The 72089-nt window shown below is 41.9% G+C and overlaps 1 protein-coding gene across 1 annotated transcript; it reads left to right on the plus strand.

Moving 5' to 3' along the window:
• The first annotated feature begins 13620 nt into the window (after positions 1-13620).
• dipk1c (divergent protein kinase domain 1C) lies at positions 13621-47660 on the plus strand. The gene is made up of 4 exons (XM_060824304.1): positions 13621-14014; positions 32276-32971; positions 36506-36670; positions 44421-47660. The coding sequence occupies exons 1-4, from the start codon at positions 13826-13828 to the stop codon at positions 44622-44624; spliced, it is 1254 nt and encodes a 417-aa protein (XP_060680287.1). The 5' UTR covers positions 13621-13825; the 3' UTR covers positions 44625-47660.
• The last annotated feature ends 24429 nt before the right edge of the window (positions 47661-72089 follow it).

Consider the following 72089-nt stretch of genomic DNA (forward strand, 5'->3'; position numbering starts at 1 on the left):
CCAGAAAAGGGCAGCAGGTCAGGCCAGCATCCAAGGAGCAGGAGAATCGATGTTTCAGGCATGAGCCCTTCTTCAGGAATGAGGAAAGTGTGTCCAACAGGCTAAGATAAAAGGGAGGGAGGAGGGACTTGGGGGAGGGGTGTTGGAAAGGCGATAGGTGGAAGGAGGTCAAAGTGAGAGTGATAGGCCAGAGTGGGGGGTTGGGGGTGGGGGGGAGGTCAGGAAGAAGATTGCAGAGTAGGAAGGCGGTGCTGAGTTTGAGGGATTTGACTGAGATAAGGTGGGGGAAGGGGAAATGAGGAAACTGGAGAAATCTGAGTTCATCCCTTGTGGTTGGAGGGTTCCTAGGCAGATGATGAGGCGCTCTTCCTCCAGCCGTCGTGTTGCTATGGTCTGGCGATGGAGGAGTCCAAGGACCTGCATGTCCTTGGTGGAGTGGGAGGGGGAGTTGAAGTGTTGAGTTACGGAGTGGTTGGGTTGGTTCATCCGGGTGTCCCAGAGGTGTTCTCTGATACGTTCCGCAAGTAGGCAGCCTGTCTCCCCAATATAGAGGAGGCCACATCGGGTGCAGCGGATGCAGTAAATGATGTATGTGGAGGTGCAGGTGAATTTGTGGTGGATATGGAAGGATCCCTTGGGGCCTTGGAGGAAAGTAAGGGGGGAGGTGTGGGCGCAAGTTTTGCATTTCTTGCGGTTGCAGGGGAAGGTACCAGGAGTGGAGGTTGGGTTGGTGGGTGGTGTGGACCTGACGAGGGAGTCACGGAGGGATTGGCCTTTTTGGAACGCTGATAGGGGAGGGGAGGGAAATATATCTCTGGTGGTGGGGTCCGTTTGGAGGTGGCGGAAATGACGACGGATGATACGATGTATATGGAGGTTGGTGGGGTGGTAGGTGAGGACCAGTGGGGTTCTGTCCTGGTGGTGACTGGAGAGGCAGGGCTCAAGGGCGGAGAAGCGGGAGTGGAGGGCATCGTCGATCATGTGTGGGGGGAAATTGCGGTCTTTGAAGAAGGAGGCCATCTGTGTTATACGGTATTCGAACTGGTCCTCCTGGGAGTAGATGCGGCAGAGACGAAGGAATTGGGAATATGGGATGGTGTTTTTACAGGGGGCAGGGTGGGAGCAAGTGTAGTCCAGGTAGCTGTGGGAGTCGGTCGGATTATAGTAAATGTCCATGTTGATTTGGTCGCCCGAGATAGAAATGGAAAGGTCTAGGAAGGGGAGGGAGGAGTCTGAGAAGGTCCAGGTAAATTTGAGATCGGGGTGGAAGGTGTTGACGAAGTGGATGAACTGCTCAACCTCCTTGTGGGAGCACGAGACAGCGCCGATACAGTCATTGATGTAGCAGAGGAAAAGGTGGGGGGTGATGCCAATGTAGCTGCTGTTCCACATATCCTACGAAGAGGCAGGCATAGCTGGGGCCCATGCGGGTTTATGGGAATATTGGCCCATTTATGGGAATACTGTCAAAGGTGGCAGCATGCTCGCAGAGATGGGCTCTGGCTTTGTCGGCTAACTCGTATGGGATCAAATATCATCAGGGGAGAAGCACAGCACTGCAGATGTGCTGTAAAGGCTGCCATTTCCAGGGAATAAAGACGTTCCTGACTGAAACCTGAAAATTATGTACTTTTCCAGATGACATGGTACTGTTGTCAGAGAATCAGTTCCTTCCAAGCCCATGACCAATTCCAACTACAAGGACAAGGGCAGCAGAAACACAGGAACACCACCACCTGCAATTCCCTTCAAGCTACTCGCCATCCTGACATGGAAATATATTGCTGTTCCTTCAGGGCAATATGGATCAACCTAAAGCACGTGGGCTGTACCAGTTCCTGGAGGTAGTTTATCACTACCTTTTCAAGGGCAACTAGGCACGGGCAATAAATGCTGTCCAGCCAGCAATAGCCACATTTCACAAGTGACTTAAAAAAGAGGAATGTAATATATTGTTAAGGTTAACTCCAGTCCCTGATTATTAAAACAAGATAGAGGTTAGTTAATTACTACTTAACATGTTCAATTATCTGATCGAGCACTCCTTCTGGACATTTCTGTGTTAAAGTGAATGGGTTCCCCACACACAGAGTCTGGCAGTGGACATGGAAGTGATCATCACATTCTTTTGGGGGTTGCTCTGATTTTCTCACAGGATTTATGCTGTCCTCAGCTCATTATATATGCTTGCACAAATAACCCACTGGAAGGTGGGCAGAAAGTTCTTGCTCTGTGGCAGTACCTTCTGGGATTGATGGTCCAGGCACCATATTTGGAGGCCAGCCTTACAGACCTTCACTTACTGCAGTATTGCTGGTCCCTATGTTAGTCACCTTCATCCTGCTCAGAGATATATCAGCGCAGACAGATTCAGGTTCTGCTGATCAGAGACTCTTTACAGCTGATTCCAGACTGTCCACAAAAGATTGGACTGGCCATTATCTCTGGATGAGTTGAATAAGGCCCACAGATCCTCTGAGAACAGTAAAACTCCCAAAAGCTATGATTTACCAGCCAAGTTATATTAAAATATGTGGGACTTGATTGGCCAAAACCTGCTGGTGTACACAAGTCTTGCTGGTAGCAAATGCAAATCCATGAAGAATAGCATCATGATCCTCATCTACAAGTGGAAGCTGGAGAGGGAGGAAATTAGAATTTGGTGACAAATCTCACAGCTGGATGTGGATTACAAAGTCATTACCAACCAGGTCAAATGCTCTGCAAACACTGATTTACCCTGTCCAAACCTGCATGAGAGCCTTGTGTTCCTCAGGGATACGATTGCCTACATGACGATTGCCTACCTCCTCTAGCTTATCTCTCCTTGCTTCCAGCTCACTGCATTTATACCCGATGAAGGGCTTTTGCCCGAAACGTCGATTTCGCTGCTCGTTGGATGCTGCCTGAACTGCTGTGCTCTTCCAGTACCACTGATCCAGTACATGCTGAACAAAACAGTTAACACCTGTCTCATCAACTTAGATTAGGAGAAGACCTTTGACAGGATATTGCACATCTACATGAGGGACATACTCTCCAAAATGGGCTTTGGGGAGGGAATCCACAATTGGATCCAACCGCTTTACACAAACATCATTAATGCAGTGTGAATCAATGGGTAGGAATCAGTAAACTTGCTGATCGAATCCAGAGTCAGGCAGGGCTGTGCCCTCTCCTGTCTTTTTAGTGTGTTGCATAAAACCTTTTGTCAAGTCAATCCGGAGGAATGGCTGAGGCAAGCCTGAGAGGGGTGTCTATCCCAGGCAGGGGAAGCCTGTAGGTCAAATCCTCCCTCTACATGGATGATGTTGCTATTTTCTGCTTGAATGTGCTGTCAGTCACACAGACCCTTAGCATCTGTGACCAGTTCGAACACACTTTAGGACCCCCAGGCTAATTGAGTCAAGAGGGAGGCCATTTTCTGTGGGAACTGACTGACCGATCCTTAAACCCTTTGATTTCACAACAGATTTCTGCAAAGTGCTAAGAATATGATTCAGAGGAGCCAGGGTGTGTGCTAAACCAAGGCGAGGCAGAAATTGAGCAGGTGAGAGCACCGTTCCCTTTCCACTTCATCTGGAGATCAAAGATGGACTGTGTATGCAGAAACGCCACATACAAAGCTCTGGATAAGTGAGGGAAGAACGACTTAACTCTGATGTTATCTTATGTTTGCCATTGTGTACAGTTTCATCAAGCTGTACATAAAAACCTGGTACGCAAACACCAAACATCACTATGTACTGAGTTTTGACTTGTCAAAGTGTTATAAAGGATGGTCTGGCCTTGTTGCTCTGGAATACTGCAAGTGGTTAGACTGTACTATATAACTGTCCTGAAGGAAAAATTGCAAAGGTAATGCACCTTTGATCACAAGTCTATCATATGTCTTTCAGACCCTGTGGGGAAAAGAAGAGGGTTGATCCTGTTGGGTGATTCCTTGGGCAGACTGTCAAAGTCATTTGTCAGAATGCTTCTCTGCCAGAACTTTTCAACAAGCAACAGGACAGTGATTGGCTACTGGTAAGAAGGGCATTCCTGGTCACATCTTCACTCTTTACACCACCACACACTGCCTTCATTGTGGCTACGGATGGGAGACTGCTGCACATTCCTTCTGGAATGTGCCTTTGGAGAAAGTGAGGACTGCAGATGCTGGAGCTCAAAGTCGAGAGTGTAGTGCTGGAAAAACACAGCAGGTCAGGCAGCATCAGAGTAGGAGAATCGACGTTTTGGGCATAAGCACTTCATCAGGCTTGTGGATCGAGGCTAAGAGATAAATGGGAGGGGGTGGAGTTTGGGGGAAGGTAGCTGGGAAAGTGATAGGTGGATGAAGGTGAGACGATGGAAGGATCCGCAGGGTGGTGCTGAGTTGGAAGTTTGGAACTGGGGTAATGTGGGGGGAGGGGAAATGAGGAAGCTGTTGAAATCCACATTTATCCCGTGTGGTTGCAGGGTCCCAAAGCGGAATATGAGGCATTCCTCCTCCAGGCGTCAAGTGGTAATGGTTTGGCGGAGGAGGCCCAGGACCTGTATGTCCTCAAGGGGGAGTTACCTTCATCTACCTATCGCTTTCCCCGCTACCTTCCCCTCAGCCTCAACCCATAATTCTCATTCTTGATGAATGTCTTATGCCCGAAACATCGATTCTCCTGCTCCTCGGATGCTACCTGACCTGCTGTGCTTTTCCAGCACTACATTCTGGAATGTACCTTTGCAAAAAAACTCTGGAGAGAGGTGCAATAGGTTTTTTTTCCTGATTTTCGTCCCAATCAGTTAAATACACAGAACTCTGTGGTCTACAGGCTGTTCCCCGGGACATACAAACATCACCTGGAAGACCATCAACTCAGTGAACAATATGCTTGGGCTTCACCAAACCTCTTGGTCTTACAGTGGAAAGCACTGACTTTGACCAAGTGTTGCAGACTGACACATTTCAAGGTCCAGGACTATGTACTGAGGAATGCACTAAAGCTTGGGACAGCTGCGGTCAAGGCACAGTGTAAGGTCTTTCTGCCAAAGTATAACAAAAGCCTGTTAAGTTCTGAGATCTCATCATTGCCTCAGTGGGAATGTGAATAGTTTTCTTGCATGATTAGAAAATCCTTTGTTTGCGACAGAATGGAAGCGCTGAAGAATGTCACATTCCAATGATTTTTTTTCTGTAAAGTCTGTACAGAACTGGTTTTGGATCTTTGTATGTACATATAGATAATTTATGTATAAAGTATTTTTACAATTAAAAAAGTTTCTCAGGGATAGCAGCAGGGCACCCCTACCTCCGTCACCGGATGTAGGCTGCCTGGATGAAGATCACAGCAGAAGTCAATGTCTATGGAATCCACAAGTGAACCTGGCTCCAGTGTAGGAAGAGGATGAATGGTGCCCTGTGCTCTACCAATGTAAGAGGCTCCATATAGTCACTGCACAGGGACATTCATAGAGGCATCACTCAGCTTAACTATGCTAGCACACAGTGTGGTCACAAGGAAATATCGGGCCATTCATAGACTACAATATAAGATGGAAGAGATTGTCCAGTACCGATTGATGTTCTGGCTCCAGCATGTGTTGGACTGGAGTGGACAAGGTCAGAAGTCACACAACACCAGGTCATAGTCCAACAGATTTATTTGAAATCACAAGCTTTCGGAGCACTGCTCCTTTGACAGGTGAAGTGAAGGGAAGCACACAGGCACAGGTTGAGAAATCAAAACGCAGTACAAAGGGTGTGAGTGGAGTGCCGATAGGCTGAATAACAAATCTGTGCAGGTGATCAAAAGTATCACACAGTGTGAGCAAAGTGTCAACAGCTGAATAGCATGTGAAGGGATGACCTGTAATCTGATTAATTGAGGCAAAGTGATCATTACAAAAAATTTAAAATAACATGAACCTTGAGATAAGCCAAATGGCTGGAAGAACATGATAGGTTTAAGAGTCGCATGTCCCATTCTCCCACTTTCTCCCTGTAACCTTTGATTCCCTTGATTTAAGAACCTATCTAGCTCTGTCTTAAAAATACTCAGTGACCTGGCGTCCACAGCCTTCTGTTGCAATGAATTCCATAGATTCACCACTGTATGGATAAAGAAAATTCCCCTTACCTCTGTACTAAAGGGTCTTCCCTTCACTCTAAAGCTGTGCGCTTCAGTCCTAGTCTCTCCTGTCAATGGAAGCATCTTCCCAATGTCCATTCTGTCCAGGCCGCTCAGTATTCTGTAAATTTCCATTCAATTCCCCGCCCCCATCCTTCTAAATTCCATCAAGTATAGACCTAGAGTCCTCAAACATTCTGCAAATGTTAAGCCTTTCATTCCTGAGATAGTTCTTGTGAACCTCTTCTCACCCAGTCCATGGCCAGTACATCCTTCCAAAAGTTCATGGCTGCTTTGATCGTGGCTTAATTCCCCCTTTCCCATCTGAACCCTGGATTCCCTTATCCCTCAAAAATGTATCTAACTCAACCTTGAAACATAGAAAAATACAGCGCAGTACAGGCCCTTCGGCCCTCGATGTTGCGCCGACCAAAGCCTACCTAACCTACACTAGCCCAGTAACCTCCATACGCTTATCCAATGCCTGCTTAAATGACCATAAAGAGGGAGAGTCCACCACTGCTACTGGCAGGGCATTCCATGAACTCACAACCCGCTGAGTAAAGAATCTATCCCTAACATCTGTCCTATACCTACCACCCCTTAATTTAAAGCTGTGTCCCCTAGTAACAGCTGACTCCATACGCGAAAAAAGGTTCTCACTGACTTTCTAAACCCCTAATCATCTTGTACACCTCTATCAAATCTCCCCAAACCTTCTTTTCTCCAATGAGAACAGCCCTAAGTGCCTCAGCCTTTCCTCATACGATCTTCCTACCATGCCAGGCAACATCCTGGTAAACCTCCTGTGCACCCGTTCCAATGCCTCCACATCCTTCCTATAGTATGGCGACCAAAACTGCACACAATACTCCAGATGAGGCTGCACCAGAGTCTTATACAACTGCAACATGACCTCAGGACTCCAGAACTCAATTCCTCTACCAATAAAGCCCAGTACACCATATGCCTTCTTCACAGCACTATTTACCTGGGTGGCAACTTTCAGAGATCTGTGTACATGGACACCAAGATCCCTCTGCTTATCCACACTACCAAGTAGCCTACCATTAGCACAGTAATCCATCTTCTTGTTACTCCTACCAAAGTGAATGACTTCACACTTAGCTACATTGAACTCCATGTGCCACCTTTCTGCCCAGCTCTGCAACTTATCTATATCCCGCTGTAACCTGCCACATCCTTCTTTGCTGTCCACAACTCCACCGACTTTCGTATCATCCGCAAACTTGCTCACCCAGCCTTCAAGCCCTCCTCCAGGTCATTTATAAAAATGACAAACAGCAATGGTCCCAAAACAGATCCTTATGGAACACCGCTAGTAACTGCACTCCAAGATGAACCTATACCATCAACTACTGCCCTCTGTCTCCTTCCAACCAGCCAATTCCTAATCCAAACCTCTAATGCACCCTCAATGCCATACCTCCGTAATTTTTGCAGTAGCCTACCATGGGGTACCTTATCGAACGCCTTGCTAAAATCCATATACACCACATCTACTGCTTTACCCTCGTCCACTTCCTTGGTCACCTTCTCAAAGAACTCAATAAGGTTTGTGAGGCACGACCTGCCCTTCACAAAACCATGCTGACTATCCTTGATCACATTATTCCTATCTAGATGTTCATAAATCCTATCCCTTACAATTCTCTCGAAGACTTTGCCCACAACAGAAGTGAGACTCACTGGCCTATAGTTACTAGGGCTATCCCTACTCCCCTTCTTGAACAAGGGGACCACATTTGCTATCCTCCAGTCTTCTGGCACTATTCCTGTAGACAACAACGACATAAAAATCAAGGCCAATGGCTCCGCTATCTCCTCCCTAGCTTCCCAGAGGATCCTAGGATAAATGCCATCAGGCCCAGGGGACTTATCTATTTTCATCCTTTCCAGTATTCCCCAGACCTCTTCCCTACATACCTCAAGGCCATCCATTCTAATCACTTGTGACTCAATATTCACATCAGCAACAATGTCCTGTTCCTGAGTGAATACTGACGAAAAGTATTGAAGATATGCAGTGACTCAGCGTATTGTGTTCTGGGAAGCAAATTTCATAGGCAAACAACCATCGGAGAGAAAGCATGGTGGGAAGAAATATGAACATTTACTTCCTCTGTCCACAGCTCCCAACCAAACCAGGCATAAAAATGAAGTTATCACTGCTCTTCTAGGATTTTTGAGGTATTCATTTCGATCAACAAAATTGTTGATATTATTTTAGAATATGTTGATATTATTTTAGAATGTACTCATCACATTACTTTTCTTCTGCAATCTTCCGTCTTTCTTTTCCCTGCCACACTCCCTTCTGGGCCTCTGTGCAGCACTGAACAGCCTGAATTCTGATAATTCTGCGGATAGTGAATAGCAGATCTCCAGGCAACGTTACTGTTCATTCATTCATCTGTGAATAGCTCCCAGTGACTGTGTCAGTTGAATGTGCCAAGATTCCCTTGCCTGACAGAGCATTTTTGATGTTACTTTGGCAGTAGCAGCTGTTTGGTCTTAGTAATATTGACCCCAGAAAGTTGTAAATAATGAGTACTGGACACAGCTCTAGCCCAATTCATCCACAAAGCATGGAACACAAAGAGAAAAGTTAAAGCACAAGAGGATTTGGGATATGCAGAGCTTATTTAGAAGTCATATTTTGTTGGTAGATGTGTCCATAGGTATCCAGCAAGAAAAATAAATGAACAATGTTTTTAACAAATAAAGATGATTTCCTTTGGATTCTGCAGAATTTATTTTCTGGTCTTGGTTTCTACATCTGGTTGATTTCAAAAAGCTAATGATTTAATGTGATATTGAAAATGGATGTTAATAAATGCAATAAGAATGGATATAAAAAATTTCCTGATTGTTAGAATTTTTCTGTTATGTCAGGTTCAAGTTTAGGTCCTACTTTCTTGCCCTTATGTTGTTTATCCCAATATTTTGGTTAATATAAAAAAAAGGTGCAGGAATAGGCATTTAGCCCTTCAAGCCTGCACCACCATTCAATATGAACATGGCTGATCATGCACTCTCAGTATCCCATTCCCACTTACTCTCCATATCCTTGATCCCTTTAGCCACAAGGGCCACATCCAGCTCCATCTTAAATATATCTAATGAACTAGCTCCAAACAGCTTTCTGTGGAAGACAATTCCACAGGTTCACAACTCTCTGAGTGAAGAAGTTCTTCCTCATCTCACTCCCAAATGGCTTTCCCCTTATTCGTAGACCATGACCCCTAGATCTGGACTTCCCCAATACTGGGAACATTCTTCCTGCATCTAGCCTATCCAGTCCCATCAGGATTTTATATGTTTCTATGAGATATCCCATCATTCTTCTAAATTCCAACAAGTACAAACCCAGTCAATTCAGTCTTTCCTCATATATCAATCCTGCCATCGTGGGAATCAGTCTGGTGAACCTTTTCAGGACTCCCTCAATAGCAAGAGTGTTCTTCCTCAGACTAGGAGACCAAAACTGTACATAATATGCAAGGTGTGGCCTCACCAAAGCCCTGTATAACTGCAACAATACATCCTGTTCCAATTCTCAAATCCTCTCACTATGAAAGCTAGCATGCCATTAACTTTCCTCACTGCTTTGCTACACCTGCATACCAACCTTCAGCGACTATTCTACCATGACAGCCAGGTCTCATTGTACCTAACCTTTCCCTAAACTGACACCATTCAAATAATAATCTGCCTTCCTGTTTTTGCGACCAAAGTGGATATCCATATTATATTGCATTTGCCTAGTATTTGCCCACTCAGCCAATCTGTCCAATTCACCTTGCATTCTCTTAGCATCCTCCTCACAGCACATACTGCCACCCGGTTTAGTGTCATCTGAATATTTCTAGATATTGCATTCAATTGCTTCATCCAAATCATTAATGGATTTTGTGAACACCTGGGGTCCCAACACTGAATCCTGTGGCATCCCACTCATCACTGCCTACCACTCTGAAAAGGTCACTTTTATTCCAACTGTCTGGAAGGAAATATCCCTCGAAATCAAACACAAATTCATACATACATGTTCACAAATGTGCACATATTTAACCAGATTAAAAATAAAATCTCATGAGTTGTCAGAAGCTAAATTCCTTAAAAATGTTGCACACTGCCGAGAGAGATCAAGCAATAAGACTTAGCCTACTACATCAGGCCAATTATGCTTTATCAGAGTCTTTGTCCTTGAAAATTATCACAGCTCTTTATTCCCACAGTGATGATGTTTTGACAGCTTTCCAACCGGAGGGACCAATTTACTCCTGGGAATGCGTTCAGTGTGCCCGCTAAATCTTCAGGCTCTTCTCAAAAATAGACTTTCACAGACCCCACATAGTATCTACACATGATGGTTTTAATTGTGTTGCTGACTGTTCCCCTTATATGTACCATATGTAAAACCATTCATTTCAAAGCATTACTAAGATGACAATGCTTCATAAACTTATTTCATTGGCTATCAAGCACAGGTTGCCATAACAGGCATAATGCAAATGCAAGGCTTTTCTTTTCCTGGAACAGTGTCAGCAGGAAGGTTATCAACCAGGATAAAAGTAAATTATGGGAGAGCTCTGAAAACCAGAATAAAAACATCAGGCTGAAGCATTTGCAACAATCTTTAGAGCGCAACACACCATCTCAGTCTCCACCAGAGGTCCCCACACCCCCACTGATCCTTCAATCCCACCTCCATTTCCATCTGATTATGATTCTCTAACCCACCCTGCATACACCTCACAAAACCCTGATCATCCATCCTACCTTTGCCCCCAACCTGATTCTCATCATTACCAGACTCATTTATGCAGTCATCCACAAACCCAGTCATCAACCTACCAGCTCACCTTACACTTTATACTCTTATTCACCTGTCACCCTATCCAATAACTTAGACATCCTGTGTTCTCTTCATATGCTTTTAGCCCCAACATATCTCACAACAACTGAATCCTGTACCATCCTTACCATATACATTCAAACTTGGTTGAGGTACCACTCAGCCTAGTACTGGGTACACACATACCATGTGGCACTCCGAATTCTGCTTTCAAAGGACGAATCATTGAGCAGAGCCCTTCGACAAAGTTGACTAAGTGGCCCATAGTTCCTTTAAAGAGAGGACCAAAGTGAAAAATGGTGAAGGTTATCATCTATTATCACATAGAGGTTTAGTTATTTCATATCAACTTTTAAAAATTTCTTTTATAGGATTGGGGTCAGCACTTGTTGTTCATCTCTAACTGGCCTTGAATGGAGTGACTTGCTAGGCTATATCAGAATGCAGTGAAGAGTTAACCACATTGCTGTGAGTCTAAATCACATGTAGGCCAGACCTGGTAAGGACAGCAAATTGCCTTCCCTAAAGGCATTAGTGAACCAGGTTTTAGCTATCACGGTTCCCTTTGTATTCAGGTCGCTGCTGCACTCAAACCTTTCCATTCCTCAAAGCTGCTCTTCATTTCCTGCTGGATCATCCAAGCCCGGCCTCTCCGGAATGCAGAGCACATGTATGGGAGAAAGGATATGCTCCCATTTTTTGCAGCATTGACCAGTGTTTAAATGTGACCAGCTCTTAAGCCCAGTTGTTATTAATTGACTTGTACCATCAGCTGCCAAGATGGATTTTCAAGTTGTGTTCTCAAGCATTTAGTCAAGACTTCTGGATTACCCAATCCAGTGGCATTGCCATTATATTTACAATCATCTGTCCATTTCTTAGGGGAAAACGGACAAGAAAGAAAACATAGATGTATAGAAAATAGGAAGAGGAGTAGGTCACTTGGCCTTTTGACACTGCTCTGCCATTTGATATGATCATGGATGATCATCAAACTCAGCACCCTGTTTCCACTTTTAACCCATGTTCTTTGATACTTTTAGCCCCAAATAATTTTTATCTAACTTCTTCTTGAAATCATAAAATGTTTCAGTCTCAACTGTGAATTCCAAAGGATCTCCACTATCTGGGTGACGAATTTGCTCCGCAGCTCAGTCTTAAATTATTTACCCTGTAATGTTAGACTGTGACTCATGTTGTATGGAAGACCAAGATATAGCTGGAGTTCACTTCAATCTATCCATGAAAAGCAAGACTCTGATTTAAAAGCTTAGTCTTGCAGCTGTAAAACAGCTGGCTGTTCAGCAGATCTGCATGACAGGATCTATAAGGAAGTCTGCAGGAGGGAGTGGAGGGATTTTGGCAACTAAATTTTGGAATCAGTAAATTCATTGCTCAGATCAAAAATTTGAGGCATAGTCCAGGCAGAATAAAATGGAAAGATGATGTTAAGCAATGTTGAGCTGGACTTGAGTGCAATGGTACAGGAGTTGGTAGTGCATGGTGGTAAAATTGATAGCACTCTGACCTCTGAAGCATGAAATGTCCTAAGCTGATTCCAGGACATTTGTGTAAACCAAACTCTGACTTTTCAAAGCACTACTTAAAGTGGGCTACATTGTTGGAGGCACAATATCCTCCTTTGCTCCGGGAGGGGGGAGATGTGAAATCTACTGTGAGGAGGGTAGGAGAGTTCTTCCCAGTGTTGTGACCAATATCTATCAATTCATCACAAAAAAAGGTGACCTGGTCATCACTTCACATTGATATTTGGTTACCTCTGAGTGATATTCGTGGGATGCAAAGGGAGCAAGGAGCAAAAATTGAACTAGACTGGGCCACATGTCAAATCAAACCTATGGGTATCCCTTCTGTAAGGGCTAGAAGCTCTTCATTGCAGAGTGTTAATGAGGCTTTGCTGTGTAACTGGTCCTTCTACTTTCTGACCGAAACACGGAATTCTTTCTGGAGCCTGAACAAGTCGCGGATTCTCAGATGACAATATATTCCTCAGATATTAAGGTTCTTGACAATCCACGTAATTCTGCATATATCTTTATCCCTTCCCTCCAGCGTTATACTGACATTTCATCCAATCCCGGTAATTGAAATGATATTTATTCAAGATTTGGAGATGCCGGTGTTGGACTGGGGTGTACAAAGTTAAAAATCACACACCAGGTTATAGTCCAACAGGTTTAATTGGAAGCACACTAGCTTTCGGAGAGACGCTCCTTCACCTGATGAAGGAGCGTCGCTCCGAAAGCTAGTGTGCTTCCAATTAAACCCTGTTGAACTATAACTTAGTGTTGTGTGATTTATATTTAATCAAGTTTATTTTCCTTTATGTCTTCTTCAATCTCTAATTTTAAAAAAAATGTGAAACACAGGGTGAGGTCCCACTGGGAAACATTATGATACTCCTAGTCTGATTCTGGCGCTCGGGGTTGGGGGAAGGTGGGGTGGGGGGAGTAAAAATGCGGAAGTACGTGATTTAAATGCAAAAGCAATCTGGGAACCTCAAGGAGAAATAAAAGTCTTGGGGGATAAACGTGACCGGGGCCGGTGGGAGGATTTGCTGCGTCTCTTGTCTGTCTTTCTGGGCTGTCACACTGATGTGGTGTGTGGGTGGCATCTCGCAGGCGATGTATGGGAAGGGCTCTCTCCACTCTGATTGCTTGTGACTGTAATATTGCAGCTTCACTGGGACGTTCAGAGACTTGTGGCTATCTGAAGGCTGGCCCAGAGAGATGTCGGGTCCATTGGAAAGCAGCTCGGTCTGGACACCGAGCTCTCCCTCACTCGGTTCAGGGGGCTGAAGGCTGAAGGTGCTGGAGCCATGCCTGCAGTTATCTGGGCTCCTAGTTTTAGGCAGTTCCGAGCGAAATTGCTCAGGAAACCTGTTTTCTTCTGCTTTCTCCTGTGGATCGGTTGCTGGCTGCTTTTGAACGCGTCAATCTTCATCCGCAGGAGTCTTTTCGCGGAATACTGCACTGATCAGAGGAGTAAAGGGATCCTCCGTAAACTGGTAAAAAAAACTTTCACAATATAATGGGTGAAACAGATGTGCAGAAACTAACTGCTGCAGTAACCATTGATGCGGGAATGTCTGGACTTCACCCATCAGGAGGATGCAATTTTACAAATGAACAGAAGCTTATTATTTACTCTACACTTTATCGGTTTATCGTTCTATCCTAAGAGAAGTGTGTTACATGAAAAATAAGTAAAACCTTCCCAAAATAATCCGAAATTTAGGCGTCATTGCATAACAAAGCTCTCGGATTCCCTTGCTGTTGTATGTCGGCCAGGATTTGATGCTCCAAGTCTATTTATTCCGTTTTTTTTTAATCGGGGAAGTGGTAGAGAGGTAGTTTTAAATCGAATAATTATGTAAGACCAGCCGGTATCAAAATAAGTAATCATTAATACATTATTAGGCGCCTCCAAGTTGCACAATAAGTTCTGTTCATTTTTTTTGAGTAACAGGGAGTTCTCACAATGTCTACGAAAAGCTGGGAACCAGACAAGAGGGATGCAGCAGCTTTATTTGGAGTCCGCTTTGTAACCTAATTTAAAGTGAGCGATTAATAAATGACTCTAATTGTGGTTATTTGCATAAATCTGCATCTTTTAAAAGTTACTAAATCAGTGCAATTTATCCCTATTCGAAAAAGGGTTACTAAAATATTATACAGTTTTAAAAGTCTTTTAGTTTCTATTTGAAGATAAATTACGCTGCTGCGACCGGGGCCCCTTCTGTCTGTGAGGAGGTGATTCAGAGGGGAACTAATGGTACCTCCTCAACCCCACCCGTCCCAGTAAAGGATGAGCATCGACACCGAACCAAACTTCAGTTCATAAACTTTCATCTTGCTTGTAAACACCGTCACCGCAGCGAAGTAATTTTAACATTTTTTTTGTTATTTATCGCCACCCACCTAACAATTTGATTTCTATCCCCTGTAATCGCAGAACAAGCAGTGGAGGGAAGCTGGAGAAACCTCTGCACTAAGGTCCTTGCAAGTCACGTAGGCGGCACGGTGGCACTGCTGCCTCACAGCGCCAGGGACCCGGGTTCAATTCCCACCTGTGTGGAGTTTGCACATTCTCCCCGTGTCTGCGTGGGTTTCCTCCGGTTTCTTCCCACAGTCCAAAAATGTGCAGATTAGGTGAATTGGCCATGCTAAATTGCCCTTAGTGTTAGGTGAAGGGGTAAGTGTGGGGGAATGGGTCTGGGTGGGTTGCGCTTTAGCAAGTCGGTGTGGACTTGTTGGGCCGAAGGGCCTGTTTCCACACTGTAAGAAATCTAGAAATAAGTTTGCCTTTAATAGATAAATAAAGTCTGCCCCGAGGAAAATAATATTTAGCGAGATCGGTAGTTTAGAATAGAGTTTAAAGCTTAAAAGAAATCATCCCCTCCACCCCTCCCCCCCCCCTTATTGTGAAACGGGATCGGATTTGTGTTTGGTATAATTTTCGAAATATTAATTACCAAATGTGCAAACAAATTCCACTGACTGCCTTACTGGCTACTAGTAGCCACTGATTTAGGTCTACACATCGAGATAGAATTGTACTTTCTGGCAGAATTAGGAGCAGGATAATGATACTCAACCCCTGGACTGTTCTGCCACTCAGTAAGATCAAAAGTAAAGGTTGAGGTAAAGTCTCCCTTGCCCTACCTGAACATAATGCTACTCTCTCAACAGAGAGAGAGAAAAACAACTGGTGATCACTTAACCTGAGGGCAACCATGCCTCAGACAAGGGGAGATGTTGTAACCTCAGCCTGGGCAGCAATTGAACCCACCTATTGGATTCACTCTGCTTCCCAACACTGAGCTAACAATCACCCTATGGCCTGAGCACCACATTCCTGTCTCCAGTAACCATTGATTCTCTTGCTCATATTGAATCTCTGTCTCCCTTAAAATATTCAATGGCGCGCCTCCACCTCCTCGCTGGTAAGAGAATTCTAAAGACTCAAGACCCTCTGATAGAAGTGAGATACCCCATATTTTAAAACCCCTAGTTCTAGGCTCTCCTGCAAAAAGGAATATCCTGGAGATTATTCTAATTGAATTGCTAAACCTCCATTAGCTGGATTCAGAGACTGCACCAATTGTAGATTGCATTTTCCAGTCTGTGGCAGAGTCACTCTTTGCAGTTGTCCTGTAAGTAAAGTGTTCAACTAAAGATGGCCTAATTCCTGTTGCATAAATGAATTGAGTGAATGAAATGAATTTTGTAGTTGGTGTTCTCATGTCAAATAAGATTATTTCAATGATCAACAGTAAGACAGACTATTCCTATCTTCTAGCATGTGCTGTTTGTAAATTTGGTCATTGAGAATCATAGTATCATAATCGAACTGACATTAATGAGTACTTATGGGAGTCACAGTTGAATACTTTGGCTGTTTTTATATAAAAATATCAAAACAGAATAAAGTTGGAACTTTTGATTTCTACTTTACTTGAGCCACTGGCTGTTTAGAAGACAAAATAGGCTGATAAGAATTTTTATTTTGTTCATATGTTTGGGTGCAGAAACAAATCTATTTAGTCATTAGTCCATTGTTGGTAAGGACAATGTATTGGATTTGAATTTCAGGTGGGTGTGCAGGTAAAAGTGTGCATCTGATTCTGAGACAATGTGACCGCTTCAGCAACAGATTAGGAGTAGCCCATTGGAAACTTCATCAAGTCTGTATTTAATTACTCTTTTGCAATATCACAGGAAAACCATTGCTGTCTCCCTGTACAATTCAATTTCATTTGGTTTGTGTGCTCATTGCATGTGCAAAGTGTTCTTCATACACAAAATCAAAGCAGCAATGGAAAGCAAGGAAGCTGAGGGGTGACCTGGTGGAAGTACATAAAATTGAGAGGCAAGGATAGAGTCATTTTCCCAGGGTGGAAATGTCAAATACTTGTACTATGGGGCATAGTTTGTGGTGAAAGGGGAAAAATTTAAAAGAGATATGCAAGACATGACTTTTACACAGCAAGTATCTGATACCTGAAACACACTGCCAGGGAAGGTGGTAGCAGTTTTAGGCGTTGGAGATGATTTCCTCGAATTCCAGGAGCAGCAATTACTGTTTTATATGCTATTGCACTGTTTTGGAACTTTGGGAGAAAAAAGTCAAAACAACAGCAATTTAAAAGGGAGAAGAGCAGAAAAGGAAACACATGGTGAAGACAGTGCAGGAGAGAGAGAGAAAACCTGCACAGTTACTGTGCATCTGGGAAAATTCGCAACTAATCTTGGAGGAACTGTTGGGTGACGTTCACAGCACAGAATCAGATAAGTTAATTGTTGTTTTAAGTCTGTCCAAGAGAAAGGCTGCAGTAGTGGGTACAGTGGTTTCTTTCTTGATTATATGTTTTTGGAGATAAGTCTCTTGATTAAACTTGAAATATAAGCCATAGCTATTAATTTAACCCGTGGCTGTATTTGTGGAGGAATAAGACAGTGTTATTTTCTGGGTCTGTAGATTGTGAAGGAGCAAAAATAGCCTTAACAGTGATATGTACTTCTTGTCAGTTGTGAGAGTTTAAAGAGAATTTAAGGGTGACGCAGATTATATCTGTTATGAATGTTGTTGGTTGCGAATCTTATCAGATCAAGTGGATCAGTTGGAGAGACAGATAGAAACGATGAGGAATTTGCAACAGCAACGGTATGTGATGGATGGCAGTTATAGAAAGGGGGGAAAGTCTCAGATACAATCACGTAGATGGGTTAACTCTAGGAAGGGTAAGAGATGTAGGCGATTAGAGCAGGAGTCTTTTGTGGATATACCCATTTCAAACAGGTATGCTGTTTTGGAAAATGTAGGGGCTGATGGATTCTCAGGAGAATGTAGCACAAACAGCCAAGTTTCTGGTATTGAGACTGGCTCTACTTCAATGAGGGGTACATCGGCCTCCAAGAGATCAATTGTGTTGGGGGATTCTGTAGTCTGAGGTACAGACAAACGTTTCTGTGGCCAGCAGAGAAAAAGCAGAATGGTGTGTTGTTTTCCTGGTGCCAGGATCAAGGATGTCTCAGAGAGGATGCAGAATGTTCTCACGGGAGTGAGGGGCCAGCAAGAGGTCATTGTCCACACTGGAACCAATGACATTGGAAGCAAAAGGTTGAGACTCTGAAGGGAGATTACAGAGAGTTAGGTAGAAATTTAAAAAGGAGGACCTCAAGGGTAGTAATATCTGGATTACTCCCAGTGCTATGAGCTAGTGAGGGCAGGAGTAGGAGGATAGAGCAGATGAATGCATGGCTGAGGAGCTGGTGTATGGGAGAAAGATTCACATTTTTGGATCATTGGAATCTCTTTTGGGGTAGAAGGGACCTATACAAGAAGGACAGATTGCACCTAAATTGGAAGGGGACTAATGTACTGGCAGGGAAATTGGCGAGAACTGCTTGGGAGGATTTAAACTAGTAAGGTGGTGGTGGTGGTGGTGGTGGTGGGTGGGTGGGACCCAGGGAGATAGTGAGGAAAGAGATCGATCTGAGACGGATACAGCTGAGAACAGATGTGAGTCAAACAGTCAAGGCAGGCAGGGACAAGATAGGACTAATAAATTAAACTGCATTTATTTCAATGCAAGGGGCCTAACAGGGAAGGCAGATGAACTCAGGGTATGGTTCGGAACATGGGACTGGGCTATCATAGCAATTACGGAAACATGGCTCTGGGATGGGCAGGACTGGCAACTGAATGTTCCAGCATACAAATGCTACAGGAAGGATAGAAAGGGAGGCAAGAGAGGAGGGGGAGTGGCATTTTTGAAAAGGGATAGCATTACAGCTGAGTTAAGGCAGGATATTCCTGGGAATACATCCAGGGAAGTTATTTGGGTGGAACTGAGAAATAAGAAAAGGATGATCACTTTATTGGGATTGTATAATAGACCCCCCAATAGTCAGAGGGAAATTGAGAAACAAACTTGTAAGGAGATCTCAGCTATCTGTAAGAATAGTTATGGTAGGGGATTTTAACTTTCCAAACATCGACTGGGACTGCCATAGTGTTCAAGGTTTAGATGGAGAGGAATTTCTAAAGTGTGTACGAGACAATTTTCTGATTCAGTATGTGATGTACCTTCTAGAGAAGGTGCAAAACTTGACCTACTCTTGGGAAATAAGGCAGGGCAGGTGACTGAGGTGTCAGTGGGGGAGCACTTTGGGGCCAGCGACCATAATTCTATTCGTTTTAAAATAGTGATGGAAAAGGATAGACCGGATCTAAAAGTTGAAGTTCTAAATTGGAAAAAGGCCAATTTTGACGGTATTAGGCAAGAACTTTCAAAAGCTGATTGGAGGCAGAAGTTGGCAGGTAAAGGGACAGCTGGAAAATGAGAAGCCTTCAGAAATGAGATAGCAAGAATCCAGAGAAAGTATATTCCTGTCAGGGTGAAAGGGATGGCTGGTAGGTATAGGGAATACTGGACGACTAAAGAAATTGAGGGTTTGGTTAAGAAAAAGAAGGAAGCATATGTCAGGTATAGACAGGATAGATCGAGTGAATCCTTAGAAGAGTATAAAGGTAGTCGGAGTATACTTAAAAGGGAAATCAGGAGGGCAAAACGGGGACATGAGATAGCTTTGGCAAATAGAATTAAGGAGAATCCAAAGGGTTTTTACAAATATATTAAGGACAAAAGGGTAACTAAGGAGAGAATAGGGCCCCTCAAAATCAGCAAGGTGGCCTTTGTGTGGAGCCCAGAAAATGGGGGAGATACTACAGGAATATTTTGCATCAGTATTTACTGTGGAAAAGGATATGGAAGATATAGATAAGGCATTCGATAAGGTTCCCCATGGGAGACTGATTATCAATGTTAGATCTCATGGAATACAGGGAGTGCTAGCCATTTGGATACAGAACCTGGCTCAAAGGTAGAAGACAGAGGATGGTGGTGAAGGGTTGTTTTTCAGACTGGTGGCCTGTGACCAGTGGAGTGCCCCAAAGATCGGCGCTGGGCCCTCTACTCTTTGTCATTTACATAAATGATTTGGATGCAAGCATAAGAGGTACAGTTAGTAAGTTTGCAGATGACACCAAAATTGGAGGTGTTGTGGATAGCGAAGAGGATTACCTCAGATTACAACAGGATCTTGACAAGATGGGCCAATGGGCTGCGAAAGCAAATCTTAGCAGGACTTATACACTTAAAGGGAAGGTCCTAGGGAGTGTTGCTGAACAAAGAGACCTTGGAGTGCAGGTTCATAGCTCCTTGAAAGTGGTGTTGCAGGTAGATAGGATAGTGAAGAAGGCGTTTGGTATGCTTTCCTTTATTGGTCAGGGAATGGAGTACAGGAGTTGGGAGGCCATGTTGTGGCTGTACAGGACATTGGTTAGGCCACTGTTGGAATATTGCTTGCAATTCTGGTCTCCTTCCTATCGGTTGTAAAACTTGAAAGGGTACAGAAAAGATTTACAAGGATGTTGCCAAGGTTGGAGGATTTGAGCTACAGGGAGAGGCTGAACAGTTGGGGCTGTTTTCCCTCGAGCGTCGGTGACAGAGGGGTGACCTTATAGAGGTTTACAAAATTATGAGGGGCATGGAAAGGATAAATAGACAGAGTCTTTTTCCTGGGGTGAGAGAGTCCAGAATTAGAGGTCATAGGTTTAGAGTGAGAGGGGAAAGATATAAAAGAGACCTTAGGAGCAACTTCTTCACACAGAGGGTGGTACGTGTATGAAATGAGCTACCAGAGGAAGTGGTGGAGGCTGGCACAATTGCAACATTTAAGAGGCATTTGGATGGGTATATGAATAGGAAGGGTTTGGAGGGATATGGGCCAGGTGCTGGCAGGTGGGACTAGATTGGGTTGGGATATCTGGTCGGCATGGATGGGTTGGACTGAAGGGTCTGTTGCCATGCTGTACATCTCTATGACTCTATGACTCTAAGCAGAAATAATAGCAATGTTTAAGAGGCATTGAGATGGATACACAAAAATGCAGGAAATAAAGGGATTCTGATCTTGTGCAGGCAGATGGGATCAGTTTAGAATGGCATCCTGGTTAGCATAAACGTGATAGACCAAAGGGCTGATTCCCTTCTGTACTGTTCTATGTTCCATAATCCATGAAAATTAAGTAACTGTGCACATCTTTCAAAACAAATATTGTTTCCTAAATATTGTTAGCTGCCTCAATCATGTATCTTTTATCACACCATACGATTCTCCCCTCCCTTAAGGAGGATAATCTTTCTGATCTGGAGATATATTTATAACTTTTTTAAACATTTACATATATTTAAGCATTTCATTCCACACAAATATATGTGTGTATCTGTGTGTGTGTCTGTTTTGTGTGTGTGTCTGTTGTGTGTGTGTGTGTGTGTGTGTGTGTGTTAAACATGTGTCCAGGTGTGTATAACTACACTCTGAAAAAACATCTAATGAAGACATTTGAAATCTAAAAAACTGAGTTTTAATCTTTTATTCTTTCATGGGATGAGGGCATCATTGGGACTCCCAGCATATCTGTTCGATTGTAATTGCTTTTGAACTCAATGGGTTGATAGAGACTTCAGAGAGCATTTAAGAATTAACCACATCACTGTGGTTCTGGAGTCACATTGCTGTGGTTCTGGGGTCACATGAAGGCCACACAGGCAGGGATAACACATTTTCTTCCTTAATGAAGCAAATTGACTTTTATGACATTCAATGATTGTTGTCATGGTCACCATTACTGAGACTATATTCCAGATTTTCATTTCAAAATTGAAAAACTAGCATCTGCTGTGGTACGATTTAAATCCATAACCCCAGTGGATTCACATGAAATAGTGACCAATATCATTACCATTATGCCATTGTCCCCTCAATAGTAAAAAGCTCCTGGATATTCTCATATATCAATTGGCTGAAACAGCACTGACATTAAAAAAAGCAATTTATTGGATATGTGAAACATGTTCGATAAATTCACAGTGTATACAGAATAATTATAAACCAGGAAAAGAAGATATAATAATTATTCTTTTGATAAATAATAAGAGTAGGAAATAAATGAATGGCTGAGCCTGAATAGGAGCTAAAAAGGAAATGTCTTTGTGTAGACAGCAGTTGAGGGACTAAAAGAGTACTTTGCATCTGTCTTCAATAAAGAAAAATAATCCTTGCAATATAGCAACAAAGAAGGGAACAGTAGGAATACTGAAGAGAATAGAAGAGGAGAGAGTGGAGGCACTTTAAAAAAGTCAAGAGTCCTCAAAAGAGAAAATGTATTCAGTCTGGATGGAATGTATCCTAGGTACCCAAGGAAATGTGGGTTAAAGTTGTGATGGATCGGGAGATGTCTTCATTAGCTTGTTGAATAGGGGGTGGTGATGAGAAGCCGGATATTTGCCAATGTTACACCCATTCCACTGAAAGGATGAAGAACAAAGCAGCTAATTTGAAGCTGAACAAGTGGTGAGAAACTTTAAGGTAATAATCTGAGACAAAAATAATTTGCATTTCAAGAAGTTTGGCCACACAGGAGAGTGAAAAAGGAATTTGTTACAGACCATTATGTTTGACTAACTACCGTGTGTTCCTTGATAAAATAATGGATTGAGTTGATAAGAATACTGTTGTTGATGTTACATATCTGTACTTGTGAAGGAATTCCACACAAAAAAATTGTAACAATCTTGTAGTCCATAGAATAAAAAGGACAGTGGCAGCATAGGTTAAAGATAAAAGTCAAAGGTAGCAATGAATAATGTTTCTCTGACTGAAGGGTGCTATGCAGTTCTAAACACAGTAAAGGTCACTAATAGGACCACAGTATTTTGATATGTATTAATAATTTGAACTTGGGTATGTAAGGAATAATTTCAAAGAGTTCATAAATCTTTGTAAAAAGACATGATGAGAACAATAATAAACTTCAAAAGACATTAAGACTTCAAGAGTGATGAATTGGTCAAACATATGATGGACTATATGAAAATGGAAAGGATTACCTGGTGATAGAAAAAAACAGAAGAGAAGAAGGTGCAGGGACTTAGGCCTGTGAGTTCTTTCACAGCAACGGACCAAGGTAAAGAGGCTGTTAAAATTAAGTGTGGATTTCTTGGCTTTATTATTCAAAAAACATAGTGTGCAAAAGTTGCTAAGCTATACTCGACAATTATAAACCAGTTGTTAGGCCTCAGCTGGATTTTATTAAATTGTGTGTTCACTTCTGGCACCAAATTTTAGGAGGAATGTCAAGGCCTTGGAGAGAGTACAAAGAGATTCATTAGAACGATACCAGGAAAGAGGGGTTTCAGCTACATAGAAAGACTGGAGATGCTGGGACTATCTTCCTTATAGCAAGGAAGGTTAAGAGGAGATTTGCTAGTGGTATTTGAAAACATGAATAATTTTTATCAACTATTAAAGATACACTGTTTTCATTGAAAAAAGCATCAATAACCAGACAATATAAGGTAATTTACAGAAGATTAGAAAATGACGCAAGGAAATACATTTATGTAGTGAATTGCTATGATTTGGAACGGACAGAGTGAAAGGTTGTTGGAAACAGATTCAAACAGTAATAATATTCTGAAGGGAATTGGATGAAATTCAAGGGGGATTTTAGAGAAAGAAGTATGGGGAAAAAGATTTATTTGGCTCGTTCTACCAAAGAACTGCATCTTGCTGTGAATAGTCCTTTTCTAGCCTCTATCAGTCAAATGTTTCAATGAAAGAGTCTTTCCTTTTAATTGTCAGTCTGTGGCTATATTTCAAATTATAATAGTTTCCTTGAAATCTCTTTTAATGAATAAACATAGTTGCCTAATGTGAGAAAATTGGACAAAAATATTGTAAAAAGCAAAATGCAGTAGGAACAAAGTGGGACTTGGGGATATGAGGCAAGGGAGGGGATACTGAGACTCGAGTTTGGATTAATGGTAACAAATGTAGGGAGTTATTTTTTAACAAATGATGCTGATGACACTAACCAGAAAGTCTGGTTCAGCTATTAATTTGTCATTGTTTATTGCTTTATTTGGAATTTCAGAAGATGTAGCGCCAATGCATCAGGTATATTCCTACTGTGTGACAAATAAAACAGAGTTCAAGTGGGCAACTCAGATGAAGGAGCAGACATATTTTCCAAAACAAAAACGGGAAGAGGAGATTCCTTCTGGGATACAAGATTAAGTAATAGCCCACAAATTATGATTCAGCTCATGATCCTCTACTGCTCAGACTTCTGTTAGTTGATTGATGATAATATGGAGCTCCCCATTTTGGCAACTGTCCTGTAATTTACTCCCAGATAATCATTAGTTTCTAAAAAATATTTATTCAGGAAGTTGCCTAACAGCAGATTACTGAGCTTATTCATCATATGTGAACAGCTGTTTGGTTAGCTGTCTGCATTCCTGTAGTATATTAAGTCATAGAGTCATAGAGATATACAGCACAGAAGCAGACTTTTCGGTCCAACTTGTCCTTGCCAAATAGATATCCCAACCCAATCTAGTCCCACCTGCCGGCACCCAGCCTATATCTCTCTAAACCATTCCTATCCATCCAGATGCCTTTTAAATCGCGCAATTGTACCAGCCTCCACCACTTTCTGTGGCAGCTCATTCCATAAATATACCACCCTCTGTGTGAAAAAGTTGCCCCTTAGGTCTCTTTTATATCTTACCCCTCTCATCGTAAACCTATGCCTTCTAGTTCTGGACTCACCCACTCCAGGGACTTTGTCTATTTATCCTATCCATGCGCCTCATGTTTTTATAAACCTCTATAAGGTCACCCCTCAGCCTCCGACGATGCAGGGAAATCAGCCCCAGCCTATTCAACTCTCCCTATAGCTCAAATCCTCCAACCCTAGTAACATCCTTGTAAAACTTTTCTGAACTCTTTTAAGTTTCACAACATGCTTCTGAAAGGAAGGAGACCAGAATTGCACGCAATATTCCAAAGTAGTCTAACCAACATCTTGTACACCTGCAAAATGACCTCCCAACTCCTGTACTCAATACTCTGACCAATAAAGGAAAGCAAACCAAACGCCTTCTTCACTATCCTATCTACCTGCAACTCCACTTTCAAGGAGCTATAAACCTGCACTCCAAGATCTCTTTGTTCAGCAACACTCCCCAGGACCTTACCAATAAGTGTATAGGTCTTGTTAAGCTTTGCTTTCCCAAAATGCAGCACCTCACATTTATCTAAATTAAACTCCATCTGCCACTTCTCAGCCCATTGGCCCATCTGATCAAGATCCCATTGTAATCTGAGGTAACCCTCTACGCTGTCTACTACACCTCCAATTTTGGTGTCATCTACAAGCCTACTAACTGTACCTCTTTATGCTCACATCAAAATCATTTATATAAATGATGAATACATGCCTACATGCAACTCAACATTTACACCAATCCTTGTGGCACTCCACTGGTCAGAGGCCTCCAGTCTGAAAAACAATCCTCCACCACTACCCTCTGTCTTCTACCTTTGAACCAGTTCTATATCCAAATAGCTAGTTCTCCCTGTATTCCATGAGATCTAACTTTGCTAATTAGTCTCCCACAGGGAACCTTGTCGAATAGCGTACCTAAAAGGTAAAGTTGCCATAGTCCTACTGGACTATAGCGATGCTCTCTCACTAGAGAGAGAGTGATTACTAGTGGTCACTACCATTTCTCAAGTGAGGGGAGAGGTTGAGAAGGACAGTCCATCATGGTAACCACAATATATAAGATTTTATAATGGTATGGAGGATTATGTAAAGAATTACACCTATTAAGCATGAGAGAAATATTTCCTCAAGCAATATGCATTCAGATAACATTAATAGAAATTTGTCAGGCCAGAACCTTCAGTACAGAAAAGCAATGTATATTAGACAGTTTTGCATTAATTCTCTGTATAGTGTTTTAGCTGTATTTAATCTCCTACAACATGCATTTGTTCAGAAACTTTTTGAAACTTGTGAACTTCCAGATTTTTCCAAGCATGTTTTTCACATTTATCAAAAAGCCATTTAATTTAAATGTAGCAGCAGAAGTGAGGCTAACAACCTTACTGAACAGGATAGCTGTGTAATAAGTACTTGCTGCCTGCTGCATGGTGAGTAAGGATTGGAAGGAGAGAGAAGGGGCAGCATAGAATGCTGCCAGTGCCAAGAGGTCAGTGAGATGGCATCATAGGTCCCAAACACATTTTGAACATTACACTTAGAATTACATAGACCTTACGCGAAAAGAAACAAAACTTGTACAGACTCCATTTCACCTGAAAGTAATTACTGATGTTGATCTGGGTAATATTTACAAACTAGCTTTGCTCTCCTTTGGTGCAAACATCACTGCTGCTTTGAACCTCCAGACCAGTGAGTAATTTAGGATACCTGTGAGTAACTTTACTACTCTCAGCCAGTTTGCTGCTCGTTGTATTATCAGATGTGGCAAATGCATTCTTTCAGGAATACATGCCTACTTGCAACTCAACATTTACAATCTGCAACAGCAGAATCAATAATCTAAACACTTCTATGATGTGGAGATTTCTTCGGTCAGTAAGTAATGGGCATTCAGGATTCGGAATCTTAAGCTGTAACCACCTTTGCTCCCCTCACCATCACATTCAACAAAACTCCCCTGCTTTGCAAGGTTTGTTTTCAGAACAAGAGGCTTTTGGTCATAGGGTCATAGAGGTTTACACCATGGAAACAAGCACCTTGGCCCAACTTGTCCATGCCACCTAGTTTTCACAATTAGTCCTGTCTATTTGCCTGCATTTAGACCATATCACCCTATACCAATCCCATCCATGTACCTGTCCAAATGTTTCTTAAATGGCAAAATTGTTCTCGCCTCCACTGTATCTCTTGCCTCGCACATTAAACCTATGCCCTCTAGTTTTAGACTCCCCTAGCATGGGGAAAAGCTATTGGCTATCTACCTTATCTCTGACTCTGATGATTTTATAAACCTCTAGATCGTCATCCCTCAGTCTTCTACGCTCAAGGGAAAAAAGTCCCAGCCTATCCATATAACTCAAACTTTCTAATCCAGGCAACATCCTAGTAAATACTTTTTGCAATCTTTCTAGTTTAATAATATCCTTTCTAAAATAGGGTGACCAGAACTACACACAGTACTCCAAATGGGGCCTTACCACCATCTACACAGCTGAAACAAGACATCCCAACACCTGTACTCAATGCTCTGACAGATGAAAGCAAGCATACTAAGAGCCTTCTTTACTACCTATGACTTCATTTTTAAGGAGCTATAAATCTGTAAACCTAGATCTTTTCTATAACACTCCCCAGGTTCCTACCTTTGACTGTGTAAATTCAGCCTTGTTTGACCTATCAAAAAGAAACACCTTGCATTTATCTAAATTAAACTCCATCTGCCATTCCTCAGCCCACTAGTTAATCAAGATCAAGTTGTATTCCGAGATAACAGTCTTCACTGTCCACTATATCATCAATCTTGGTGACATCTGCAAACTTACTAACCATACCTCCTAAATTCTCATCCAAATTATTTATATAAGTGATGAATAATTGTGGATCCAGCATTAATCCCTGTGACACACTGCTGTTCAGGGACCTCCATTTTGAAAAACAACCCTCTACTACTACCTCTACCTTCAAGCAAATTTTGTATTCAATTGGTCAGCTTTTTCTGGATCCCATGAGATTTACCTTTACTCAACAACCCACCATGCAGTATCTTGTCAAAGGCTTTGCTGAAATCCATGTAGACACCGTCTACTGCACTTGTAGTTTTAAATTATGTGATTGGCTCATTTTACAACTTCCTCTAGAGTTTTGAGGCTTGTGTTATCAAGCAATATCTGCCCCTTACACTAAGCATTGCATTGCATATTTCACAGAACAATAGGATTAAGTGCCATGCCGTATTTGAAACTAGAATGTGAATTGTTTATTGATCAAACAACATGCTGTTGCTTAGCAATGTTTAGCTCCAGTCCTGTGCAGCAGGATCTCCAGCATCTGCAGTCCTCACTTTCTCTTAGCTCCACACCTGTCATATTGTAGCTGGGATCAAAATCGCTCTTTGACATTGCACCTCTAATTTTAATTTGGTTTTAAAGAGAATTCAAATTAAACAAAATCGCTTGGTAAAAATGATTGACGTTGATGTTTATAAAACTATTTATTATTAAATTATTTAACTACACACTGGGGAACAATGTTGTCTCAATGAACACTTCAATGCTGAGGGAGTGCTGAATTGTCTGAAATGACATTCTTTTGATAAACCCCTCCCTGATTGCCTGTTACAGTGATTTCGTCATTCAACAAGGAGCAGTCAATACTCCCTTGGAGTTTTTATTTGTATAATTGTTTGGTTAGTTTGCTGCCAACATTCCTTCTTTCTCTATGCAGAGTCTAGGGCTTTCTAATTATCAAGTTGTATTGATATACTACAACTGCTCTAAATAGATTATATCGCAAGGTAGCCTACTGCATGATAGGAACAGCTAACCTTTTAAAAAGAATTCACTCATGAAGTCATTCACTTTGGTAGGAGTAACAAGAAGATGGATTACTGGGCTAATGGTAGGCTACTTGGCAGTGTGGATGAGCAGAGGGTTCTTGGTGTCCATGTACACAGATCTCTGAAAGTTGCCACCCAGGTAAATAGTGCTGTGACGAAGGCATATGGCGTACTGGGCTTTATTGGTAGAGGAATTGAGTTCCGGAGTTCTGAAGTCATGTTGCAGTTGTATAAGACTCTGGTGCGGCCTCATCTGGAGTATTGTGTGCAGTTTTGGTCGCCATACTATAGGAAGGATGTGGAGGCACTGGAACGGGTGCAGAGGAGGTTTACCAGGATGTTGCCTGGCATGGTAGGAAGATCATATGAGGAAAGGCTGAGGCACTTAGGGCTGTTCTCATTGGAGAAAAGAAGGTTTAGGGGAGATTTGATAGAGGTGTACAAGGTGATTAGGGGTTTATATAGGGTTGACAGTGAGAACCTTTTTCCGCGTATGGAGTCAGGTGTTACTAGGGGACACAGCTTTAAATTAAGGGGAAGTTGGTATAGGACAGACGTTAGGGGTAGATTCTTTACTCAGCGGGTTGTGAGTTCATGGAAGGCACTGCCAGGATCAGTGGTGGACTCTCCCTCTTTATTGTCATTTAAGCGGGCATTGGATAAGCATATGGCGGTTATTGGGCTAGTATAGGTTAGGTAGGCTTTGGTCGGTGCAACATCGAGGGCCGAAGGGCCTGTACTGCACTGTATTTTTCTATGTTCTATGTTCTATGGAATGTGGGCATTTCTGGCAGGGCCAGAATTTATTGCCTATCCCTAGTCGCTCTTGAGAAGCTGGTGGTGAGCTGCTTTCATGAACTGCTACAGTCCATGTACTGTAGGTTGACCCACAATACTGTTAGGGAGGATGTTCCAGGATTGTGATCCAGCAACATAAAATAAGTGAGGGTAAATTTCCAAGTCAGGATGGTAAGTGGCTCTGAGGGTAATGCAGGTGGCAATGTTCATGTGTTTCTGTTGCCCTTGTCCTTTTAGATGGTAGTAGTTGTGCATTTAGAAGGTGCTGTCTCAGGACCTTTGGTGAATCTCCGCACTGCTTTTTGTAGATAGTACACACTGCAGCTCCTGAGTGTCGCTGATAGAGTAACTGAATGTTTTTGGATGTGATGCCAGTCAAGTGGACTGCTGCATCTTGGATGGTGTCATTCTTCTTAAATATTGGTGGGGCTATACTCAACCAGACAAGTGGGAACTATCCCAACACACAGTTCACTTGAGCTTTGTATTCAGTGGACAGGCTTTGGGGAGTCAGGAATCAAATTATTTGGTGCAGGATTCCTAGCTTCTGATCTACTCTGCTAGCCTTAGTATTTATATGGTGAATCTAGTTCAGTTTCTGATCAATGGTAACCCTCAGAATATTGATGGTCAGTGATTCAGTCAAGGCAAAGTTATTAAATGTCAAGGGCAATTGTCCCTTATTGGAAACACTCATTGCCTGGTATTTGTGTGGTGTGAATATTGCTTGCTACTTTTCACTCAGGCGTGTTGTTCAGAACGTACTGCATTTAGACATGGACTGCTTCAGTAATAGATGCTGAACATTGTGCAATCATTAGTAAACATTCCCACTGGTGACCTTATGATGAATGGAAGATCATTGATGAAGCATCTGAAGATTATTGGATCTAAGACACTTGCTACACTTAGTAACTTAAGACAATCAGGAGCTGTGCAGAACACATCTGCTCTCCTTAGGAACTCATGCACATCTCAACTGAGTCCGCCCAAAGACCATATGACATAATCCAAATGAGTACAGTTTAATGTCAAATTCACATGACCTCTTTGAGACCCATGACCTGATATAACATGTTGGCCGATACTTTGCCTCAAAAAGCGCAACTAAGAGTTTATGAATTGACCAGTCATTTGGGTGCTGTTACTTTAATATAAAAGAGTATGCTGCAGAGTAAAGCAAACTGCCAGCTAACTTTTTTTGTTTCCTCCTTGTTACAGGGTAGGTTCTTTGCTTCAGATTGTGTGATAGACAGCATATCATAGAACCCCTACAGTGCAAAATGAGGCCATGTGGCCCATCAATACTGCACTAACCCTCCAAACAGCATCTCACCCAGCTACATCCCCACACTTGATCCACCACAGCTAATTTACCTAGCTTACACATCCATGCACATTACAGGGTAATTTAGCATAGTAAATCCACCTAATATACACATCTTTGGACTGTGGGAGGAAACCAGGTCACCTCATGGAAACCCACACACATACAGAGAGAACTTGACAGTCACCCAAGGCTGGTATCAAACCTGGTTCCCTGGCACTGTGAGACAGCAATGCGAAGCCCTTTAGGGACTATTTGCTGTGGCCAATATATGATACATACAGTCATAGCACAATACAGCATGGAAACAGATCCTTTGGTCCAATTTACCCATGCTAACCAGATATCCTAACCTGATCTCGTCCCATTTGCCAGTATTTTGCCCATATCCCTCAAAAACCTTCTTATTAATGTAACCATCCAGATGTTTTTTAAATGTTATAATTATTCCCACCTCCAACACTTCCTCTGACAGCTTGTTCTATACACTCATCACTCCTCTACATGAAAATGTTGCCTCTCAGCTGCCTTTTAAATCTTTCCCCTCTTGCCTTAAACGAATGTCTTCTAGTTTGTAGCTCCCCTACACTGGGAAGACGACCGTGGCATTTTATCTTATCCATGTATCTCATGATTTCATAAACCTTGATGAGATCACCACTCATCCTCCGACACTCCAGTGAAAACAATCCCCAGCCTATTCAGCCTCTCCCTATCCCAGCAAAATCTTTATAAATCTTTTATGAAACTTTTCAAGTTTAATAACATGTTCCTTTTGCAGGGAGAATAGAATTGCATGCAGTATTCTAAAAGTAGTCTCACCAATGTCATGTACAGACACAACAGGTTATCCCAACTCCTGTACTCAATGTACTAACCACTGAAGGCAAGCCAATGCCTTCTTTGCCATCCTATTTACCTGTGACTCCACTTCCAAGGAACTAAGAAACTTTGGGATGCAGGATCATTGTTCAGCAACACTCCCCACTTCCCAGGGTTCTACCATCAACTGTATGAGTCCTTCCTTTGTTTTCCTTACCAAAAATTTAATGTCTTACATTTAACTAAATTAAACTCCATCTGCCACTCCTTGGCCTATCTGATCAAACTCCCATTGAGATACCCTTTTCACTGCCCATTACAGCACCAATTTTGATGTCATCTGCAAATTTACTAACCCTATCTCCTATATTCACACCCAAATCATTTATATAAATGATGAAAGGCAGTGCACCTAGCACTGATCCTTGCGGCATAATACTGGTCACAGACCTCCAGTCCGATGAACAACCCTTCCGCACCACCCTCTGTCTCCTACCCTCAAGCCAATTTTGTATCAATTGACTAGTTCCACCTTAATTCTATTGATTTAACCTAGCTGACCAGTTTACCATGCTCTTGTATTAATTTTCATAAACCTTGAAGAAAAATATTGGAACATTCAGAATTTTTGAGAAAAGACTTAACAGCTCTATCCAAGAAACAATATAAAGGTTGATGCCCAAATATTCCCTGTTGCACAATATTTCAGAAGTAAAGATTTTTGGCACATGCAATTTTCAAGTTTGATTGAGTTTTAGAAACATTATGCACATATTTTGTAGCCCTCTGTTTCAGTAAAATATTGTACAGCTGACTCTGTGTTTCTCTGTTTGTTTCAGTGTCAGGACTACAGGCAAGGTATACTAACTGGAGATTTATGTGAGGATTTATGTGTGACACAGACTATGGTTTACAAACGCTGTCTTTACTACAACAAAGGGAAAAAAGTCATCCAGGCTGATTGGAATGGTCAGCCCATAATTCTGAAATCCAAACTGGAGGACTTCCTGAGCTATGAAAGTCTGTACCTATTGGATGAGCGAGAAAGCAGACCCATTCCAGATGTCGATATCCTCGTCTTTACTGCATTGGAAATCAAACATTCCTTGGGCCTCGATGTGAAGAATGTCACAGTACCGCAGCTATGGACCAAGCACCTAAAAGGCAAGACAGGCTCGTTCTCTCGGGCGGAGCTGGCCAGTATGTGGTCCCTCTTTCAACAGGAGGAGTATGTGTTTTTCCAGTTGCTGCAGGACCTCAGTAAGCATGTTCTCAGAGTGATTGGCTCCTGTGGACATTTCTATGCTGTCGAATACCTTACAGCTGGTCACGCTTGGCACCGCAGCCTGTTCTCCCTTGAGAAGCTGGTCCCCCTTTCCTGGCGAGGCAGTAGCAGAAAGGCATGGTGGCAGGTGACAAATGGAATCGCACTGAGTTTCCTCGAATTGGCCAGACATTTTGAGAATGATTTTTCTCACCAGCTTCACCTTTGTGACATCAAACCGGAAAACTTTGCCATCAGGGCTGATTTAACGGTAATTTCTCAGCAAGTAGGGAATGGGAATCAGTATCAAAAACACAGACACATTTGTTTCAAAATTCATACATGAATTTAAAGAGTATCTTAAATCCAGACTTGTGTCTTCGAGATGAGGAGAAATTTCTTCGTCCAGAGAGTGACAGCCAAAGGAAATCACTGCCATAGAAAGCAGTTGAGGTCAAAACATTGAATGTTTTCAAGAAGGAGTTGGTATAGTTCTTAGATCTAAAGGGATCAAATGATATGTAGAGCAACTGGGAACAGGATTCTGGGAAGAGCTGGATATTCAACTATGATTATACTGAATGGCAGAGTAAGACCGAGGGGTCAAGTGGCCTACTCCTTCTCCTAAATTCTGTTTCTACATTATTAAAGACCAACTATGATCCAATTGAATGGCAGAACAAGCTAGAGTGGCTGAGATAAATCAGTCTATCTTCCCATGTTCCTAGATTTCAAGGACATAGATTGAAGTGCACACAGGGCATGTCAATAAAGGGGAGAACTGTGTGAAGTTCTAGCTCCTGATTGTTAAATGGACCAAAGCACATAAGTGAGTATGGAACAGAGACACAGCACTTTTCCCTGACAGAGGATTTATTAACTTGTGCATAATTCTCCTCATACTGGTCCAGAACCACAAGTAAAACCCTGATTACTAAATTCACTTGACAATAACACTAGTTATTATACAGTAATTCCTGCTAGAATTGAATGTGTGTCTGCATATATCTGTGTATGTATATCTGTGCATGTGCATGTGTCTACACATGCATCTGCATTTGCATGTGTATATCTGCACATCATGCACATGTTTGTGTCTGCCTGTACATATATAGTTTGTGTTTATGTACGTATCTGTCTATGGATATATTTGCAAATGCGTGTGACTGTGTGTGTGCACATACATGTGATTATACAAGAGTGTGTGTCTACACAGTCAGTGTATATGTATGCAGGTGTATGTATGTGTGGGCTAATTGTGATTTATTCAATTTTCAGATATCAATACAGATAAAAGATAAACTTCTTTTTACTAAAAGGGATGTTAAACACTTAAGTCAAGTGATTAAATGTATAATTTAATCCATTAATTTCAAATTCCTCTCTCCATTATTGTTCCGGGGGTTGATCTAATTATTATTAAAAGCTTGAATATTGTCTTCAAATTAACTGAGAGGGGATCAGATTCAAAGTGTTTCTATGGTAAGAGCACTTATATTATATTAAGGGTTTTTTGCATTGCAATATCAGTTTCATGTATAAAAGAATAAGACATTTTTATAAAGATACCCATTTTTTATGTTGAAATTGAGACTGGAACCTGTGCATTCTCCAGAAGCTCAAGCATTGTACACAAAAGAGAAAGTTCATGGAATTTAAGTAAAACAGCAGGCTCTGTGTTCATCTTCTTATTATCTTAACAATGCACAAGAGGTCGGTTTCATCTTCACACTAAGCCTCTAGGGCATAGTACCTACCTCCAGAATGTTAACAAGAGTTTGTTATAGATCAAAGGAAAAATGAACTTGGCATTTTCACATTGGCCTCAATGGAACCTTTTCCACCTCAAGTCAGTTATCTTTACATGTGGCGGAAGGTAACACCTATAATCACAGTTCCGAAATTGTCATACGAGTGTGTCAAGGGGCAGGCAATGGAGAGAGGGGATACTGTGTGATTATCTCTGAAATAGCATTGTAGAAATAGGTAGGGGAGTATGGAGTATGTCATTTATTATTCAACTCACCCAGTTAAGTCATTCATATTAAATTTGATCCAGATGATACAACCTCAACTTAGCAGCATAAAACTACTCACAAGTAAAGCAACAAAAGCAAAGGAATGTGTACAGTTTATAGTGTAGTTGATTAATGCAGGATGCCCTAGGACACTTTCCAGCTAATGAAGGACTTCCTGGAAGTTAAACTTGGATCACGGTGACTGGTGATCTCCACTCGAAACCTGTTGAAGCTCAAGGAGTAAGAGAAAAAAACAGAGGTCTTTGGAAGAAGAGGCACCAAAGAATCCGCAAATGCTGCACAGACTTTGCAATGATTCAGAGTTTCTGGGTGTCTGCTCCCTTCACTCAGAGAGAATAACATCCTGTCCCTAGTTGGCCACTGGGGAAACTGGTTGGTCCACCAGAAAGGCTGTGCCTCAGGCCTATGTGTACTGGTAGACCCTAAGTGATAATGAGGTTTGCCAGCGGAGAACTGGCATAACTGTGCTGACACTGGGCAAGTTCCTGACTGAGGGCACTGCAAATCCCAACTTCGAGAATTCATGACTGCTTATACTAATAGTCTTGGAGGATGTACGGAAGCTCAATCTAGGTGGTGGGATGAGTTTGTTGGAACAGTCATTGATTTTCAATTTTACAAGTAAGCAAGTACATATGAATAGATATCTTTTATTTATTCAGCCAGACTGTCGCTACAAGAGCAGATCAGAGGCTAGGAATCCTGAAGTGAGTAACTCACATGACTCCCCGAAGCCTGTCCACCATCTACAAGACACAAGTCAGGAGTGTGATAGAATATGCCACTTATCTAGATGACAAGAATTTGAACACTCAAGAAGCTTGACCCCATCCAGGTAAAACAGCCCTCTTAATTGGCACTAAATTCAATACCTTTCACATTCACTTCCTTCGCCATGATGTACAAGATGCACTGAAACAACTCACTAAGGCTCCTTCAGCAGAATCTTCTGAACTCCTGACCTCTACAGCTTATAAGAAGGAAGGCAGCAGATATATGGGAACACCACAACCTGCAATTCACCTCTGTGGCACACATCATCCTGGTTTGGAAATATATTGTCATTCCTTCCCTGTCACTGGCTTGTGTTAGAATGTCCCTCCCTGACACAACAGTGGGTGTATCTACAACACATGGACTGCAGCAATTCAAGAAGGCAACTCACTACCACTTTCACCAGGGCTATGAATCCCGCAACAAATAGAGATGGGCAATAAGTGCTTCCTCAGCTGATCTTCACATCTCAAGAACAAACATGAAAGAAATTACTAAGACAATTTAACCATCAGAAGGGGATGATATCAATATTAAAAACCTGAATTGAATTTGAATCAAAGTGCTGCCCTCTCATCTTATTCCAATAGAAAGTCTTACTCTAGAAAAAACTAATAAGAAGGTGTTTATTTAATGCACAAGTGCCTTTAGTGATGGTTGAAAGTTTTGCATTTTCAGTCTTTAATATCTAGAATCAAGTAAAAATATTTGTTCCTACAATTATATTTGGTCATGGTTAAATTTATTCCTTGTTCAATTTCTGTCTTCATTAAAGCCACACTAAGTTTCCCATCCATATCTTAATACCTCATTAACATAGCAAATAGAAATGTTTCTGAACACATTTAAGGTTGTATTTATTAATGATAATTGGGAATATTTTCTATCATATGTAAACTCATTTATAAAAAAAAATGAATAAATAGCTCTTAATTAAAGACTGGTAAAGCTAAATTGAGGATTTAAATAGTACTTCCATTTTACTGTTACAGGTTGTTACAATTGATGTCGACATGGCATTTTTTGAACCCAAAATGCGTGCCATCCTTGAACAAAATTGTACAGATGATGAAGACTGCAACTTTTTTGACTGTTTCTCTAGGTGCAATATTAAGACTAAAAAATGCAGAGCAGACCGTTCAAATAATAACCTCCAGGTAAGTTGTAATTTTTTACTTTAAAATTTCATAAATAATTGTTTTTAAATATCATTTATTTTTGATGTAATATTTAAAATGGAATATTAGATGCAATTTTTGACCATTATGAATATAACCAGCAAATTGGTTCACAAATTGGCATAGTGGCTCAGTGGTTAGCACTGCTGTCTCACAGGGCCAAGGACCTGGGTTCGATTCTAGCCTCAAGTGACTGTGTGGAGTTTGCATATTCTCCCCCTGTCTGCGTGGGTTTACTCCCACACTCCCAAGGATGTGCAGGTTAGGTGAATTGTCATGCTAATATGCCCATAGTGTTCAGGGATGTGTAGGTTAGGTGCATTGGTCATGGGAGATATGGGGTGGGGGCTCTTCGGAGAGTCAGCGTGGACTTGCTGGACCAAAGGCCTGTTTCCACACTGCAGGGATTCTATGAAATCCTAGTTCCAGCTTCTTCTATGGCTGAACAGTTACTCATTGCCTTTCAAAGGCTTCTGTGTTTTTTGTCTTTCCAGGTAGCATTTCTAAACCTGTTTATCAACTGTTATAGTGAGGAAGCAGGCTATTTGACCTATCAAGTCCACACCACTCCTCCCAATAGCATCCCACCAACCCTGCATTTTCCACGGCTAACCCACTGAGCCTATACACACTGGACACGGTGCAATTTAACGTGGCCAATACACTTAACCTGCACATCTTTGAATTATGTGAGGAAACTGGAGAACATGAAGGAAACCCGCGCAGACACAGGGAGAACATGCAAACTCCCATAGGCAGTCACTCAAGGGTGGAATTGAACCCAGGTCCCTGGCCTTGTGAGCCAGCAGTGCTAAGTACTGAGCCAATGTGCTTGCTGCATCAGCATGCTAGCTTTCACTGACTTATGAACAAGAACCTTTGACATTGACACTTTCCAATATCTCATAATTTAAGAAACATTCTGCATCTTATTTCTTCCTATCTTCTTTACACGTTTCCACAGTATATTCCATCTGCCATGCTTTCAACCACTGACTCAGCCTGTCTAAATCCCCTTGAGGTTTTGTGGCATCTTTTTTGTTGCTTGCATTCTTGCCAAGTTTTGTACAATTTGCAAACTCGGCAATATCACAAGTGATCTCCATATTACAATTATTGATAGGCCCAAGCACTGATCCTTATAACCTCCATTATTCAAAGCCTGCCAACCTGAGAACGGCCCAGGTTTGTGTGTTGGACTTTACCCAAAAGCCTTTTCAAAGTTCAAATACATCCACTGTTTCCCATTTATTGGTTCTACGATATTCTCAAAAATGTTAGTAGTTTGTCAAACAAGATTTCCCTTTCACAAATCCATGTTGACTCTACCCAATCCAATATTTTTTAACTGTCCTTTGTAATCGATTGTAGTATGTTCCCTACTGGTGATACCAGGCAAACAGGTCTGTAATTGTCTGTGTTCTCTGTCCTTTCTTTCTGAAACAATCATGTTACATTTGTAACTTTCCAATCTGCAGGCATCACTACATAATTAATAGAATTTTGAAAGACGATGCATCCATGACTTCTGTAAGTGGGCTTTCTCTTTCAACCTCTAGAGTGAACACTATTGGGACCTGGTGACGACATCTTTTAGTCCTGTTAATTTCCCGAATTTTACTTTTTTATTAACCCTAATTCCTTTAAGTTAAACACTCTCAGTCGACCTTTGGATCTTAATTATTTCAGGGAGACACAGTGTTCTTCCTCTGTGAGGACAGATGCAAAGCAATGATATGGCTTTTCTGCCATTTTTCTAATGCCTATATTCCTCCTGTCTCTGCCTATAATGGACCTGCATTTTGTCCTTGCTAATCCTTTTATTTTCACATATTTATAAAAGGAGAGATTGGAGAGAGACCACTGGTAGTGGTTTAACCTGAGGGCCTCCGGTGAGCAGAAATGTTGAGTTCCCACTCATGTAGCCTGTTCTTCTTCCACCCTTCACTTGGAACTCCCTTCTTCTCTCTAACCTTGTAGACACCTTCTTTTCCCTCTTGCACACTCTTCTCCCAGCTCCTTCTTGCTCCTCCTTCTCCCATCCCCTTGCAGCCTTCTTCTGTTTCCAGCAAAGCCTCTCCACAGTAACATCCCCTCCTTCAAAAGTTAGCCGATAGTAATCTCCCATTCAGGCACAATCTGACAACAGCATTATGTTTAAAATGTTTTCTATAAACAGTCACATTTTTAATTTGAAAGAATACATCTCCACACTTGAAATTAAATCAGCTTCACACATGAATTAAATATTATATTAAAGTAACAATGTGAAATAAAATGATGGATGCATAACTTGTTTTTAAACTTTCATTTTTTTTCATAGCTTGTAAGTCATCATAAATATGCAACAATTATGTATTTATAAACATGGTGGTAATAAGATCATCTTTGGAAATTCATATACAATTGACCAAAAACTGGGAAGATTAGCAAAACTCATTTATGAGTCTAGATTTTAGTATAATTCCCCAAGCACATTTTAATCAGCAACATTAAATTTATAATGTATCATTAACAAACTATAAGAACGGAAATTGAAGCAGATGGTAACATTTAAAGTATGTATAACTGCCCTTTAGAAACAATTACTATTTCTGCCAGATCTTACCGGGAGACACTTGAACCACTGCCTGGAGAAGTAACAGTTTATCAGTGCTGTGCACTTTATTAATCTATAAACCAGCCAACAAATTCAAAGGATTTACAGATACACCATGAGCTGTGAACCTCAAGAGCTGGCTGGTTGATTAACCCTGCTCCATTATTTACTCAGGCAAATAGCATCCTGCCCTTTGACTTGCAGTTATGTTTTAAGAAATTGCTGGATTTTCACATTAATTGGCCTTAAACCTACTGCTGAAAGACAAGTCGGGTAATTAAGAGGTTGTTTGTTCAACAAAGTGATCAGTTTTATTGCCACAGAACCATGCTCACATAGAAAGGGAACTGGTTAAATATTTGACTTTGTTGTTAAATCTTTCCTTGAGTTATGAATTGTTGCTAGTGATTTAAGAAAATAATTTTACATTTCTTTTAAAATTTCTGTCTCTTAATCCACTCTTTTTTTCTCCTCTCTTCACTTCCCATTCGGCACTTGATTGACTGACTGATTTTAATGCACCACTAAAAGTCCCAGAAATTAGTTGTCCTCATTCTTTGTAACAAGTTGCAGAACAGAGAAATTTCCAGCTAAACTGAGCAGGAAAAGTTTCTCTCAAAGGTGTGTGTCACTGGGGTGACTTACTTTCTTTAAATTCCGGCAAGCCCTTAGCTGGGACAGGACATACCTAAGGAACTGTGGCAGGTCAAATGAAATGATCTGAATTTGGAATGACAAATGGGTTTGGGTTAAGTCAGGAGGAACACCAGGTAGGATGTGTTTGGTCTGGTTAACTTATTGGTGACTGTGAGAAAATAACAAATTCTGAGGGGCTTATTCAAAAATTCTCTGATGTAGAATGATCATCCATTCACTGGAAATGAAAATGAGGGATTTAGACATGGAAATCAGCAGCGATTACTTATTTACAAATTAATGTTCCTGGATTGGGGAGCATACTATTTCATTTAATTTTATTGTTAATGTATGTTAGAGAAAGTTTAAAACTGAAACTGCAGATACTGGGAATCATAGATAAATGCACAAAAGGCTGAAAACCCACAGGAGATTAGGAATGTCTGTAGTTGGGAGGAGAAAAGAGTGAGAATGTTTTCAGTTCTGTGGTCAGGATTGTCAGTTGGGAACATAGCTATTGGCTTTATCTAGATCTCAACCTCACGTAGCAGGTTCCAGAGTGTCCATCCGAATTTTTAAAGGGACCAGGCCTATTCAGGGAGCAGGCTCAATTGAGACAACATGCGCGTTGCTTCTGAAAAGCAAAACAAAAAATGCAAACAGCTTCAAGGTTGTGTTTGTAGAGCATTAACTCTTCAGGAGGCAACCTGTCACTGCAGCCGTGAAACCCCATACTTAATTCTTTTTAAAGACATTTTTACCTCAGGATCCAGAGTGATGAAATGGTAATGACACTGCTCTAATAATCCAGATCCCTGTGCTAATGTTCTGGGGATGTGGTGTTGAGTGCAGCATGGCAAATGATAAAATTTAAAGTAAAACATGTATCTAATGACAGCCACGTAGCAACTGCCAATTGTCAGAAAGACCCTCTAACGTTCTGTAAGGAATGAAAATGCAGTCCTTACCCGGTCTGGCCAACATGTGACTTCAGACCCACAGCAGTATGCATTGAGTCTTAATTGCTTAGGTATGCACATTAATGCTCAGCCAGTAATGCCAACTTCTCAAACAAATAAAAATCATCAACCCAATTAATCTAGGAGCACAATAATTATATGTCAACCAAGAACGTCTGCTGCCACTCTTGGGAATACTTTTAATAGACAAGTACAAAGCACACATGCCCAGTATCCCTGCCAGTACTCTTATTTCATCCAGTTTGTGTATATTTATTGTGCTTATTTAGATGCCACCATGTTTTTTGCTGGCTAGGGAGCTTCACAAAGTGTTTACATGTAGTTTTCCACATGCACAATGTGAACCTTTTGGGGGTCAGAAGAAACACAGGTGAAATCTACAAGCTTTCAAAATATACAGACTTAATCATTCCCTCATTATTCTGCCATGGAAAATTGGCATCAGCAGCTTGGCCAGCATTTGGTGACCAATGCTAATTGCCTTTGATCTGAGTGGCTTGGCTACCCAATTCAGAGGGCAGTTAAGAATCAACTACATTGTTGTGGGGCAGGACTCACATGCAGGTCAAGACAGCAGATTAAAGGGCATTAATGAAACAGTTGGGTTTATATGCCAATCAATGATAGCACTACGGCCACCATTATGAGACTAGTTTTCAATTCTTTTTTTTAAAGTGAATTAAAATTCCACCAGCTGCTGGGATGGTATTTGAATGCAGTTTCCCAGGGTAATAGCATTGTCTTTAGATGACTGGTTTTGGTCATTACCACAACATCTTTATCTTTCCAAGTCATTTATGCATGCAATTATGGATATTTCAAACTCAATGATGTGATTTATGTTTTGCCTGTCATGGTTTGCAATAGTTCCAGAGGAAGTTACTTAGAATTGCATTGAACCTTCAGCACAGCAGATTGCCATTTGAACCACAAGGTGTAATGCTATTGTTTGTGCTCCATGCAAGGGCCTTCCCATTCTAGTGACCTCTTCCCACTCTAGGCTCAAATACTTCTACACCCTATCGTATGTTTTAAGTTATCTGCTTCTTTCACTCAAGCAAGATAAAATATGAAAGACATCTCAGAAACAAACAACAGGCAGAGACTATGAGCAAAGTGTTTCAGTCACAAGCCAATACTTGTTGCTTTCGTTTTTTGGGGGAAGACATAGCCTGTGGGAGAAAACACATTTCTTTGAAGGGAAAATACTTTATTTGGTTGATTGCTGTTCACTGAGTTGTGATAGTGAGATTCCCTAAACCAAGACACATCGCACTTCGAATTTTTCTCAATTAGATTTTAAATGAATATTTTCCTTGTGTAAAAGTTGCTTTGGGTCACACTTTCACAGCACAGGTGCACAATCCCTTATCTGAAATACTCGGGACAGTTAGTTTTCGGAATTCAGAATTTTTCGAATTTCAAAATAAGTGACAGTTTGATGGTGAAAATTTTAAAACCCTTCCTGGCCTTGAGAGAGAATTGAGGCCTGCCAGTGCTGAGCCACACTCCACATGTCTCAGCTGAGTGACATGCATCAAGTGGGTGTCGACTTGAGTGTTCTGTTTGCATGCCAAATAACCTTGTTAATGAGAAAAAAAACTTTACCAAAAACCTTCAGACTTTGGATCTTTTCGGATTTTGGATAAAAGGTTGTCTAACTGTAATTATATGTCAGTATTCTTTAGGCCAAGGAGGAGCAATATCAGACAGGATTCCTGCTTCTGCTTATTATTCAAAGATTAATTTCATGCTAATTATGTCTGTGTAAGTATCAGGCAAATTAGGATCAATGAAAGGTGCCTACCCCCAGAGCAATTAGTTAATAACAACACTGTCGCTCATGCTTCGTGAAAGGGTATTTTCATATGGGATGTCTGATGGTTGCTGTTGTCCCCAGGAATAGTATTTCAGGAAAAGCTGTTAGATAAATCAGTTTTCTCTTTTACATTAAATTGTTTTCCACATCATCAGCCCTTTCCTTTGACAAAAGGAACTGATACTGTGAGGTTATTTGGCAGGAAATATAGAGAAGCTGAATACTTAAATGGAGAAAAACTGATTCTGTCAGAGCATAGCAAAAAAAGCTTAAATTAATTTTCATGCCTGTTTTGTTCATCATTCCTTATGGACCAATGGCTATCTCCAATTAGCTGAGCATAATAACCGTCAGTGAGAATCTGGATCATTATTCTGATCAAGCCTATCTTTTCTTTCATGTGTAGATGCCTGGACTGCTTTCTCTTAAGTCATCTTTGTTAAGGCCATAACATATATGAGCAGAAGTAGGAAATTCAGTCCATTAAGTCTGCTCCACTAATACTAATGTGACACATTTTCTTGTGATTTTCCCCAAAACCCTTGATTCTCTTACAATTAAAAATCTGTATACCTCAGTCTTGAATATATTTAGCATCCAACCCATGACTACAAGGGCACTGCACCACTCAATCTTTAAACTTCAACGAATACAAACCCAACCTACTCAACTTCTCCTCAAAAGTCAGTCCCTCCACATCTGGTACCAGCCGAGTGAACCTTCTCTGGATTATCTCCGATATTCGATATAACTTTCCTTAGATAAGGAGACCCAACTGTTCACAATATTCAAACAGTGGTCTGGCTAGAATCTTATATAATATCAATGAAACTTCTTTATTTTTAGATTCCATTTCCTTTGAAATAAAGGCCAACATTCATTTTGCTTTCCCTAATACCTGAAATTGGATGCTAGCTTTCTGTAGCTCTAAGTACTCCCAAATCCCGCTATTGCATAGCTTTCTGAAGTTTTTCTCCATTTAAGTATTCAGCTTCTCTATATTTCCTGCCAAATAACTTCACAGAATATTCTATATGCTAAGTTCCTGTCTGCTTGCTTAACCTGTCTATATCTCTCCATAGCATAATTGTGTCATCCTCATCATTTGCCTTCCCCACTTATTTTTGTCACCTATGAAAATGGCTACAGTGCATTCACTTTGCTCATTTACAGTCATTAATCTACACTACCATTAATATTATTAATGTACAAGTAATTGTGGCCTCAACACTCCATTAGGTTGCCATCCTGAAAATGCCTCTCTTATTCCAAAGCATTGTTTTCTATTAATTAGTCAATTCTCCAAGCCTTTATCCAATCTTTATCCACAACCACCTGATGAAGGAGCAGCGTTCTGAAAGTTAGTGTTTCCAATTACACCTGTTGGACTATAACCTGGCGTTGTGAGATTTTTAACATTATCCAAGCTGATATATCTGCGGCACCGTGGGTACTTGTCTTATTAAGTAGCCTAATGTGTGGTGCATTATCAAATCCCTCCTGAAAATTCAAATGTATCACATCTACTTGTTTGTCTTTATTTATGCTGCTTGTTACCCTCTCAAAGATTTCTGGTAAGTTTATCAGGCATGATTTCTCCTTCGTGAAGCCTTTTGATGTGTTCCATCTATCAGTATGCCATCATGATATCATTACCTAAGCTCAGACATTAACTTTTTGATTTGCTTTTCACAGGTTATTTGTGATAAGATTTTTCGCCCCCTGTTCTCACCGAGGCTAAGTGAGCTAAGGGTGTATCACCCATTGCAAACCCAGTTGTATGAAGCAGTGCAAAGATGTGCTGAGCTGTCCGATCAGGGTAGTGTGGACAAGAAAACAATGGAGATTACATTCTCTGAACTATACAACTTGTTTACGGCCTGCCAAAGAGACATGTGAAATCTAAACAACAAATTGTCTGGCCAAGAAGTCAAACAGCTGACTGTTGGAACTTGCTGTTGAAATGTGAAGCTGTTTACATGGTTTACCATTATTATCATATTGTATATAGCAATGATAAGCGAGTAATGCAGCAGAGAGTCAGGAGATAACTAAATTGAGTTATTTAAAGCTCTATTTTAATATAACTAAAAGCTATTTCTTCCACCATTTGTCTCTGCTCATTTTGTAGTGGATGTTTCACTAGATGCTATCGGCTGCCTCACCAACCCAGCAAGCTTTGCAGTGATGGTTGGGAGACATGGATCCCCTATAGTCTCTCCTCGAAAGGAATGTACTCCTCTTAAAAACATTATGGAGAAAAAGAGAGAAGAGACAAACGTGAGCAATGGCAGGCTGAAGTGTTTGACCACTTGGATTGAACTCTAAAATTGGCTGGCCGTGCAATTGCTTGTGCCAAGCATCTGCCCAACTAAGACAAATAACAAAATAAAAATCGAAACTTAATAGGAGTGGCAGCCTCTGTGAAGACAGCAACAGAGCAACAGAAATGATAGCATTTCAAGTCCACTATGACTCCTTTTCAGAAATCATGTGAAAAATTATCACCTTGGTTTCACAGGTCAGCACAACATTGAGGGCTGAAGGACCTGTACTGCACTGCAATGTTCTATGTTCTAACTTGACCACCTTGAATGCAGTCGGCTGTTGGTAACCCAATGTTCCCCATGGTCCACTCAGTGAAGACCAAGGAGATGGCTAATTCATTGAATATTGAACAGGCTGCTGTTGACTCAAGTGTGATCCAGAAAAGGCGTTACATAGGAACCGTTTATTCTGCAAATGCCATGGGGTGCGAGAAGTTGCTTAAGTAAAAGCATTCAGTGAGTAGTAAGTGTGTGCATGCTTAGGAGTGGTAAGGCATGGTAGAGTGTGACCTCCACCAATATCACCTCCAGGGAGAAACTTAAATATCTGTAGCCAGCCATTTCTTCTCATTCAGCCAATCAACAGAATCAAATTGTGAGCACAAAACACCAAGTGTTTAAATTCAATAATCTTCTTTTAAGAGGTAAATTCTATCTTTAAATATGCTACCCTGGGAGATCACTGGAAATTGAATGGATGGGTGCTTGCTGTAGATGTGATTGACAAGCCACATCCAAGGCAGGTATAACGCGCTAGAAAAAAGAACAAAGAAAATTACAGTACAGGAACAGGTCTTTCAACCCTCCAAGCCTGCGCCAATCCAGATTCTCTATCTAAACCTGTCACCTATTTTCTAAGATCTGTATCCCTCTGCTCCCTGCCCATTCATGTATCTGTCCAGATATATCTTAAATGATGCTATTGTGCCCACCTCTACCACCTCCACTTGCAGCACGTTCCAGCCACCTACCACCCTCTGCATAAAGAACGTTCCATGCATATCTCCCCGAAAATTTTTTCCCTCTCACCTTGAACTTGTCACCCCAAGTAATTGAGTCCCCTCTCTGGAAAAAAGCTTCTTGCTATTCACCCTGTCTATACCTCTCATGATTTTGTAGATCTCAATCAGGTTCCCTCCTCAGCCCCCATCTTTCTAATGAAAATAATCTTAATCTACTCAACCTCTCTTCATAGGTAGCACCCTCCATACCAGACAACATCCTGATGAACCTCCTCTCACCCTCTCCAAAGCATCCACATCTCTTTGGTAGTGTGGCGACCAGAACTTTTGCCACAGATAGGATCTAATTCTGCGTCACATACATTGATTCAACACATAGTATGTTGTAAGCTTTACAATGCAATGTGTGTGATGCTGTCCACCAGTTTCTCTATTACAGAGGCTGAGAAAAAAATAAGTGATTTAATATTGGCAGTTGTTTTAAAACAAGCACCATCAGATTAGCTAAGTGTCACACTTCTCACTTATAATTTTCGCTGATGTCTACGTCAAAGTTGTCCCCACTGTGTTTTGTACACAATCTCAACGTGGTTTGTAAATGGCCTCAAAGACCTTGGAGACTATCCAGCTGGTGAAAAAGCCAATATATCTCATGAGTTAATGTTTGTCCCAAAGCTCTTAATATAAATGCATATTCAAGCCGGACTAATAACACCGGTGTCAATTTTTCTTGGAATGGATGTTTCGGTAATCAAGACCTTGCTAAAGTATGGGCAGATGACTTATAAAATATAATCCTCTGTTTCTGATACAAGTATCTTGTGAATGCTGAACTTATACAGAAACCAGAGACATTGGATAATGTTAAACTTACCATTTTATAGTAATCACATTTCCTGGAGCCAATTTTGCATCAAAGCTATTTACAGTTTCACTGCACTGTACAGCACAGTGGCAAAATTAACTTGACTTCTTTTGCTCCTGCTGAAATTGAAGGTTTAGAGATTGAGATTTACTTTCCAAATATTCAGTTAACTACGGAAGACCCAACACACAATAATGAATCACTGCCTCAGGGGCAACCCGATGGCCAAGTGGTATTCTTGCTAGACTATTAATCTAGAGACCCAAGTAATGATTTGGGGGCCTTGGTTCAAATTTCATTATGGTGAGAATTAAGAGTCTTATGACGACCATGAAACAATTATCAAGAAAAAAATGTTTGGTTCACTAAGACCCTTCAGGGAAGGAAACTGCCATCCTTAGCTGGTCAGGCCCACATGTGACTTCATACACCTGGCAAATTAATTGACTCTTAAGGCGCCACCATTCAATAGGATCATGGCTGATTTGACTTTCCTCACATCCATTTTCCTGCATTTTCCCTGTAATCTTTGATTCCCCTACTGATGAAGAATCTATCTACCCTGGCCACAAGGTAGGGTCCCCACAGCAAGGAGTGTCAAAGGCTCTCAACCCTCTGAGAAAAGAAATTCCTCTTCATCTTATTCTTAAATTGGCACTCTTTTATTCTGAGGCTATACCCGTAACTACCCTTTAGGCAATAAATGCTGACTTAGTCAATGACTTTCATAGTCTGTGAATGATTTGCTCCGATGATGCTGGAATAGTTTCCACTATTCTTGTTGAACTAAATTAATCTGATTTATCATTGATTCTCTATATGCTATAATCTGCAATATGCAGTTTAATGTGCCTGCATAACGAGCCAAGCTTTGCGCCATTAACATACAATTATTTAATTTCAAAAATATACTGTATTCATAAAAAATATTTATGTACAAACACAGTTACTGAAGCACTTCTGTACAGTCTTTGCCTAAGAACAGAAATTGGAATTTGGCATTCCTTGTAGTTACAAAAATAAAGCATTTCTTACTTATCCAGGACTATACTTACGTATATTTGATGCACCAAGAGGGTCTGATAACTGAACAGAACCATATTGTGCTTGACATTAGATGCACTGATGTAGATACACAATGTTCCTTTTTCTGCTATTTGATATGTGGTCTTGACCTGCAATATTTTTCTTGCTTTGATGTTTATGTGAATGTGATCTGTAAACGTTTATGCTAATTCTATGTCTCTGGATTCAACCAATTGGCTAGCTTCCTAAAATGCAGAGACAGAATTGCCTTTGTGGTATTCCCATTCGGAATCAACACCACACTAAAATAAGCCCTTTGTTTCTCTTATGGGCCTGATTCATCCTGCAGCTTCAATTTCTTGTTATATCAGCATCTACATTGATGGTTGGTTGCCAATTTTCATAATTGGTCCAGGCGAAGACTGCACTGGAATACAATGTGACCTGTGTACAGAAATGGTCCTCAATTGTTCAGAAAATTTATTGTTATTGTAGTCGTTCTGATGGTTACATGCTCAAAAATATGCTTTCAGACTGTCTGCCAAACCAGCTGGTAGAATACACAGTAATGCCCATTACTCAAAGGACAAAAGATTACTTTATACATGGATTTCTGTTGTTATTGTTGCAGTTTGGGGACAGAAACTACTATGAGCTAGGTCTCCACTGTTTAGAACAATCATTTTGTGTCAGTGACTATGCAACAGTGAAGCTTGATGGTATAATATGTAAATCCCCATTATGGATGACCATAAGTCTGGCTACTTTTATATAGTTGATGCAACAGGAGGATTTAATCTGGCAGTAGTGACCCTTGACTCTGAATAGATCTTGGCTTCTATCTGGCACTTGAGTGCTCCTATGGATTACAGTCCAAAAAAAAAGAAATGTTCAACATACATAGCATGAAAACTAATGCTTATAGTTAACACATTCCAATATTGCTATTGATGTCAGAACACCATATTATATTTGATTACTGTGTGGCTTTCTTATGAGTGCCTGTTTTTGATTTTGGAATCTAATTTAACCATGGGTTAAAAATATTCTGCCTGAAAATGGACCCATGTTTAACGATTGCAAAAGCAGGTATGCAAATAATGGAAGCCTTCCAAATAAAACACTAGGTGTGTCTAACTGCTTTAAAACATGGGACACATTTCTCCTAAGACTTCACTAAAATACCGAAACAAGTTCAATGTACAATTTTTAATAAAAGTAACATGTTACTGGAGATTTTATTCATTTGAAACTAGTGAATATTGAGCATGACATTCCTAACTAACTGTAAATAGTATTGCTGTAAAAAGTAAAAAATGAGGTCTGCAGATGCTGGAGATCACAGCTGCAAATGTGTTGCTGGTCAAAGCACAGCAGGCCAGGCAGCATCTCAGGAATAGAGAATTCGACGTTTCGAGCATAAGCCCTTCATCAGGAATAAGAGAGAGAGAGCCAAGCAGGCTAAGATAAAAGGTAGGGAGGAGGGACTAGGGGGAGGGGCGATGGAGGTGGGATAGGTGGAAGGAGGTCAAGGTGAGGGTGATAGGCCGGAGTGGGGTGGGGGCGGAGAGGTCAGGAAGAGGATTGCAGGTTAGGAGGGCGGTGCTGAGTTGAGGGAACCGACTGAGACAAGGTGGGGGGAGGGGAAATGAGGAAACTGGAGAAATCTGAATTCATAACTTGTGGTTGGAGGGTTCCCAGGCGGAAGATGAGGCGCTCCTCCTCCAGCCGTCGTGTAGTTGTGTTCTGCCGGTGGAGGAGTCCAAGGACCTGCATGTCCTCGGTGGAGTGGGAGGGAGAGTTAAAGTGTTGAGCCACGGGGTGATTGGGTTGGTTGGTTCGGGCGGCCCGGAGGTGTTCTCTGAAGCGTTCCGCAAGTAAGCGGCCTGTCTCACCAATATAGAGGAGGCCACATCGGGTGCAGCGGATGCAATAGATGATGTGTGTGGAGGTACAGGTGAACTTGTGGCGGCTATGGAAGGATCCCTTGGGGCCTTGGAGGGAAGTGAGTGTGGAGGTGTGGGCGCAAGTTTTACATTTCCTGCGGTTGCAGGGGAAGGTGCCGGGGGTGGAGGTTGGGTTGGTGGGGGGTGTGGATCTGACGAGGGAGTCACGAAGGGAGTGGTCCTTGCGGAACGCTGATAGGGGAGGGGAGGGAAATATATCCTTGGTGGTGGGGTCCGTTTGGAGGTGGCGGAAATGGCGGCGGATGATACGTTGTATGCGGAGGTTGGTGGGGTGGTAGGTGAGAACCAGTGGGGTTCTGTCTTGGTGGCGGTTGGAGGAGCGGGGCTCAAGGGCGGAGGAGCGGGAAGTGGAGGAGATGCGGTGGAGGGCATCGTCGATCACGTCTGGGGGGAATCTGCGGTCCTTGAAGAAGGAGGCCATCTGGGCTGTGCGGTGTTGGAATTGGTCCTCCTGGGAGCAGATGCGGCGGAGACGAAGGAATTGGGAATATGGGATGGCGTTTTTACAGGGGGCAGGGTGGGAGGAGGTGTAGTCCAGGTAGCTGTGGGAGTCAGTCAGTTTATAATAGATGTCTGTGTTGAGTCGGTCGCCCGAGATAGAAATGGAAAGGTCTAGGAAGGGGAGGGAGGAGTCTGAGACAGTCCAGGTGAATTTCAGGTCGGGGTGGAAGGTGTTAGTAAAGTTGATGAACTGTTCAACCTCCTCGTGGGAGCACGAGACAGCGCCGATACAGTCATCGATGTAGCGGAGGAAAAGGTGGGGGGTGGTGCCAGTGTAGTTGCGGAAGATGGACTGTTCCACATATCCTACGAAGAGGCAGGCATAGCTGGGGCCCATGCGGGTGCCCATGGCAACTCCTTTAGTTTGGAGGAAGTGGGAGGATTGAAAAGAGAAGTTATTCAGGGTGAGGACCAGTTCAGTCAGTCGAAGGAGGGTGTCAGTGGAAGGGTACTGGTTGGTGCGGCGGGAAAGGAAGAAGCGGAGGGCTTTGAGTCCTTCGTGATGGGGGATGGAGGTGTACAGGGACTGGATGTCCATCGTGAAAATAAGGCGTTGGGGACCGGGGAAGCGAAAATCCTGGAGGAGGTGGAGGGCGTGGCTGGTGTCCCGAACGTAGGTGGGGAGTTCTTGGACTAAAGGGGACAGGACCGTGTCGAGGTATTGGGAGATGAGTTCGGTGGGGCAGGAGCAGGCTGAGACAATGGGTCGGCCGGGGCAGGCAGGTTTGTGGATTTTGGGCAGGAGGTAGAAACGGGCGGTGCGGGGTTGTGGGACTATGAGGTTGGAGGCGGTGGATGGGAGATCCCCTGAGGTGATGATGTCCTGGATGGTCTCCCAGACCATCCATAACCTCATCACCTCAGGGGATCTCCCATCCACCGCCTCCAACCTCATAGTCCCACAACCCCGCACCGCCCGTTTCTACCTCCTGCCCAAAATCCACAAACCTGCCTGCCCCGGCCGACCCATTGTCTCAGCCTGCTCCTGCCCCACCGAACTCATCTCCCAATACCTCGACACGGTCCTGTCCCCTTTAGTCCAAGAACTCCCCACCTACGTTCGGGACACCAGCCACGCCCTCCACCTCCTCCAGGATTTTCGCTTCCCCGGTCCCCAACGCCTTATTTTCACTATGGACATCCAGTCCCTGTACACCTCCATCCCCCATCACGAAGGACTCAAAGCCCTCCGCTTCTTCCTTTCCCGCCGCACCAACCAGTACCCTTCCACTGACACCCTCCTTCGACTGACTGAACTGGTCCTCACCCTGAATAACTTCTCTTTTCAATCCTCCCACTTCCTCCAAACTAAAGGAGTTGCCATGGGCACCCGCATGGGCCCCAGCTATGCCTGCCTCTTCGTAGGATATGTGGAACAGTCCATCTTCCGCAACTACACTGGCACCACCCCCCACCTTTTCCTCCGCTACATCGATGACTGTATCGGCGCTGTCTCGTGCTCCCACGAGGAGGTTGAACAGTTCATCAACTTTACTAACACCTTCCACCCCGACCTGAAATTCACCTGGACTGTCTCAGACTCCTCCCTCCCCTTCCTAGACCTTTCCATTTCTATCTCGGGCGACCGACTCAACACAGACATCTATTATAAACTGACTGACTCCCACAGCTACCTGGACTACACCTCCTCCCACCCTGCCCCCTGTAAAAACGCCATCCCATATTCCCAATTCCTTCGTCTCCGCCGCATCTGCTCCCAGGAGGACCAATTCCAACACCGCACAGCCCAGATGGCCTCCTTCTTCAAGGACCGCAGATTCCCCCCAGACGTGATCGACGATGCCCTCCACCGCATCTCCTCCACTTCCCGCTCCTCCGCCCTTGAGCCCCGCTCCTCCAACCGCCACCAAGACAGAACCCCACTGGTTCTCACCTACCACCCCACCAACCTCCGCATACAACGTATCATCCGCCGCCATTTCCGCCACCTCCAAACGGACCCCACCACCAAGGATATATTTCCCTCCCCTCCCCTATCAGCGTTCCGCAAGGACCACTCCCTTCGTGACTCCCTCGTCAGATCCACACCCCCCACCAACCCAACCTCCACCCCCGGCACCTTCCCCTGCAACCGCAGGAAATGTAAAACTTGCGCCCACACCTCCACACTCACTTCCCTCCAAGGCCCCAAGGGATCCTTCCATATCCGCCACAAGTTCACCTGTATCTCCACACACATCATCTATTGCATCCGCTGCACCCGATGTGGCCTCCTCTATATTGGTGAGACAGGCCGCTTACTTGCGGAACGCTTCAGAGAACACCTCCGGGCCGCCCGAACCAACCAACCCAATCACCCCGTGGCTCAACACTTTAACTCTCCCTCCCACTCCACCGAGGACATGCAGGTCCTTGGACTCCTCCACCGGCAGAACACAACTACACGACGGCTGGAGGAGGAGCGCCTCATCTTCCGCCTGGGAACTCTCCAACCACAAGGTATGAATTCAGATTTCTCCAGTTTCCTCATTTCCCCTCCCCCCACCTTGTCTCAGTCGGTTCCCTCAACTCAGCACCGCCCTCCTAACCTGCAATCCTCTTCCTGACCTCTCCGCCCCCACCCCACTCCGGCCTATCACCCTCACCTTGACCTCCTTCCACCTATCCCACCTCCATCGCCCCTCCCCCTAGTCCCTCCTCCCTACCTTTTATCTTAGCCTGCTTGGCTCTCTCTCTCTTATTCCTGATGAAGGGCGTATGCTCGAAACGTCGAATTCTCTATTCCTGAGATGCTGCCTGGCCTGCTGTGCTTTGACCAGCAACACATTTGCAGCTTGCTGTAAAAAGCCCAGCTTTGTTGAACCTTTTCATTTTGCTGCTAAGAGAACATTTCACAAGAAATACCAAAGTAATGAGGAATATGTTTTGGAGTGGCACAGTAGCTCAGTGGTTAGCACTGCTACCTCACAGCACCAGAGACACGGGTTTGATTCCAGCCTGAGGCAACTGTCTCTGTGGAGTTTGCATATTCTCCCTGTTTCTGTGTGGGTTTCCTCCAACAGTCCAAAGATGTTCAGGTTAGGTGAATTGGCCATGCTAAATTGTCCATAGTGTTCAGAGATGTGTAGGTTAGGTGCATTAGTCAGGGGAAATGCAGAATAATAGGGTAGGAAAATGAGTCTGTGTGGGTTACATTTCGGAAGATCGGTGTGGACTTAAGACCCTGTAGGGATTCAATGAAGATACTTCTATTATATTAGAAGTGTTTGTTGATTGATTGACGAATGGACACTGAATGTTAAAGGTGTTGACATGGAAAGTACATGAGTTGGATACTTAACTCAATAGTTAACTGCCAATCACAGAAACACATTTGATGTTAGATACTGTGTTTAGTATTTTGTAAGCATGGTCTGCACCATATATGTTGGGAACATCTGAAGGTCTGTGCTGGTTTGATATAATCTTCCAACCAATAGGACTTACAAACTGTATACCTGGCATCACACTGGCACTGAAATTCATATACTATAATACTCATGTGTGTGATTATCAGAATAACATATTGTCTTGATTATAGCATTCTGTTCGTGGTGAACACCATTCATGTTATTACTGTATAGTAGCTGTGTGAAGCAGCCAGCTTCAAATTTTTAACATACTTTAAATTACCAGGGTAGTTTAGGGTAGACTGCACTTTTCACGACTGAAAATGGTGCGTTTTGGGCCTTTAATTTAACAGGTTCATTCTCCAGAGCAATGCCTCGACCAATCAGAATCCATTGCCAGCCAATTAGACTCTTCTCACATAGTATAATTATATTCTTCCCCATAGTACCAGTATTCTTGTGAATTACCTCATTGGTGTGAGAAAACTCTTAAAATATATATTCTTTCAGAAATATTGAGGATTAGTTTAGTTAATAAGTATTTCAATTTTTATAACATCTTAATAATTCCCAGTTGCTTTCCTTTCATTCACTTACTGTTATTCATTAATTTCTGTTTACCAAATGATGGTGTGCAAATAGTGTCTCTTTATCGATAAAGCAAAGGATCAGAGAATGAATCGTAAAATGGTTAAAGCACAGCAGAACATCATTCATCCCATTTTATCTGTGCTACACTCTACAACTTCCCTTGCCCTTTCCAGGTAGGCTTGGAACTTTTCCCTTCCAGATTGTTATGGGAATTAATTTTTGAAAGCCACAACCGAATTTGCCAATAATGCACACTCTCAGGCAATGCTTCCTAGATTCTAACAATCTGTGAAAAAGTTTCATCATATTGCCTTTGCTTTTTTTGTTGTTCACATTAAACTGGTATCCTCTGGTTATTGAACCTTCCACCAATAACAACAGTTCTCCCCAGCAATTTCTCTCTAACCCCAACATGATTTTGAATACCCCAATCAAATCTCCTCTCAATCTATATTTTTCCAATGAGAACAGCACCACTAAATCAATCCTGCATTCTTGTAAATCTATTCTGCACTCTCCAGTGTCTTCGCATCCTTCCTGCAGTGTGATGAACAAAACCAGATGCAGTATTCCAGCTGAGGCCCAACTCACATGTTATAAAATTTTGCAAAAACCTAGATTCTTTCATATTGCATGCAGCTATTTCAAACTAGGGTTCGTGCAAGTCTTATTTTACACTTTCTCAACCTGTCTGACACCTTCAATATTTCATGGACATTTACACCATCCTCCCCCACCCCCAGGCCTCCATACACCTGCCTTTCATTCCCCCACCCTAAACTTCTGCTGCTGCACTCCAAGACTTATGCTGTCAATCAGAATGTGTTCCTATAAATTTCTACACTTCTGCATTTGGGCAGGCTAGCCTCAAATTACAAAGTCTGTCCTTTTGTCCCTTTTTAAAGAGAGGTATCATGTTGGCAATCTTCCTTTGACCAGAGGGAATCAAAAATGATCACAGCTGTTGTGTTATGCCTCAATGTAGGAACAAGAGATAGAGTAGACCAAACAGCCCATTGAACTTACTTTGCCATTCAATAGGTTCAGAGCTGACCGAACGCTTAAATGCCTTTTACTCACCCCACTGCTAAAGTACAATTGGTAATCAGAGATATGTCACAGCAAGAAAAAAAATGTTTCCTCACCTCAGACATACATGCCTTATTCTTAAATTGTGCCCGTTGGTTCTAGAGTCCCCAACCAGGAGAAATCACACTGCCTGCACTTTAAGTAGCTTGTAAGTTTCAATGAGGTCATCATTCATTTTTCAAAACTCCAGAGAATAAGTCCAGTTTGTCCAATCACTCTTCAAAGGGCAGTTCTGAAATCCCAGGAGGTCTGGTGTATCTCTATTGCACTTCCTCTATAGTAATAATATAATTTTCCTGAGGTAAGGAGTTATAAATTGCACACAGTGCAATGGGTGCAGTCTAACTAAACTTCTATACAATAAAAAAAACAAAACTTTACCACTCCTGTACTGAAAATGTTCTTGCCAAATCAAACATACCACATGCAGTATATCTTTAAAAGACACACTCATGATGTCATCACAGTATCTTAGCACTTGAGGGTGTAAAGGACGCAGGCTCCATCTTGGCTGGGGCCATTTGAAGGATGCAACACTGGTGGAAGTTTTAATCAAAATAGCCTAATAATAGCGCTGCTACTTGTGTACCTGTGAATTTAATGTCTGCATGCAACAGTGAACTGTAATAAACATTCCACTGGATTCTTCAATACCATGTTACCCAGAGCCCCTCCTATGTTGCAATAGATAACATAAGCGGAGACAAAGCACACGTGAAGTGTCACCAATATTAATTATCTTACTTCCTTTAACAGCTGACAATACATTTTGTCTGGAGTTAGGATTTTATCTATTTTCAAAGACTTTAAATCTGTAATTCCAGTATGGAAAAAGGCAGCTTTGTTTTGTCAACAACTTTAATTTCCCTTAAAGGAGTGAATTGTACCTTACTATGCATTAACATGGGCAAATGCACTAGACAGAATTACAAGGAAACAGTGTATTATTTACACAAAGGGGTGCAGGTTTATTTGACTTTGAAACTTTGAAAGAATCACAAAATACAGATTTCTACTTAATATTAAATCAAAAGCAAAATGAAAAACTGTGATGTGGCACATAGGTCTGGAGTCAGTCAGAATGGTAGAACAAACAAAATGAATGAACTTGCACAGAAAATGTTGTTTTTGCAGATTTGCAGATTTCTAATAAAGCAGAGGAATCTGTTAAATACTATGTTCTGTTGCCAGAATGCTTTAGCAGATAGAAGCCTTGAATGACTTGGGTTTGAAAGCAAGCTGTGAGTTGAATATGGATTAAAGACATACAACATCTAATTATATGATGAAAGATCAGAAAGAAATAATTAATGGGTGTGTGAATGTTGCATTAAAACTGGAAGGATCTCCCTAAATTGCTAATCTACTTGTAAAAGTATTTTCGCCCATTGGTGCATAGCTACTCAAGTTAGTAGCATTTTCAAAAACATTAGCTTACAGTTTAAATTGACAAATCGATGGTACTACTACAGAGGGTGGAGTACTTGAAATATTACAGGAGTATTAATCTAGAATCCCATTCTTTGGAGATCGGAGTTCAAATCCGATGACACCTAGTGACGTTTTGACTCACTTAATAAAATAACTGAAATTGAAAGCTACTCTCTAATGGTGACTATGAAATTATTATTGATTGCTGTAAAATCCAATTGTTTCATGAATGCCTTTTAGAGAGGGAGATCTGTCATCCTTACCTGGCCTGATCTACATGTAACTCCAGAAACACAGCAATATGATTGATTCTTAACTGCTCTGGCAAGCCACTCAATTCAACGAAAATTAGGGATGAGCAACAAATTCTGGACATGACTGCAAAGCCCATTTCCCGTGAAAGTATGACTTCAGGAAATAATTTGAAAGACTATTTGTATTTTTGAAATGTATAGTGGGAAAAATTAAAGTTTGAATACTGTAGCATTGCAGAGAATGTATTGTTTGTTTTCTTATAACTCATGGATCATGTAACTTTTAGTGAAGTTGGATTTGATATTTTTGGAGTTAGCACCAGGTAGCTTTGGGCTGAAAGGCTGCTTGACAATACCCTTTGGATTTGTTTGAGGTTGTAATTTATCATAAACCTGAGAAGAGGTTGCACACAGACCTCCCAAAGGCCAAGACAGAACTCTCTTTCTGTCACCTTCTGAATAAAACAAAAAAAAATTCTAAAAGGAAGAACTCCCAACTCAAGCTACGACCTTTGTCCAACTGACTGGCTACTGAATTAAAAATCCACTTTCATCCTGAGGTTGACAACAATGAAATATCATTATCAAAACCAAAATAACTACATTTCATTCCTGCGGTTCAAAAAAATTAGTTCCTTTTTACCTATATTTTCCATCCATATCTTTGTAGACATGCCTGTCTTGAGAATGAAAGTCACCACCAGTAAAGCCCTCTTACTTGTTGCCATGGCACTGCATCCTCCCCCTGGTGTGGCCCCAGCAATGACTGCTGGATTGGGTGGTGCTGCTAAGCAGTTGCCCTCCTGTTCTTGAGGAGGGCAAATGGCTGTGCATAATGGAGGCCTGTAATTATCAGCCACTGACAAGAGGCACCCAACTGCTGAGGCAGAATCAGCTCTTGCTTTCAGGCTCTTTGGTGGGAACTCCCTCACTGGACTAAATTCAGCCCCGGTTTTGAGCTCCTTTAGTTTTAGTAATTCATTCACAGGATGTGGCTGGGATAGTATTTATTGTCCATCTAAATTACCTAATGGACAGTCAAAAGTAAACCACATTGCTGTGTGTCTGGAGTCACATGTCAGCCAGGCTGAGTAAAAGCAACAGGTCCATTCCCTAAAGAACATTTGTGAACCAGAACATTATTAGACTCATAATTCCAGATTTTTATTGAATTTAAATTCCATGATCTGTTTGGGAGGAACCCAGGTCCCCAGAATAACGCCTGAGCCCCAGGATTAATAGTCTAGTGATAATACCAGTAGGCTATCGCCTCTCCATTTTAGACCCAGGATAAATGATATCAGAGAGAAAAGGAGGGAAATTGACATGGGCTATGGAGAGGCATTTGATGGGTGATAAGTAAGGTGAATTTTGAAGAAGGAAGGGAAGAGAAAAAAACAGATATTGTCCACTCCAAGTTTGATTTTTTGCACCACTTGTGCAACATTTCTGGACTGGTTGGCTTCATTTAACACAATTCACTTGAAAAAGCACAAGAATCAGTCTCAGTCTCAGCTGCTTTCAATAAAATTGCTAAACCGAGAGCATTGATGAGAGACCAAGGATGGCTATTTAAGACGTGTCCACTAATTTTCCCCGGATAAATGTGTAAGTTGTGTGTTTTTTTTCCTAACATCGCTAGTGGGGATTTTCTTTTTGACTCATTGACCTGTTTCAATTGCAAAGAGTCACATTTACTGGGAACCACATCCCTCCCTCAGATCAAAAAGCTGGCTGGCAACTCACAGTTTTTAATTCAGGCCATCCCACAGAGATAGTACACTGCTGGCCGGGGGTAAGGGTGGGGGTTTGCAGGAGGGGTGAAGCCATTCACATGAGAGTGGACTTCAGTCTATCTGGGCTAGGAGGATCCATCCTCAAGAGCTGCTGGCAATCTGACTGGCCTGGAACAACTAGTGGCCACTGTTGGTACTACAGGCAATGCTTAGGAAAGAGGAATATGGATCCTGCACTTAAAAGGTAATTCCAGGGTTTCCAAACAGATCAGGGATTCTAGTGGAAAGATGGAGAGGGACTGAGGGCTCCCAGTTTAAAGCCATGGGGTATGGTGCAAAGAAGGTTACCATACTAAGTGGAGGGAGGTGGAGGCAATGGTCCCTCAATTGACATAGTGGATGCCCTAAAGGAGGTATCCGTCATACCATCCTGCCTTTTATCCAAACATGTAAAGGTAATAGCATGGCCTTACGTCTTCTCTCACCCAGTGGTACTGCAATGATTGAGGCAGAACAAAGTCCAAGGATAACCTTTAATTAGCAACTTAAGTCCTAAGGGCTGATGTTTGGTTGACACCTTGCCTGCACCACCTCCTGCCCCCTTTTACATGAGATACGGTGAGGTAAGGAGGGTGAGGGATGTTGGACAAGCCAGTGGCTGACCACAAACTTTAATTTACATGCCCCCCCCCCTCACCCCCAATCACCAAACCTCCAGATTTCCAGTACACTGGTGGGCTGGGGATAATATTCATCTCCTTCAATTCCTTGGTTTTCAAGATCTACATGGAAGTTGTTAGTGGTTTAGACAGCAAATTATTTAATACTAGGTTATCCAAGAGGTAATGCAAAGGCCCAAATGTGGCCTACCCTCAAGCTTCGGATTATCTGAGGATACCATGAGGAAATGCTCCTCCAATCAGAGACTACCATTTTCTGGAAGTAGAATTTGAGAAAAGTTAGTTTATATCTAAAAATGAATTTCTGATTAGAGGAGCAACAAACTGTGCGAATGTAGATAAATTCATTCAACCTGAAGACTACAGACCAGGAATGATGACAGCAGGAGCAGTTAATCTGCTGAGGGTGAAAGGTTGGGGAAAAAAAAAATCAGAGGCACCACATTTCATCTGGTCATGTGTGAAGGGAAAGAGGTTCCGAGTCATCAGACAAATGTGGGGGAAAGTCAAGTTGGTGTGGCAAAAGTGGCTTTCCCTTATCTGCATAGATGACAGCTTCCTGTAGAAGCAGGTCAGAAGGTACAGTGGGCCTCAGGACCAGAAATACCAGAGTGAGAGAGAGCGGGCAAGTTGAGTGGAGAAGGTGAGTAAGGAAGTAAGGGAGTGTGTGCATGTGGTTGGCCATCAAAGGGGAACAGAGTGTGCACATATCTGAGAAAGGAACATATCTGTTGATAATAGGAAGTAAAAGTGAAAGTTTGCAAGCAACTTGAAGAGGGAAAGGGAAGACTAAGAGTATGTGTACGAGCTGTGGAGAGGTAGATGATATATGCATGTAGGAAAGGGCAGTTGAGTTTACAAGATGCACTCAAGAGGAAAGTGTGTCAACACTATGAGGGGGCCAAATACATAAGCCCTTCCCATCCACATTCTCCTCTAGCAAAAACGAATTGCAAAGCAAGTTCACAGAGGAGGCAAGACCAAGCTGAAAGGCAATTTGCTTCTTCTCCCTATTTTCATATGAATGCTGCCAAGCACATGCATCCCTGAGGTGAACACATGGTCAGCATTAGTTAAACTCACACCCTTAGCTTCGACATGGTCCAACCCTGCCTTTTCCTGGTAATTAGAACATGGGGCCTAATCTATATCTCTCTAGGTTTGTTTCTTAACCAAAAAAAGGAAAACAACATAGCTTTTATTAATTAACTTTGCTAATTGGAACTTTTCAGTGGCCATTTTTATTAATTACTCAATTCTTATCTTGGAATTGTTTTACTTCTGAAACTCATGTTCATCTGGAGTATTGTGTGCAGTTTTGGTCGCCATACTATAGGAAGGATGTGGAAGCTTTAGAACGAGTGCAGAGGAGGTTTACCAGGATGTTGCCTGGAATGGTAGGAAAATCTTATGAGGAAAGGCTGAGGCACTTGGGGCTGTTCTCATTGGAGAAGAGAAGGTTTAGGGGAGATCTGATAGAAGTGTATAAGATGATTAGGGGTTTAGATAGGGTAGATACTAAGAACCTTTTACCGCTAATGGAGTCAGGTGTTACTAGGGGACATAGCTTTAAATTAAGGGGTGGTAGGTATAGGACAGATGTTAGGGGTAGATTCTTCACACAGCGGGTTGTGAGTTCATGGAATGCCCTGCCCGTATCAGTGGTGAACTCTTCTTCTTTATGGTCATTTAAGCGGGCATTGGATAGGCATTTGGAAGTTATTGGGCTAGTATAGGTTAGGTAGGATTCGGTCGGCGCAACATCGAGGGCCGAAGGGCCTGTACTGCGCTGTATCCTTCTATGTTCTATGTTCTATGTTCACTATGGTGGTAAATGTGGCCTTTCTGAAAAAGACTCACCGGTCCCTGAGGAGAGGTGGGGGTTGGGGGGAGTCGCGAAGGTTGAAACGTAGCCGATTGCCTCGGTGTGAAATGGTTGGATAATCCCGGTTTAAAAGATTTGATACATGCAGTAGTAAGATACAGGCAGGCTGTTGTAATGTTTGCTTCCCTTTGACTTCATGTCTCTTTCCTGAATAAAATAACTTGTGCTCAATATCTTCTGATGCTCTTTCAACCTTGTATGTTTAAATAAACACTAACTGCAAAACCTGAACAAGCTTCCATTTAGCCCCCTTGATATTTCCAGGTTAACAAATTTTCTAAATCACTCTACATTAAGTGATCTGAGTACGTGCTCCTTCCAACTCCATTTTGATTTAGCCCCATTCCTATTTCTCCCTCACCTTTGATGGTTTGGTTACCCTCAATTGACTTTGCAGGTAAATGAATAAATCAATTGCAAAATACGATGGGGTTACTGGTGGTGCTTAACAGATGAAAACATAAAACACTATGGGTGACATGGTGATGGGGACAACAATAAATGTTCAGTTGTGCATAAAACTACTTCTGGATGTAAAATGATGAAAAGAAGTAAAGCTGAGAGTGGATTATATTGTTATTGTTCATGATGTTTATGGCTGTCAAAAGATATCATCAGATAGCTGCTGCGATGTGGTCAGAGCTATGTTGTGGCTGACGCAGGTAGTTTGGAGCCCATGGAGTCAAAACTTCTTGGTGCAGACCTCAGGCTGTACTCAAACCTCAGACTCCATTCTTGGAAAGAGGCCCAGTGCCAGTGGTCTGGGCCTAGGGAAAGGCCCCATGGTAGCAGTCTGGGCCTGGGGAGAGGCCCCGCACTAGCGGGCTGGGCCTGGGAAGAGGCACCGTGCCAGCAGGGTGGGCCTGGGAAGAGGCACCGCACCAGCAAGCTGGGCCTGGGAAGAGGTACTGTATCAGTGGTCTGGGCCTGGGAAGAGGTGTCAATTTGGAGAGCTAGGAAATACAGCATGCCACTCCAAAATAATGCCAAACGTGGAAAATGAAGGTAAAATAAATTTCACAATGCTCACTAAAATTTTAGGTTCCTTTAACATACTGACTTCAAAATGAAACAAAAGTAAATGGGGTTAGACTTTAAATAAGGATTTACTGTAAAATTGGAACACTCCAGGAGCAGAATGGTACGAGTAAGGTGAGGAAAATAGATTGTACATTTGCCATCATACTGACATTTGCCTGTATGTATACAGTGCCAACAACACTGATTCGCACACAGTGGTAATGTGACTAGACTAGTAGTCCCAGTCTAATGTTCTGAAGATACAGGTTTGATTCCTCCCCCAACAGCTGGTAGAATTTGAATATGATGAATAGATCATATTGCATATTGAAACCTAGTCTCAGTAACAGTGACTGAAACCATTATCAATTTTCTCAAGAAAGCCTTCTGCTTCAGTAATGTCCTTTAGGGAAGGAAATCTGCCATCCTTACTTGGTTTGGCCAATGTGTAATTCCAGACCCACAGCAATATGAATGCCTGTGATGGATGGGCAATGAAGACTAATATTGTTAGTGATGCCCATATTCAGTGAAGCCATTTTAAAAAGCCACACAATGTACTGCACCAACTCACAGCCTCAAAAGGAATGTTCACTACCATTATCTCCTCAAATGGAATTGATGTTCATCGTTAACCTCATTACCAATGCTTTTGTAAATTAGAGCAAAATTGGGCAGGGGATAAAGTGAGGGTCTTTTCCAAACTTCAAGATATTCCATAATCTTGACCAGTAATCCTCATCTGAAAGAAGAACTATTTATCTTTAATGATTACCTTCAATGCTGTTTTACCTGAAAAGGTAGGCTTTTCATAGAGCATAAATACACCTCATGCAAAATTTGTCAAGGTCATGATGTTCCTGGAGAGTCACATGTACATTTCTCTGCAATAATGTATGATAATTCTTCCATAGCAACATGGGAACATAAAACAAGGATTACCATTGGAGTTTAGGATCATCACCGTGGGTGGCACGGTGGCACAGTGGTTAGCACTGCTGCTTCACAGAGCCTGAGACCCGGGTTCAATTCCCGACTCAGGCTACTGACTGTGTGGAGTTTGCACGTTCTCCCCGTGTCTGCGTGGGTTTCCTCCCACAGTCCAAAGATGTGCAGGTGAGGTGAATTGGCCATGCTAAATTGCCCGTAGTGATAGGTAAGGGGTAAATGTAGGGGTATGGGTGGGTTGCGCTTCGGCGGGTCGGTGTGGACTTGTTGGGCCGAAGGGCCTGTTTCCACACTGTAAATCTAATCTAATCTAATCAATATTATTGAAGATTACCAAAGGGATCAAGAATTACTAGTGGAATTTAAAATTGCCAAGTTTGGCTTCAACAATAGTAGGAAGGTTTGAAGTTGCTTACAGTTTTGTGGTGTGATAGGGAGCAACTAGCATGAGCCTCAGGAGCTGAGAACTAAGAGTTAAATAACATTGAGCTCTGACGAAGAGTCACCTAGACTCGAAATGTTAGTTTGCTCACTCTCCATGGATGCTGCCTGACCTGCTGTAATTTCCAGCAATTTTTTGTTTACATTACAGATTCCAGCACTGGCAATAATTTGCTCTTCCAAGGACATTGTCTGTTGAAGAATTTCTTATTATTACTTTTTGAAAGATAGCTACAATGCTTAGAGAACTGATAAACTCATTTGGAATGCTTCCACTTAGTAGACCAATAACAACTTTCATGTTGGCCTCATGTCTACCTGTGCTATTAGGCTTCCATGTAGTTGGAGATATCTAGGTCATCTTTGACGGACCTATTATCCAAATTAAGAGTTGCGAATGTGAGAGAAAAACAATGAGTTCTCGATGTAAACACCTACTTGGTTTTAGAATGGTATCTGCGAACAAACCTATGTGAAGAACTACAAAATAAACAAGCATTGAATGCGATGCACGTACAATTATGACATCAATATATACTCTTGATATATGCTCCAGAGAGCTAGTGCATGTTCAAAAAGACACCCAAGGAAGCCCTTAGTCAGGATTTATAATTTTGACTCCAAGTCAATCAGAGCAAATCTCCATGTCATGCCTTTTAATTTTCTTCCTTTCTGCTAGATGCTCCCTTCAGAACATCTCAACACTTCTGACTTTAATTGGTATTTTTTATTCTGAACTGGTATAATAAAAAAAATCACACCTCATGCATGTGCCTACAGTCAGAGGATGTACTTACAGCTAAAAGATGAGAACGTGATAGGAAATGATTGGATAGTATAGTCACGTGAATCAGTTTGAATATAATTGAATAATATTTCCATGTTTATCAACTGTAATAGAATGTGTGTATACTGCTGGATAGAATTATGGGTGAGTAAACGTGTTGCCTTTTGATTGAAAGTATTATTTATAATAATAAATAACAGCTTTTTATCTGTTAAAATACTACATTTTTGTAATAAAATTTTGAGCTGAATGCCCTTTTTTGTGTACATCCGCTATGTATGCATGAATAAACATTTAAACAAAAAATCCAAATCTCCTATGCTCAAAGGAAACTATCCCTTGTCTATCCAATCTCTTTCAGAACAAGCTTATCATGGAGAGTTTTCTAGTTTTCTACTACCCTTGGACAGAAGGCAAAACTCCTCTGCACTTTTGCAGAGCCCAGCTTTCAATCTGAAGATTATATTATCTTAAACTCTCACTCCCTCTAGAACAAACAGATCATTGCTATCTAACCTATTTATACCTATCCTTTCAGTCACCTTAATTCAGATATTCCTTCATTTTTCAAACTCACAAAGAACAAGCCAGGTTTATGCAATCGAACTCATTCTCACTGTAATCCCTAGTATCATTCTGTCCTTCATTTCTCACCAGGTTCAATAAATCCTTCACGAGGTACAGTTCCCAGATTGAATCCAATACCCCTGGTGGGATCTGTCTGAGGTCTAAACTCCATCAGAATGGGGAGCCACATAGATTGCAGAAGTGACCAGAAACTGTATGTCTCACATCCCTCCAAGGACATATGACGTACCATTATTGAGCAGAGGGAATAGAATTGGAATTCGATCCGTTGCTGTGTGGTTTATGGAGGCCGGTGGCCTATCAGCTCCTTCCAGTTATGTGTGATGTTGATGAGGTAGGTGTCTGAAACCTGAAATGTATAGATTATACCTGGTAGGAGCAGGTAAGCCTTAGGGATTTATTTAGGTAGCCAGTGTATACTCTTGGAAAGGTAAGGTATCCCTTGGATCCCACCCTTCAGCAAGGTAAGCTGCCCTCTGGTGCTCGTAAGGTCATCTTTGGGAGGCATAGTATACCCTTTTGGGGGAGGTCAGGTGTTCTTTGGGATTGTTAATGGTAAACATGATGTCTATAAAAGCATGCAAAAGCCCTTTGGCACTATCATACTGTCAAAGAAAGATAGTTTTGACAAAGAATTGTCAGAACTGACAAAAAATTAACAAGCAGTCAGAAGAACTGTCAAAACTATCAAAAATTGTTAAAGAAGCTAAAGAACAGTCAAGCTGTCAAAGTGGGGAGGTGATGAACTAGTGGTGGTATCACTGTGTAACCCTAGAGGTCTAAATAAATACTCTAGGAACTTGGGTTTGAATCCGACCAAGAGAAATGGTGGAATTTGAATTCAACAGTAATCTAAAATTAAGATCAATTGTCAGGGAAAAATTAATCCCATCTAATTCACTAATGTGCTTTAGAGAAGATGATATTTCTTGTCTGGTCTGAAATACTTGTAATGCGGTTAACTCGTAAATGTTCTTTAATCAGGCCTACTATATTAATTAGAAAGTTATATCAATCACTTGGAGGGAAGATAGAAAATGAAACTAGATGGACCACATGGCATTGACTAAGGCACAGGCAGCCCTGTCAACCCTGCAAAATCCTCCTTACTAACATCTGAGGGCTAGTGCCAATGCTGGGACAGCCATCCCACAAACTAGTCAAGCAACAACCTGACACATCTGAAAGACAAGGGTACCAGACACCACCATCACCATCCCTGCATATGTCCTGTCCCACTGGCAGGACAGACCCAGCAGAGGCAGCAGCAGAGTGGTATACAGTTGGGAGTTACCTTGTGAGCCCTCAATATTTATTTTGGAGCCGATGAAGTCTCATGACAACAGGCCAGACATAAGCAAGGAAACATCTTGCCATCTAACACATACTGTCCTCCCTCATCTGATGAAGCACAGAGGGTGACAAAATTCACTCTGGGTATGGGACTAAAAATCCATCACCAAGAATGTCTTGGCAACATCAGGACTGTTGAGTCCTAAAGGACATTGTTGCTAAACTAGATCTGTGGCAATTGGTAAGGAAACAAACAAGAGGAAAAAAACATATTTGACCTCATCCTCACCAATCTTCCTTCCAGGATGCATCTGGCCATGACGGCATTGGAAAGAGTGACTACCTCATGGATACAGACAAGCAAAATGTGTTATTTACAAAATACCATGCAAGAACTGTAAAAAACACTACATTGGACAAACAGGCAGCAAACTAGCCACCAGGATACATGAACATCAACTAGCCACAAACAACATGACCCTCTCTCACTAGTATTCTTACATACAGATGAGGAAAGACACCACTTTGACTGGGACAATGCACCCATCCTCGGACAAGCCAAACAGAAACACGCACGAGAATTCCTAAAAGCGTGGCATTCCAACCAGAAGTTGATCAACAAGCACAGTGACTCAGACCCAATTTATCACCCCTTGAGAAAAAGAACAGGAAATGACATCACCAACCCAAAGAAACCCAAACATATAAATAGAAAGCAGGAATCATCAACTTGTGCTTCATATAATGCTTCGTCTGGAGGTTCACTGAACATGTTACCTAATATGGTGATGAAACATCTGAAAATAAACCTTCCAGCTCAGCGAGCAAACCAACATCCAGTATCTCACAGTACTTTTGGAGTCCTGTCATTATATTGAGGATACCCTCAGTGCCAAACAATACACAATCACTCTGCTAAATGGGATAGACTTCAAACAGATCTAGTAGTTCAATTCTGGGCATCTACATAGCATTGTGTGTCATCAGCAGCAGTGAAACTGTACTCCAACACAACATGCAACCTTATGGCCCAGCATGTACCCCATTCTACCATTATTGTCAAGCCAGGGCATCAACTTTGATTCAATGAATTGTGCAGAAAGGCATTCTAAGAGCAGCACTTGATATGCCTGGAAAGGAGTTGTCAATTTTGTAAAGCTACAAAACCACTTGCATGTCAAACAACATTAGCAACAAGTGATAGAGCCAAACATTCTGCAACTGATGGATTAGATCTAGATCTGCAGTCTTATCACAGCCAGTTATGGATATTGGTGGACAATTAACCGACTCAAATGGAGGAATAACCCAATTGTCAATGATGGGGGAATGCAGCACATCCGTCAAAAGATAAGACTAGCATTCGCAATAGTCTTCAGCCAGAAGTGATGAGTATATCTTCAGCAGTCCAGCAGATGACTGTGTGGAGTTTACACATTCTGTGTGTGTCTGTTTGAGGCTCTGCCAGATGCTTTGGTTTTCTCCCACAGTCCAAAAGATGTGCACATGCTGATTTGCCCTGTAGTATCCAGGGATCTGTAGGCTAGGTGGATTAGCCATGACAGTTGTGGGATTATGGTGAGTGGCTGTGTGACAGAATGGGTGAGACAGAGTCACTCTGTCTGGGATGCTCTTCAGATGGTTGGTGGAGACTCAAATGGGCTAAATGGCTTATTTCTACATTGTAGGGATTCTATAATTCTATGGTCACAGATTACAGTCTTCAGCCACGTGATATCAAAACATGCTTAAAAGCAACAGACACTGCAAATGTTTTGGGCCCTGACAACATTCTACCAATAGTATTGGAGCATTGTGCTCCAGAACTTGCCACTCCCCCTAACACTGGCATCTACCTGGCAATATGGAAAATTACCCAGATGTGTCTTGAATACCAAAAAAAAGACAAATCTAAGATGCTAATTAGCATCTACTCGTTGCACTGTCAATCATCAGTAAAATGATGAAAGGTGTAATTGATGGTGCCACCAATCAACACGTGCTCAGTTTTGTCACAAAGCCGGTCCATTTATTTCTAAAAGCTATTCCTTTTCTCAAGGATACAATGTCCTTGGTTTTTTTCAGAGGAGTCAGAAACCAGTTCCTGGTTCCAATTAGACTGGTTTGGTACAGAGATTAAAGAGTACTGAGAGGCCTTAAAAGTGGTCATGTTTTAGAAGTGACATGTATAATGAAAGGAGAGTGGTCAACTCTGTAGCTGAGCAGTTCAGTCCAGAACTAGTTAGGAGTTCAGCAGTGTGGGAACGGGTTGTGAAATTCTCTCTCTCTCGCTCTCTCTCTACTCTTTTAACTTCAACTTGTAACCATTTTGTTTTACAGTTTTTTTAAGGGGGTTTGCTTATTTGGACGGTTGTGTATAATCGGAACAGCAAAATTAAGTCTAGTTTGGATAGACTGAGTTCTGTAGAGGTTCTTTATTCTGTTGTAATTTTGTGAATAAATTTCTGTCCGTTATAAAATCTAGTAGTCAACCTAACTAACCTACTCTGGGTAATTCTCCCTATATACTTACTGAAACAAATTGCGAAGGTATGGTCTGGGTTGCCTGCTCAAGAATGTTTTGAGTTGTCTGGCCTAGTCCATAAAAGACTGGGGGCTTTTTGCAGGATTTTAAACAGTGAGTGCTAGGCGCTAGTGTCTTCACTTCGGTTGATTTGGTTGGGTAGACAAAGCTTGGGATAGTAATGGCTCCTTCCGTCGCCAAAGGTTTCTAGAAGTGGATGCAGTGACTTTGGAAGTTTTGCAAAAGCTGAGTAAGACCAAGCTGCAGGAACTAGCAGACAAGCTGGAACTGGAGCTGCCTGCTTTGTGAGGAAAGGAGAGATAATTACAGCATTAGCTCAGCATTTAAACTTACTGGAGAAATCATCAGAGTCTATAGAGATGGCAAAAATTCAATTGCAAATGAAACAGCTATAGTTAGAGGTAAGAGATAAGGAAAATGCAACAGAAATGAAACAGTTTGAGTTATGATTAAAACCAGAAGAGAGGGGAAAAAGAGAGGGCAGCAGAACAGAGAGAAAAAGAGCAGCAGAAGAGAAAGAAAAAGAGAAGGCTTTTGACCTTCAAAAAATGGTACTTAAAAAGGAAAGTCAGCTTAAAAGTCTGGAGATAAAGGCTAAAGGTAGGCATAGGGAGGAAGAGAGTGAGGATGAGCAAGCTCCTGGGTAGTCAGATACAGAGTGAGAAACTGCTTAAGTATGTGGAAGGATGTGGAAGCCTTATTTGAAAAGGTGGCTAGACAAATGCAGTGCCAGTGGCAATGTGGGTTTTATTGATCCAAACAAAACTTGTAGGTCGGGCTAGTGAGGTATTTGCATCCCTATCAGAGGAGGTCTCTGGGGAGTATCAGGTGAAAAAAGCCATTATGAGCATATGAGCTTGTACCAGAAGTCTACAATGTTTCAGGAATCTAAGGATGGACCCAGGTCAAACCTACATTGAGTTTGAAAGGATCAAACAGAGTAATTTTGATAGATGGATAACAGCTTTAAAAATCAAGCAAACCTATGATGCCCTTAGAGTGGTAAACATTTTGAACGAATTCAAAAATTCACTGCCTGAAGTAGTGCGAACTCATGTGGAAGAGCAGAGAGCTAAAACAGCAAGGTTAGCAACTGAAGCAGCTGATGATTATGAGCTGATCATAAAACTTGGTTTGGCTTCCAGAATCAATTTCAGTCCATGAGGGTAGAAACTGGGGTAAAGAGAAATCCTCACGTGGAAAGGGAAAGGTAGATCTCAGTGAAGATCATAAGGATGACTTACCACAGGGCAAAAAAGAAACTCTTGAGGGGGACAAAGAAGTTAAAAACCTCTGGTGTTTTCATTGTAATAACGTGGGCCTCTCAAAATCACAGTGTTGGAGGGCTAGGACAAAGCCAGGTGTAGGCATGAAGTAAGAGGACCATTACAATTGATTAAGGAGAAATTAGTAAGTCAGAATTCAGAGACCACCCATTTGGACTGTGTGTCAAATTTTAGAGAATAATTAAATAGAGCTGGAGAGTTGGTTGGACAGCACTTAAAAGTAACACAGCATACAATGAAATAGGAAACGGATATGAAATCACAAATTTGCAATTTTACAATTGGGAATAAGGTATTGGTTTACTTCCAGTAACAGGTGAGCCTTTAAAAGCAAGGTTTAGTGGATGTTATCAAATCAAGAGGAAATTGAGTGAGGTGAAGTACTTGATAAGGACTCCAGACATGACAAAATCTCATAGAGTGTGTCATGTGAATATGCTCAAAAGGTATTTTGATAGGGAAGCAAAGCAAGAGGAGAAGGTGTTAATGATTACAGCACAGAAGGAAGAACCAAGTTCAGAGGACTGTGTCCAATTTGATTTGAGGAATGTCCAATTCAATGAAGACGTTGTCAAAAATTAGGATAAACTACCTACCACAAAGAAATCTAAATGACCTGCAAGAGTTATTACTATTACATGGGGAGCACTAAACTAATTGTGCATGATATAGATATAAGAGATGCTGTTCCGACTAAGTAACTTCCTTATAGGCATAACCCTCTAAAGATGGCACATGTTCAGAGGGAGATAGAGCCCATGCTCCAAGATGGCATAATCGAAGTGAGTTACAGTGACTGGAGCTCACTCAGAGTCACAGTGCCATAGCCACATGGTACCCAACAGTTATGTGTGGACTATCACAAAGTCAACACCGTTACAAAGACTGATGCATATCCAATTCCACGGTTGGAGGACTATGTTAAAAAAGTGGGACAAGCAACTTACATTTCCAAGTTGGACTTGCTCAGAGGCTACTGGCAAGTTCCTCTGTTAGAGCAAGCAAAGGCAATTTTAGGTTTCATAATGCCAAATGGACTATATCATTTTAAAGTTATGCCATTTGGTATGAAAAACGCTCCAGCCACATTTCAGAGACTACTAGTAAGGTCATTGCTAGCTTACCTAATTGTGTTGTTTACATTGATGACCCTGGTGATTTTTAGTCACTCATGGAAGGAACATTTACAGCATTTATCTGCCTTGTTTGATTGAGTTTGGAAGACAGGATTGATAGTAAGAGTTTACGTCAGAGTGGCACTGGAAAAACACAGCTTTTGCCTGAAACATCAATTTTCCTGCTCATCGGATGCTGCCTGACCTGCTGTGCTTTTCCAGCACCACTCTGATCTAAACTCTGGTTTCCATCATCTGCAGTCCTCACTTTTGTCAGGCTTGATAGTAAACCTAGCTAAAAGTGAATTTGCCAAAGCCCAAGTCAACTTCCTGGACAAGGACAAATGGCCCCATAGAATGTGAAAACAAAAGTAATTGGGGAATTTCCCACACTGTAGACAAAAAAAAAGAAATAATACGGTTCCTGGGATTGAGTGGATTTTACCAAAAGTTTGTGTCAAACTTTAGCAGCACGGCTGCTCCACTCACCAAATTGTTAAAAAAAAGGCAAAAAGTTTCTATGGACAGTGGACTGTCAAAGGGCATTCGACAGCCTAAAACCTGTGTTAACCACTGCCCCAGTATTAGCCACATCAGATTGCATGAAGCCTTTCAATGTGGCTATCGATGCAGTGATGTGGGTGTTGGTGCGGTACTCCTGCAGGAGGATGACAAGG

Source organism: Hemiscyllium ocellatum, chromosome 4 (genome assembly GCF_020745735.1).
Source record: "Hemiscyllium ocellatum isolate sHemOce1 chromosome 4, sHemOce1.pat.X.cur, whole genome shotgun sequence".
Lineage (NCBI taxonomy): Eukaryota > Metazoa > Chordata > Chondrichthyes > Orectolobiformes > Hemiscylliidae > Hemiscyllium > Hemiscyllium ocellatum.

Excerpts from the sequence above, each read along its gene's own strand:
- dipk1c (XM_060824304.1), top strand. The coding sequence starts at position 13,826 with ATGCCTGCAGTTATCTGGGCTCCTAGTTTTAGGCAGTTCCGAGCGAAA. Across the intron at positions 14,015-32,275 it reads AAGGGATCCTCCGTAAACTG|TGTCAGGACTACAGGCAAGG; the intron begins GTAAAAAAAACT and ends TGTTTGTTTCAG. Across the intron at positions 36,671-44,420 it reads GTTCAAATAATAACCTCCAG|GTTATTTGTGATAAGATTTT; the intron begins GTAAGTTGTAAT and ends TGCTTTTCACAG.